A 72,089-nucleotide genomic window follows, 5' to 3' on the forward strand; every position below is an offset into this window, starting at 1 on the left:
TGCCAGAAATTTCAGAGATTTTAATAGAGTGCCAGAGCTAATGAAGTGAGATTTTTAACCAAGTGATTGCATGAAGGGAAGATCACTGTTTCTCAAAAGACACCAGAGAAATCCACTGAGTCCCAAGATGGCCTTCGAGCTAGCCAACTCCTGGCCATGCACTTGCATTGCAGGTTTGTTGGGAAGTCCTTAGGTCCCAGGCAGAGCTTCTAGTCTTTTCCTCACAAGCTGCCTTGCTGGCTCGGGCTTCTGTGTAATGGAGCACCTACAGTTGTTTGGCCAGGCTCTCTCCCCAGGGGCCCAGGGAAGGGCTCTCCACAAGCATCCTATTTAGCTAGAGGAGTCCATCTGCAGTTACAATTTTCTGGTGCTCTGCAAAATCTGCGGTTTGCCTCGGGTGAGCAGTGCATCGAATCCTCTTAGAGAGAAGTTAGGTAGCTTCGTAGTTTCATTCTTCCTCTTACGAATCCTCAGAACTCAGTGGAACAGAAATTGCGGGCAATTTTTCATATGAACCAGCTCTTCTATATAAGCTTTGGTGTGACTTGGAAATGGTGGTGATTTCTGTAGCCCTTAATGTCTCCATCAGGGTTGACTCTGAGCATAATTTACAAGCAAAATATTCCTTTGGATTCCTTCCCATCTCTTCTTCTAACTTAGCCCCTGGGGCTTCCGGTGTCCCCAGGCCTGACTGGACTAAGTCCCCACTCAGGTGTGCTGCTTCCCATGCTCAGAGTTTCCTGTGCTCCATGACTGCCTCCCTCCTTCCCATCAGAAATGATTACCAAAGTCTCCTTTTTCTTTTTTAAAAAAATTGAGTTCGTATTGATTTGATATTGAAATGTCTTCTTTCTCCCTGGCTTTGCTTCCATGAGTCGTGCTCTTTTACTTAGAGTTAGGAAGAGTAGAGCATGTGCTTGTGACACTGAACGCATCCGTCACTGGCTCCTTTTCAATGTCTGTGATGACTCAACAGAAAAGGAGGGACCAGCGTGGAGGGCACAGTGGGATCTGCTGCGGTCACTCTGTGAGGCTAGAAGAGACAGGGCCTTGGACACTGGACGGTCAGCTCCACGAGGGCAGCGTTTTCCCACTTTGGCTACTGCTCTCTCCCCAGCTCCTGGAACAAGGCTTAGCATGTGCAGGTGGCTCAGGCCTCCCTACGCCCCAGCTTCACTCAAGCCTGGGGCCTATATTTCCCATCCCAGAGCGTGAAGGGCTGTTGTGTATCCCGGATGATCTGTAAGTTCTCATGGTAGTGTAGCCTAGTAGTTAGTTGTGCTCACCTCATAGGTTTATTTCAAGGATTCAGATGCTGATATGTATTAAGTGCTTAGAGCAATGCCTGGTACATAGCATGTCCTCATTAATTGTTAACTTTTGCAATTATTATTATTAATTTAGTGTTTACGTGGTTTTTTTTTATGAGGACTATCTTTTTAGAGAAGTTTAAGGTTCAGAGTAAAATTGAGGGAAAGATACAGAGATTTCCCATATACTCCTTGTCCCCACTCACGCACAGCTTCCTCCATAGCAATATCCCCATCTGACAGGTACGTCTGTCGCAACTGCTGACCCTACACTGACACATCACAACCACCCGAAGTTGATACTTTACATTATGGTTTACTCTTGGTGTTGTTAATTATTATTTTTAACAAGTCCATTGATAACAAAAATTCCATTCGGAATTATTGCTTGAGTATTTGTAGTTCCAAAATAGGAAAAAGGTATTTTCGAACTGATTGATCTCCAAATCAAGGAAAATGAGAAATGGGTAAGTTTTAGTTACCTATGACATCATAACACATTTTCCCCAAAATGTGATGGCTCAAAATAACAATAACCATACATTATCTCTCACAGTTTTTGTGGGTTAGGGGGTGACGTGTTCATTGGTTCTGCCTCAGGGTCTCATAGAAGTTGCAGTTAGGTACTGGCTCGTGTTTAGCTGGGGTTTTGGCCGGAACATCCATCCGCTGTGGCCTTTCCATGCTGCGTGGGCTTCCTGATAACATGGTGGCTGTGTTCCAAGGGCAGCAGAGAGACAGAGAGGGAGGGAGAAAGAGAGGCAAAATATGTGTTGCCTTTTTTGACTTAACCTCCGACGTCATGCAGCACCATTTCTACTACATTTTATCGGTCAAAGAATTTACAAAGATCCCTTCAAGTTCAAAAGGAGAAAACAAAAAGCCCACATCTTGATGGAGGTATGCTAACATTTCATCATAAGGAAAGCACGTGGAATGGGATGTAAATACATACTGATGTGACCATTTAGAGGCAATGCAATCTGCCATAAGAGATGACCCCAGCTGTAGGATGCAGGCACACACCCATGAACACACACACCAATGGACCCACATGTCCCGCCTATGGTGGGGTTGGGTCTAACTGGGGCTCATCAGTTGATTTCAATTAGCAAAGGATTCTGGGGATCCTTCTGAAATGTTTGCCTATGGCATGAGAACTGCTCTGTGCAACCGCTTACAAAGCATTCATTGAATGGCAGTCTGACACCCACTTGAAGGATATTTAAAGAAAAAGAAGTCTAGGAGTCAAAATTGAAAGTGAAAATTGCAAATGCTTCCCTTCTAGAGTGATAAGGCTATAAATACTGTGGCTGTTTCTGCTAAACAACAAATGGAAATGCTCCCGAATCAATGAGAGGTATTAGCACTGGGGAAAAATAGCATCTTAAATCCTTACGTTAACAATTAAATCAGACACTTTTGACACTTCATCTGAGACACTCCTGGCAGTACTTTATTCTTCATGGCATGATATGAAAACTCACAGTAGGTGACAAGCAGGTTTTGGAGGATTATCAGTTCACCTTTTTTAGCACTTTCCCCAAACATAACTGAACATATTTTGTTCAAGCCAGTTTCATGTGTTTTGAGAAAAGGCAATTGGTGAAAATGAGTGAGTTTCCAGAAATGTATGCCACAACCTCACGAAGCCAAAGAATTGACCTGCTCAATAACAGCTGAATATCAACACAATCAGAAAAGAAGTGATTTATCTATAAGCCCCCAAGGACGTTCAGCTACAGTCCTGTGAATCATGAGAAATCTCTGTCTGGGAGAGCATGCAGCCCTAGAGATTACTCACCTCACCATATGTCTTGCTTATTCAATTAGAGGAAAAAATATTTTTCCCTGTGATCATTGTAACTGGGCTGTTTTTATAAGATATCCAAACTGCTAAACAAATATCAAAATGGAAACAATATAACTTCAGAATTTTAGTCCCATTTCTGGGACTTCCCTGGCCATCCAGTGGTTGGGACTTCGCCTTCCAATGCAGGGGGTGAGGGGTTCCATCCCTGGTAGGGGAGCTAAGATCCCACGTGCCTCACGGCCAAAAAACCAAAACGTAAAACAGAAGAAATATTGTAACAAACTCAATAAAGACTTTAAAAATGGTTCACATCAAAAAAATCTTAAAAAAAAAAAAAAAAGAATCACATTTCTCTAAAGCATGCGAAATGTTTCAGCCTGCTGGACTGAAAGTCCTGGCTTGAGACAGAGGGCTGCTAAGTATTGCTCTGCCATCACCGGACAGAGGTGGGTTACTGGAGATACTGACAGCATGAGCAGCCACCACCCACAGCTTCCAGGAGGCACTGATGCCAGTTCCTGACAGAGCAGCTGACAGCAGGGAGCAGCCGCTCTGGCGGAGGCTGTGTGTGGTAGCACTAGAGTGCAGGCTGTAGCATTTTGACTTACTCACCTATTAGCTGTGCAACTTTGGTGGGTTCCTAGACCCCTCTATGCCTCAGTTGCAACATCAATAAAATGGGGATGATAGTACCTATCACATGTGGTGAGGACCTAGCAGTGTCAGCCCAGAGTTGGTAAGTGGTAGCACTTAGTGTCATTGGTGGCCTCTGGTTCTACCACCCCAGCTGTAGTTACCTTGAGAGAGTCCAAAGACTTACAGTGAGGGCTAGAGCCAATTACAGAAGTCCTACAAAGTAACCCCACCAGGAATCTGAGGGTGTGGCCTGGGGAAACATAGACTGTGATGTGAACACTGCCGGGTGTACAGATAAACTTAGTCACCAGCACACCCTCCAGGTGGCCACCCTTGTTCCTATCTATAAAAGACTGGCACCCAGGCTTGTCTCTGGGATCTTAGGAGGACAAGAGCAGATCGTGGTGCAGGGCTGTGTTCTCGACTTCCATAGGCCATCGTTCTTGCTGTTAGGGTCAAGCATGTGCTCTGTGACTTAGTGGTACGCTTATCAGAAAGTATGATTCACTCCTGTGGGACCCTAAGATTGGGCGAGAAGAGGGCAGGTCTAGGTGGCTTCTTAGACCATCTAGATGAGAGGAAGGGAAGGGCAAGTGCCAGATCCATATCTGCTGTTCTCCGCACTCTCCCCTTTGCCATTTAATTGTAGCTCTGACTTGTTTGGAGAAGGGAGCAATAAGAGAAGCACACCAGGAACCCTCTAATGTCCACAGCAATAGTCTGGGAGGCAAGAGGAAAATCTCAGCCCTAAGTCTTATCTCTCAATCTTTGTCCTCTATGCAGCCATCAGAACCAAAGCTCTACATCTCCCAGTTTCAGCCCTAGAGTAAAAGTCAACTTTGGTGCTTGTTTAACTGCCAGGATTCCCAGTTTTCTCTTTGGTTTGGAAGCCCATAGCTTTCTAGTTTCATGATGACTCAGAAGGTTTTTTTGTTTGTTTGTTTTCAAATTATCCAGAATTTTAGTTGACTTTATCAGGAAACTTATTAAAGATAGACAAAATAGAAATCCCCTGTATTTACAGTCTATCAGGATGTGAGTATTCAGACATCTTGAAGAATGCAGTCCTTGAGATGGAATCCAACTATCACGGACTCGTGAAGCACCTGCTGTTTGTGCCACGGTTGTCCCAAGCCCTTTGGGTTACTGACCTCTTTGTTTGGCATTCTTCTCCAAGACTTGGAAAGAATGACACTATTTTCATACTACTTTCCTTAGACAGGGAACAGGGGATCAGCTACACATACATGATGGGAAGTGCCTGGAAAAAGACTGAGGAAACAACTCTCTAATCAGATGATCTTTGAATTTCTCAAAACAGGCATGAACTAATGCAATGGAATAGCAAAAACCAAGGTGAAACAGAGCTTAGGAAAGCTGCATCCTTTTCTTGTCCTCTTGAACAATGCTTTCCCTTTGGGCCACCCAACTTTCCCACGTGTTAAGCATCACCATCACGTGTATTTGTAAGATTGCATTGCACCACCCTTAGTTCCTTGTAGAAATGCTAATTTGACAGCTTGTAGCTAGACTTTCTAATAGAGGACTTCTGAACTGTTATTGTTTTTTCAATATCTCACCAGCCCTTAATCTAGATGGCCTCCTTTATTTCCTAGCAATTTATGGTGCTGTAACAATCTCTTGTATCAGCCAGAATTTATTCAGCATAGTGTTTAAGAACACGTATTGGGACTCAGATCTATGTTGAAATCCATGCTCATTTAAGAGCTGTGTGGCTTTGGGCGAAAAGCAAAACATATTTTCTTTATGTGTTAAATGGGAATAATTACGGTGTAATGCATCAGATTTTGAAGCTGTTAAGTAAAATAATGTATATAAAATGTTTAGCTCATGACTTAATACATAACAGGTCAATGAAGAACGTTTCTATTAAAAACCACTTTTCTTTTTATTATATTGCTATAAAATGTTTGCCAATGCTTTTACCTTGTCTATTCTTTACCTTCAGTGCAAAGGAATCTTTGTGCTTCCCATGGAATTTAGGACAGTGTTTTGGGAACTAGGTGATACCAGCTCCAGAGGGACAAAGATTTCATCTGTCTCATTCTCCTCTGCAACTCTGATCCCACTGCAATGTTCAAGGTAGGCACTCAATAAATATACCTGTTGAATTAATGAATAAATGAATGAATTATAGAGGGTCCAAAAATATGAATGGACATAAGAAAATAGAAAGTCAGGGATGATGGTTTTACTATGGGTGACCAAACTCCATTCCAAAAATAAATTCACTTTTTTGAGGATTTTTCACAACAATATTAATTTGGTGTAACAGTTATAACTTTTTATAATTTAAAATACCTAATATATACAATGTTAGAAGAGAGAAAATATTTCCTTCAGTAATCAATATTCACTCACTTCTCATTTGAATTATTCTTTGCAATGTTCTTTGTTGAGAAAGTGTGTAGTTTTAATTTTAAGCTATAGAGTAGCAAACATCTGTAATATCCTGAAATGGACAAATGAATGTGAACAGAAATTCTTTACTATCCTAATAATATGAAATATTAGTTCCAGACTGAGACAGCAAAGACATTTTACAATATGATTTCTACTTACATTTCTAAATTTTGTTTTCTGCCTTGTAGAAGTGAGTTTTTCAGGACTATAAATTATCATTTTCTATTATGAACTAGATTCATTTTCCATATTAGCAAAAGTCTTTAATCACAAAATCTATCTGACATTGTGTAAATGTTAACAGCTAGTGGAGGAAACCTCATGACATGAGTTGGTTGTACTTAGATAGGCAATTGTTCAATGGGGAACAATCTTATGTAAGCAAAAAATAGCCATGAAATGACATAATAGGTCATAGACACATCTCATTTCCTCTCTGTGTGGGGAACCACCAAAGGAAGTCATTAATACAATGGAAAAATAGCATTTTTTTTTTCAATTCATGAAACCAGTAAGTAATGGGGCTTGAAAATTAGAATGAATACTGGAAAATCCTGGTTTGCTTTTCCTGTGCTCCAACTGTGAAGTGCTGGAGAATTCAAGGTACGTCCAAGAGAGCTTTCACAGGTTGTGGGGATGAGACTGGAAAGCAATCTTGTTTATTGAGCATGAACTATGTGTCAGGCAGCCTAAGTCTCACAAGGTGGCTGCACAATTTATTGTAAGACCCTGAGGTCAGGGACCCAGTTTATTGCACTTTGTACCCCCCCACACACACGTAGCATGGCACATGATTTATAAAAATACTCGTAGACTAAATATTTGTGTATCCCTAGTATCTTAGTTCCAAACTGAGACAGCAAAGACATGGCCACAGATTTCCCTCAAGTTCAATTAACAGAGAGAAGGAACAAGGCTGTCTCAGGTGATCCACTCACCCTTACTTCTCAGTAGAAATCAAAGTTAAGTGATGACATGGACAAACTTATAAATTGCTTCTCTTGCCTTCTTTCAAAACATGAAATAAGTCCCTGGAATAACGTCTACAGAAAAACTTGCTATTGAGCTAATTGTTTTAATTGGCGCCAAATAACAATATCGATCATTTACTAAGTGCCTACTTCTTTAACAAGCATTGTTTTAAGTGCTTTACAAGATTTCACTCATTTAATCTCAAGAGAACCATTATTATTAGAAAGGTCCCATTATTATTCTTATTTTACAGACCAGAAAACCAAGGCATAGAGAGGTGCCTGAGTTTGCCCACAGCTACACAGTTAGAAAGGGGCTGAGTCTGGAGTCAACCTTCAGGAGTCTGGTTTCCAGCTCACTGCTCAGCCCGTCCTACACGGCACTGATTTTTGTGCAGCTGCTAAACGTTAGCATGTTCTTCTGTCTCCCACCAATAAGCTGATTCTGGATCCTTTGGCTGCTTTTAGTTTCATACTCTCTCTTAGAACTCCAGTGGCTTTTATATTTAGAATATAAATGCTTATTACCTCTTTAACATCACTTTAACATTGTGATCCCTCATTCATGCTACGCACTGAGTATCTACATTTTTTTGCCCTTGTTCTCTAAAACAGTCTGGACTGGCTTTTTTTAAAGGGTGCACACGACGTGGCTGTGCATATGAAATGGCAGCCACGTTAGCGCTATAGGTCCATATGGCAATGGTGTTTTTCTTGTTGAATTTCTGCCCTCCAGTCTTTCTGTGTTTTCTGTCAGTGGCTCTTGGTTTGCTCCCCTGGGTGCTTTGCCCAGCACTGGTGCCTAGTAACTCAAACTTGCTTTTTTTTTTTTTTTTTGAATTTTTGAATTTTATTTTATTTATTTTTTATATAGCAGGTTCTTATTAATCCATTTTATAAATATTAGTGTATATATGTCAATCCCAATCTCCCAATTCATCCCACCACCACCACCACCCGCCCCGCCACTTTCCCCCCTCGGTGTCCATACGTTTGTTCTCTACATCTGTGTCTCTATTTCTGCCCTGCAAACCGGTTCATCTGTACCATTATTCTAGGTTCCACACATATGTGTTAATATATGATATTTGTTTTTCTCTTTCTGACTTACTTCACTCTGTATGACAGTCTCTAGATTCATCCACGTCTCTACAAATGACCAAATTTCATTCGCTTTTATGGTTGAGTAATATTCCATTGTATATATGTACCACTTCTTCTTTATCCATTCGTCTGTCGATGGGCATTTAGGTTGCTTCCATGACCTGGCTATTGTAAATAGTGCTGCGATGAACACTGGGGTGCATGTGTTTTTTTGAATCATGGTTTTCTCTGGGTATATGCCCAGTAGTGGGATTGCTGGGTCATACGGTAATTCTATTTTTAGTTTTTTAAGGAACCTCCATACTGTTCTCCATAGTGGCTGTATCAATTTACATTCCCACCAACAGTGCAAGAGGGTTCCCTTTTCTCCACACCCTCTCCAGCATTTGTTGTTTGTAGATTTTCTGATGATGCCCATTCTAACTGGTGTGAGGTGATAACTCATTGTAGTTCTGATTTGCATTTCTCTAATAATTAGTGATGTTGAGCAGCTTTTCATGTGCTTCTTGGCCATCTGTATGTCTTCTCTGGAGAAATGTCTATTTAGGTCTTCTGCCTATTTTTGGATTGGGTTGTTTGTTTTTTTAACATTGAGCTGCATGAGCTGTTTATATATTTTGGAGATTAATCCTTTGTCCGTTGATTCGTTTGCAAATATTTTCTCCCATTCTGAGGGTTGTCTTTTCGTCTTGATTGTAGTTTCCTTTGCTTTGTAAAAGCTTTTAAATTTCATCAGGTCTCATTTGTTAATTTTTGTTTTTATTTCCATTTCTCTAGGAGGTGGGTCAAAAAGGATATTGCTGTGATTTATGTCATACAGTGTTCTACCTATGTTTTCCTCTAAGAGTTTTATAGTGTCTGGCCTTACATTTAGGTCTTTAATCCATTTTGAGTTTATTTTTGTGTATGGTGTTAGGAAGTGTTCTAACTTCATTCTTTTACATGTAGCTGTCTAGTTTTCCCAGCACCACTTATTGAAGAGGCTGTCTTCTCTGCATTGTATATTCTTGCCTCGTTTATCAAAAATAAGGTCACCATATGTGAGTGGGTTTATCTCTGGTCTTTCTATCCTGTTCCATTGATCTATATTTCTGTTTTTGTGCCAGTACCATATTGTCTTGATTACTGTAGCTTTGTAGTATAGTCTGAAGTCAGGGAGTCTGATTCCTCCAGCTCCATTTTATTCCCTCAAGACTGCTTTGGCTATTCGGGGTCTTTTATGTCTCCATACAAATTTTAAGATTTTTTGTTCTAGTTGTGTAAAAAATGCCACTGGTAATTTAATAGGGATTGCACTGAATCTGTAGATTGCTTTGGGTAGTATAGTCATTTTCACAATATTGATTCTTCCAATCCAAGAACATGGTATATCTCTCCATCTGTGTGTGTCATCTTGGATTTCTTTCATCTCTGTCTTATAGTTTTCTGAGTACAGGTCTTTTACCTCCTTAGGTATGTTTATTCCTAGGTATTTTATTCTTTTTGTTGCAGTGGGGAATGGGATTGTCTCCTTAATTTCTCTTTCTGATCTTTTGTTGTTAGTGTATAGGAATGCAAGAGATTTCTGTGCATTAATTTTGTATCCTGAAACATTACCAAATTCATTGATTAGCTCTAGCAGTTTTCTGGTGGCATCTTTAGGATTATCTATGTATAGTATCATGTCATCTGCAAACAGTGACAGTTTTACTTCTTCTTTTCCAATTTGTATTCGTTTTATTTCTTTTTCTTCTCTGATTGCCATGGCTAGGACTTCCAAAACTATGTTGAATAATAGTGGCGAGAGTGGACATACTTGTCTTGTTCCTGATCTTAGAGGAAATGCCTTCAGTTTTTCACCATTGAGAATGATGTTTGCTGTGGGTTTGCCATATATAGCCTTTATTATGTTGAGGTAGGTTCCCTCTATGCCCACTTTCTGGAGAGTTTTTGTCAGAAATGGGTGTTGAATTTTGTCAAAAGCTTTTTCAGCATCTATCGAGATGATCGTATGGTTCTTATTCTTCAATTTGTTAATATGGTGTATCACATTGATTGATTTGCATATATTGAAGAATCCTTGCATCCCTGGGATAAATCCCACTTGACCATACTGTATGATCCTTTTAATGTGTTGTTGGATTCTGTTTGCTAGTATTTTGTTGAGGATTTTCGCATCTATATTCATCAGTGATATTGGTCTGTAATTTTCTTTTTTTGTAGTATCTTTGTCTGGTTTTGGTATCAGGTGATGGTGGCTTCATAGAATGAGTTTGGGAGTGTTCCTTCCTCTGCAATTTTTTGGAAGAGTTTGAGAAGGATGGGTGTTAGCTCTTCTCTAAATGTTTGATAGAATTCACCTGTGAAGCCATCTGGTCCTGGACTTTTGTTTGTTGGAAGATTTTTAATCACAGTTTCAATTTCAGTACTTGTGATTGGTCTGTTCATATTTTCTATTTCTTCCTGGCTCAGTCTTGGAAGGTTCTACCTTTCTAAGAATTTGTGTATTTTATTGGCATAGAGTTCCTTGTAGTAGTCTCTTATGATGCTTTGTATTTCTGCAGTGTCCGGTGTAACTTCTCCTTTTTCATTTCTTATTTTATTGATTTGAGTCCTCTCCCTCCTTTTCTTGCTGAGTCTGGCTAAAGGTTTATCAATTTTGTTTATCTTTGCAAAGAACCAGCTTTTAGTTTTATTGATCTTTGCTATTGTTTTCTTTGTTTCTATTTCATTTATTTCTATTCTGATCTTTATGATTTCTTTCCTTCACTAACTTTGGGTTTTATTTGTTTTTCTTTCTCTAGTTCCTTTAGGTGTAAGGTTAGATTGTTTATTTGAGATTTTTCTTGTTTCTTGAGGTAGGCTTGTATTGCTATAAAATTCCCTCTTAAAACTGCTTTTGCTGCATCCCATAGGTTTTGGATCATCGTGTTTTCATTGTCATTTGTCTCTAGGTATTTTCTGATTTCCTCTTTGATTTCTTCAGTGATCTCTTGGTTATTTAGTAACGTATTGTTGAGCCTCCATGTGTTTGTGTTTTTTAATGTTTTTTCCCCTGTAATTGATTTCTAATCTCATAGCATTGTGGTTGGAAAAGATGCCTGATATGATCTCTGTTTTCCTAAATTTACCAAGGCTTGATTTGTGACCCAAGATGTGATCTATCCTGGAGAATGTTCCATGTGCACTTGAGAAGAAAGTGTAATCTGCTGTTTCTGGATGGAATGTCCTAGAAATATCAATTAAATCTATCTGGTCTATTTTGTCATTTAAAGCTTGTGTTTCCTTATTCATTTTCTGTCTGGATGATCTGTCCATTGGTGTAAGTGAGGTGTTACAGTCCCTCACTATAATGTGTTACTGTCGATTTCCTCTTTTAGAGCTGTTAGCAGTTGCCTTATGTATTGAGGTGCTCCTATGTTGGGTGCATATATGTTTATAATTGTTATATCTTCTTCTTGGATTCATCCCTTGATCATTATGTAGTGTCCTTCCTTGTCTCTTGTAACATTTTTTATTTTAAAATCTATTTTATCTGATATGAGTATTGCTACTCCAGCTTTCTTTTGATTTCCATTTGCATGGAATATCTTTTTCCATCCCCTCACTTTCAGTCTGTATGTGTCCCTAGGTCTGAAGTGGGTCTCTTGTAGACAGCATATACATGGGTCTTGTGTTTGTATCCATTCAGCGAGCCTGTGTCTTTTGGTTGGAGCATTTAATCCATTCACGTTTAAGGTAGTTATCGATGTGTATGTTCCTATTACCATTTTCTTAATTGTTATGGGTTTTTGTAGGTCCTTTTCTTCTCTTGTGTTTCCCACTCAGAGAAGTTCCTTTAGCATTTGTTGTAGAGCTGGTTTGGTGGTGCTGAATTCTCTTAGCTTTTGCTTGTCTGTAAAGCTTTTGATTTCCCCATCTAATTTGAATGAAATCCTTGCCAGGTAGAGTAATCTTGGCTGTAGGTTCTTCCCTTTCATCACTTGAAATATATCGTGCCACTCCCTTCTGGTTTGTAGAGTTTCTGCTGAGAAATCAGCTGTTAACCTTATGGGAGTTCCCTTGTATGTTATTTGTCATTTTTCCCTTGCTGCTTTCAATAATTTTTCTTTGTCTTTAATTTTTGTCAGTTTGATTACTATATGTCTTGGCATGTTTCTCCTTGGGTTTATCCTGCCTGGACTCTCTGCGCTTCCTGGACTTGGGTGGCTATTTCCTTTCCCATGTTAGGGAAATTTTCGACTCTAATCTCTTCAAATATTTTCTCAGGTCCTTTCTCTCTCTCTTCTCCTTCTGGGACCCGTATAATGCGAATGTTGATGCATTTAATGTTGTCCCAGAGGTCTCTTAGGCCGTCTTCATTTCTTTTCATTCCTTTTTCTTTATTCTGTTCCACGGCAGCGAATTCCACCATTCTGTCTTCCTGGTCACTTATCTGTTCTTCTGCCTCAGTTATTCTGCTATTGATTCCTTCTAGTGTAGTTTTCATGTCAGTTATTGTAGTGTTCATCTCTGTTTGTTTGTTCTTTAATTCTTCTAGTGTTTGTTCTTTAATTCTTCTAGGTCTTTGTTAAACATTTCTTGCATCTTCTTGATCTTTGCCTCCATTCTTTTTCCGAGGTCCTGGATCATCTTCACTATCATTATTCTGAATTCTTTTTCTGGAAGGTTGCCTATCCCCACTTCATTTAGTTGCCTTTCTGGGTTTTATCTTGTTCCTTCATTTGGTACAAAGTCCTCTGACTTTTCATTTTGTCTGTCTTTCTGTGAATGTGGTTTTTGTTCCACAGGCTGCAGGATTGTAGTTCTTCTTGCTTTCGCTGTCTGCCCTCTGGTGGATGAGGCTACCTAAGAGGCTTATGCAAGCTTCCTTATGGAAGGGATTGGTGGTGGGTAGAGCTGGGTGTTGCTCTGGTGGGCAGAGCTCAGTAAAACTTTAATCCACTTGTCTGCTGATGGGTGGGGCTGGGTTCCCTCCCTGTTGGTTGTTTGGCCTGAGATGACCCAGCACTGGAGACTACAGGCTCTTTGGTGGGGCTAAAGGCAGACTCTGGGAGGGCTCACGTCAAGGAGTACTTCCCAGAACTTCTGCTGCCAGTGTCTTTGTCCTCATGGTGAGACACAGCCACTCCCTGCCTCTGCAGGAGACCCTCAAACACTAGCAGGTAGGTCTGGTTCAGTCTCCTATGGGGTCACTGCTCCTTCCCCTGGGTCCTGATGTGCACACTACTTTGTGTGTGCCCTCCAAGAGCAGAGTCTCTGTTTCCCCCAGTCCTGTCAAAGTCCTGCAGTCAGATCCCACTAGGCTTCAAAGTCTGATTTGCTAGGAATTCCTCCTCCCATTGCCGGACCCCCAGGTTGGGAAGCCTGATGTGAGGCTCAGAACCTTCACTCCAGTGGGTGGACTTCTGTGGTATAACTGTTCTCCAGCTTGTGAGTCACCCACCCAGCAGTTATGGGATTTGATTTTATTGTGATTGTTCCCCTCCTACCGTCTCACTGTGGCTTCTCCTTGTCTTTGGATGTGGGGTATCTTTTTTGGTGAGTTCCAGTGTCTTCCTGTCGATGACTGTTCAGCAGTTAGTTGTGATTCCGGTGCTCTCGCAAGAGGGAGTGAGCGCACGTCCTTCTACTCTGTCATCTTGAACCAGTCTCTCAAACTTGCTTTTGACAGATAATTTGTATAATTTATTGGAATGTAAGAGTTTCAAAATGTTTTTGTATCTCCAGTGACTTGGTGTAAACTGGATGGTGATGGGCCAGAAAATGATTCTCCCAGCCCCACAGAACTCACCACGTGGCTCGCACCATGATTGAGGTGAAGGCAGCTTAAATGTGTTTGACTCTCATGCAGTTTGCCATTCTGAAATAATTGTAATAACCTGCGGATTTGAAGTGTACTCTGTTCAGTGGGTGGCAGATCTCTTACTAAACATATTTCTTCATGGAGCAAATTCCTAGCAGGGTTTATATTTCTTAACTACTCTTTGTAGTAAACATCAGCCCACAATGGTTGCATTTGCATGTCAGAAGTAAAAGCTGTTTGTGTGTGTGTAAACACAAAAGTACATCCCTACTTTTGTATTTGTTTTCCTTGTATCATCTAAGATTCACTCATCTTGAAAGGATCAGTGATGCAGAGTAATATATAATCAAAATAATAATAATTTTGTTAATTTCGGGGGGGGGGTAATGCCTGGCTGATTCATTCATATGGTGATTTTAAAACTTTTTATTATCTGGATAACTTCAATTGCCCACGTTACAACTCCAAGCTCAGAAGAAGGAGGTGTGAATTTAGGAGATATGGCAGATACACTGCCAGTGATTGATAACTAGCATGTATTCAACTAACGAAGTAGACATGGTGACTTACCATTTCCTTTAGGTCTTTAAAAATGCTTACTTTGAATGTTTCTTCCTGATTATTTTTTTCCAAAATTTTGGAAAGCCTCAGTGTCATGATGTCTGGCCTGTATATTAACGACCACTTCAAAATCATATATACACAAACAGTTGCACCGTGGTTTTGTGAAAGGTTTTGAAGAATAATAAAATCTAGGCCAATCATAATTTTTAAAAATCATCCTTATGTGTATTTTCTCTGCTGCCAGAATTTCAGAGATGTTACATAAAGTGAAAACCTTATAGGGCTTCTGGTTACCATCAGACCTTTGGAATTTCAATAGAAACCAGAAACGGTCTGTGTAAAAAACTTCGTAATATTTTATGAACATGTTCAACTTCCTACAATATTTTTTTCAGAAGGTGTGTTTATTATTTCCTATCTGACTTTCCTCAGAATGTAGCAGTAAAATTCTGAAAATAAGAAGAGTCCATAATTTTTAGCCCAGGTCTCCCTTCTAAGTTCTAGACGCACAAATACAGCTGCCCATGTGCTGTGTCCACGTGGGCGACTCTCAGGGGTCTCAGGGCCACAACCCCCAACGGGTCTCTTGATTCCTCCCCCAACTCCCACTGAAACCTGTCCTACTCTGGGCATCCCCAGCTGAGAAAAGGATGCTGCTATCCCCACAGCTGTCAAGCCAGAAACCTTATGTAAACATTTGTATTCAAGTATAGTCTACTGAGCATAAAGAGCATAAAATGTATGCACGTGTTTGAAGCACACAGTTCAAGAAATCTCTACTTATGAATACACTGGTGGTCATTTTCAAGATACCAGAAGGCTCCTTTGTGACCCTCTGGGAGTCACTGATTCCTTCTGCTCTATATCTAAACGTTCATCAAGTCATGACTATTCTTCCTCCATAATTTTTCTCGACTCTTTTCCCTTTTCTCCATCTCCACTGTTCTCACCACAATCACCAATAATCTGGACGACTCCAATAACTTGTCTCCACACTTCCGCTTTTGCCAATTCCTTATCTCTACAGAGTGATCTTTAAGAAACCATAACCGTGATCATTGCACTCCCCTTCTTCGTGATCTTTCCTTTATATTTCGAATAAAACGGAAACTCATTACTGAGGCTTACAATGAATGCCCTTAAAAGTGGCCCCTTGTAACTCTTCCAACCTCTGCTTCACTGTAACCCAGGCATCCTAGGTTCCCTTCCCCACCCCCAAATCTACCCCTCAACCTCCACCACAACCTCCACCATTTCTTTAAAAGCCCTTAAGGCTTTTTACACAGGCTGTTCCACTGGTATAAATGTTTTTCCTCTTCTTCCCTGCTCACTCCCACTCCATACTCACACCCACCCCTATACACTCTCTTCACATGGCTGGTTCTTTCTTATCCTTCTTTCTCAGATTAAATACCTCCTGGTCATAAGGTTTTTCCTGTCCCCTATCTAAAGGGCAGCCCTCCAACTACTCTCAGAAAGCCTTTTCCTTTACAGCAGTTTGCAATTTATATATTGAAGAGTTGCTTCTAGTTGTATATTGCCTAACTTCTCTGCTAACCGAGGCTCCATTAGGGAAGGACCAAGGATGCTATTTCATTCCTTCCTCCCCAACAACTAACAATGCACCTGACATGCAATAACTACTTGGTAAATAATTGTTGAATGAATGAATAAATCAATGAATGTGTACTTGTCTCTGAGAATAATGAAAAAGGGGATAACTGAGAGGAAACAGAGGCTGGTATGGACAGCCCCTCTGAGGAGAAGTTAAACCTGAGAAAGATGTTGTTGTTATTTTCTCAATTGGATGCATTTCAGAAATGGATCCTGGGAGATCCCCTATCTTCCTGAGCCAAGTATCATTCTAAGGAATGTCTTCCTAGGACATCTCTGGAGAAGAATTCAGCTGGCAAAAGTCAGTTTCTCTCCTGGTTGACTCCTATGTCCTTTGACCCCTCAGCCCATCTTATTCCATAGGGTCTGGCACCAACTGGGGAAAGATTTTTGCAGACATCTCACTGGTTCATTTCTATAATTCCTATAGAATCAGTAGATGATCCAAATCCTGGAACACAGGGCAAGCTCAACACAAAGGATAGAATGGGGTGGGGAGGCTTAAGAGAGAGCTGGTAGGAAATATTTTTGGAAAAAGTATGAGGTTGGATTCTTTAAGTAGTGATTTTTAATCTTATTTTCTTTTGCACTGCAATTCACATCTGATAGTGTCAAGCCTTAGTAAAATTTTGTAAATACCTAACCTGGTGCTTATTGCGCTTTGGAAAACTCAGGGAGGATATTGAGTCAATATATACTGTAGTGCCTAGCCATATAAGGCAGAACGGCAACAGCCTGGAGCAGGGCTGTAATGTGGAAAGAGGAATCCGGCAAAGATATTCAGAGCAGCAGATCAGAGCAAAAACTGACAAATCTCTACAGGACGGATTTGTCCAACATGTCACCATTCCTTAGGAGGTGCAGAAATGCAATGCAAAGAAAGCTGACATCCCAGGGCTGTAGAGAACAGGGCACATTCCATGTCAGTTTGTATTAAATAGATGAGTGATCCTTGAAGCCTGGAGAATGTGGGGACATTTGGGTGTCTCTCCTTGGGTCACATGACTTAAAATTCTCTCACTCAGACATTCCTACCTCAGAGTAGATCTCAACTCAGACAAATCCACTGCATTTTGCGCTGAAAGCTGCTTCATTAAACGTGTGAAAAGTCTGGCTGAGTTAACTGGACTACTAATTGGGAACACTTTGGACTGAATTAGCTCAATTTTCTTTCTTCAAAATGCTTTATGTGATCCGTCAACTTAGGACATGGGAAATTTAATGGGCATGCAGGGGGATAGTGTAGGGAAAGGTCATTTTGGCCCCAGTGCTCTGTCAGAGTGTATGAGGGTGACAGGGCTGGGGCTCTTAGGAATCAGAGTTACAAAAAGGGACTGGATGTTTAGGGTCTGAAGAAGTGAAAGATGATTGGAGAATGAGAGGTGAGATACTGCCACAAAGAAATTCTGCTGACTTTGTAATTTTGCTTTTCCTATATTCAGTCCTCTTTAAATGAGCCATTGATGTAATTGGACACAGTTGTTAAAATAGTCCAAATAAAGTCAGCCCCACCACACGTGAATATTTCAGAGGAGTGAGAGGGAAAGAGAAGATGTGAAATATGTGGCTGGACTCCTCGAACCACTGGTAGAGCCTGCTCTGTAGGTTTGACTTGAGTTCTGAACAATAAGGATGGGGTTGTTTCCCTGGCTTTGTTGGATAATTAGCCTAAATCATCTGTTTATTTCGTGAAATATTGTGCCTCGATCTAAGAGGAAATACTTTAAAACATTTCTTTCCAAGTAGAGATGCCTATGTGTGTTGTATTTAGTTGGAATATGAGCTCGGTGAAAACAGGACCTACCTCTGTATTCATGATTTAGAACAGTGGGCAACGTTCATCAGGGATCAGGGGCTCACTATGTGCCTGGCCCTGTGCTAAGAACTCCACCTGCATATGTCGTGTCATCCTCACTACAGTGCCTTGAGGTGGGTACCACAGATGAATAAAGAGATGCTCTGAGAGGTTGGGAGCTTTCCTAACCTACCTGAGTCCTCACTACTAGTAGGAGATCAGCCAGAAGTTGAGTAGGTCTGTATGAGTCCAAAGGCCATGCGCTACCCACTAGGCATTACTAACTACATCAGTAGCAGCAGCCATCACTGCCATTATGTACCACTGGTATATAGTAAAATGATCAAGAGGACGAGAGGGCCTTTAGTGCTGGAAATATTAATCAAGTGGATTGTCATTTATTCACAGTCACACATGGTCAATCCCAATTACAATATCTGATTATGGTGAGATGTGAAACAGTGACCTAAGCCTGAAGTCATCACTCAGGGTACTGGTCCCGGCTCCTGCTGTGAGGCCTCAGACAAGTGATTTAGGCTTCCTGGGCCCAAGTCTCCACCTCATCTGTGATATAAAGAAATTAGATGATTTTATAAATAGTAGAGCTTTTTCAGCTCTAACATTCCAGGAGTCTACAAGTCTTATGAGAATATGAATCTCTCCTTTCTGTAACACATGGAATTAATTTGCAACATGTACTGTGGCAAACTCCGAGGGCGCCTGCCTGATGACGTAGATCTTGTAAATGGACCTGGGCCAAAGAAAAAGAAAAAGGTACCAGCTGGCCACTTGGCAGCAGAGAAGAACTTGCAAAAAGGTGGACAAGAAAATATTTTTTCTACCGTTGCTCTAACACATTTCCCTTTGATGTCTTTCCTCTCACAGATTATCTCAAGGTGCAAGCCTCTGGGATTTCTAGGTGGAATCCACATCCTGGCTTGTCACAGTTCTCCCAGTGACCAGTCCTCTGTTAGCAAGTCCCACACCTGGGAACGTTCGCCAAGAAGTGTGAAGTGCAATTTGTATGTGCCTGTGTTTATTTTTTATGAATACCTTTATACATTCTGAGCTAGGGAGCCTGATTCTCTCATAGATAGGATTGCCGGGTAAAATATAGAATGTCAAGTTAAATTTGAATTTCCAATAAACTAAGAATAATTTAAATGTCCCCCAAATTACATGGAACGTACTTATACTAAAAGATGATTCTTTGTTTATCTGAAATTCAAATTTAACTGGGTGTCCTGTATTTTTATTTTCTAAATATGGCAACCCTATTCATAGAAGAAAGGATATTTTATTTAGCTTTTTGGGTGGGATTTCGGTCCAAGGTATTACAAACTGGAACACCAACAGTTTGGACTTGTATTTATTATTTTGCCCATCTTAAGACTCTGGTGTGAAACATCTGCTATGCTATCAATGCGTTTTCAGTGGGTGTATTTGTGTTCAAATTTCTCGAGTTATAAGTCTCTCCTTTTTAAAGGAAAAAAATCCCCCCATACAATGTGAAACTCATTCATAAAATCAAAGAGATCCTAACCATTGATATGAGAACTTCTGAAGGAGGTAGCATATTTCGGCCCACATCTGTGACTGTGCTCTTTGAACTAATTGGGAAATATTGTATGCTGGCAGGCTTTAATGGAGAAATGTGTTTCCTCTTTAGGGTGATTTGTCTAATTGGCTGTAGAAATGCTTTTTCTCTGATTCAGAAAGCTTTTTCCCATTTGCTAACGGTACAGCCTCCCCACGTTCCCCGACTCCCAAAGCCGAGGCTACCCTGAGCTCACTGAACTCTGTTCAGGATTCTGTGACAAAGCCAAATGAGGTCTCAGACCTGAATGCAGCTTGAAACAAGGCATTTCACCTTTCTGGGCTGCAGTGACCCAGAAAGTGGAAATGTGTGAGAAGAGAGCATCTCTGAGCTTCCAGAGTCTACCATTTACTGGTCCAAAGAAGAGATGAGCCCGGGGAGCAGGAAGAGGGTAAACCAAGAAAGTACAAATAAGATTTCAGTTACGGTTTCATTTTGAAACCCCCCTTTCTCAGACTCTTTGGCTACGGTGAGACTGAGTTACCCAAAGAATTCTTCTATATGTTTTCCTCGTTCAATGAAAAATACCTTCTGGATTCCAAAGAATTTAACATTTTGCAATTAAAACATAAAATTTAGCTATAATATTAGAGAGTCGAAAGAGATTTTTCATCTATGTGGTCCTAAATATCTAGGGTTTGAATCCATCTTAATGTTTTGGTAAAATGTTCCGTCTGATGCTTGGCAAAGGAAAGGTGAAATCCATGATGTCACACAAATGAACAGAGAATGGAGTTCAGGTAACTCTATTAAATATGGAGAGCCAGACAATTGTTTAGGTCAGGAAGCAAATGAGTCATAGTGACTCATATTTTCACATCATTGCAAATCTGTTTTCAGATCAGGTTCATTTCTAGTCTATGACCTTCTTTATCCTTCACACCATAGATAGGACAGTGATGTCATAACAGGATGCTGCAGAAAAACAGGTGAAAATAAACACTGATGTCCTTCATCCGCTTAACAGTCAAACCTCAAAGCAAAAAGAAGGTGTGAATCTCGTTACTTCCTTTCAGAGGGTGAAATCAAGGTTATTTTATTGTATTTTCCATACATCTATGTTGGTAAGAAAATGGTTTTGGTTTCAAACCCAAAGGCATATGGTTAATGTCACTGCAGAATAGTTAAAAGCATATAATAATGCTTCCTAGAAACAAAGATTCTATATTCTGCATCTATAGCAATGATTTGTAGCTCTTGTTTCATCTAAAAAAGAAACTTTATTCATTTGCTTAAAAGTGTATTATTAGATACATCACTGTTTTGCAGAAATTCAATATTTAAAATGTGAACTGTTTTGGAAATTAATCCCTTGTCAATAGCATCGTTTACAAATATTTCCTTCCAGTCCATAGGTTGTCTTTTCATTTTGTTTATGGTTTCCTTTGCTGTGCAAAAACTTTTCAGTTTAATTAGGTCCCATTTGTTTATTTTTGTTTTTATTTCCATTACTCTAGGAGATGAATCCAAAAAATACTGCTGTGATTTATGTCAAAGAGTGTTCTGCCTATGTTTTCCTCTGGGAGTTTTATAGTATCCAGTCGTACATTTAGGTCTTTAAACCATTTTGAGTTTATTTTTGTATATGGTGTTAGAGAATGTTCTAACTTCATTCTTTTACATGTAGCTGTCCAGTTTTCCCAGCACCACTTACTGAAGACACTGTCTTTTCTCCATTGTATATTCTAGCCTCCTTAAAATATACAAATATCTCATATAGCTTAATATCAAAAAAACAAACAAATCTATCAAAAAATGGGCAGAAGACCTAAATAGACATTTCTCCAAAGAAGACGTACAGATGGCCAACAGGCACATGAAAAGGTGCTCAATATCACTAATTAGAGAAATGAAAATCAAAATGAAGTATCACTCAAACCAGTCAGAATGGCTTTAAAAAGTCTACAAACATTAAATGCTGGAGAGGGTGTGGAGAAAAAGGAACCCTCCTACACCGTTGGTGGGAATGTAAGTCGGTGCGGCCACTATGGAGAACAGTATGGAGGTTCCTTAAAAAACGAAGAACAGAGTTACCATATGATCCTGCAATCCCACTCCTGGGTGTATAGCTGGAGAAAACTCTAATTCCAAAAAGTACATGCACCTCAATATTCATAGCAGCACTATTTACAATAGCCAAGACATGGAAGAAACCTAAATGCCCATCAGCAAACGAATGGATAAAGAAGACGTTATATATATATATATATATATATATATATATATATATATATATATATATATATATATATATATATATATATATATATATTACAATATTACTCAGCCATAAAATAAAATGAAATAATGCCATTTGCAGCAACATGGATGGAACTAGAGATTGTCATATTAAGTGAAGTAAGTCAGACACAGAAACAGAAACATCATATGTTATCACTTATATGTGGAATCTAAAAAAATGATACAAAGGAACTTATTTACAAAACAGAAATTGACTCAAAGACATACGAAACAAGCTTATGGTGACCGAAGGGGATAGTGGGGGCGGGGAGATAAATTAGGGGTTTGGAATTAACATATACACACTATTATATATAAAATAGATAATAAGGACCTACTGTATAGCACAGGGAACTATATTCAGTATCTTGCAATAATCTATAATGGAAAAGAATCTGAAAAAAGAATATATATATATATATATAATATATATATGTGTAACTGAATCACTTTGCTGTACACCTGAAACTAACACAAAGTAAATTAACTATACTTCAATTAAAAAATGGTTAAAAAGATCACTGAACACAGATTACCATAAAATATAATAATATTGAAAAAGTTTGAAATATTGTGAGAATTACCAAAATGTAACACAAAGACACAAAGTGAGTAAACGCTCTTGGAAAAATGGTGCCCATTGATTTGTTCAATGCAGGGTTACCACAAACTTTCAATTTGTACAAATCGCAGTATCTGCAAAGCACAATAAAGAGAGGCGCAATAAAATGAAAAACTAAATAAAATAAAATGGAACCATTAGCACAATACTTCTTCCACCTGGAGAAGTCTCAAATATTCCTTTAAGAAAAAGTCCATAGAGTATATTTGACTCAGCCATCTCCTGAGGAAGAGGAGGAACGCAGTCCACGGGGGGAGCAGTCCTTGGAGGGGGGCGCGCAGCGGCAGGGTTACCGTTAGAAGTAGCTCTGAGAGGCTAAAAAGTCATCCCTGCTGGGCCCACTGTGCCTCTGAAGCCCCTCCAGGATTGAGTTTTGCCTAATTTTTCACTTCCTCTCTTTTCCTTTCCCTTCCCTGAAAATGACAGACAAGTGATATAAAAGGGATAAAACTTGTCACATCAAGAGGGAAAAAGCCCCCGCGGGCCATTCCAATTATCATTTATCAATTACCAGGTGAGTGATTATGGTTGAAAATGTTTTGGTTTTAGCTTTTAGTGTCCCTTGGGGATTTTTTGTCCCTTGTTTCCTTGAGAGAGACAAGTTTTTTAAAAACAGTGGTGTTGGGAAAGATGGCTGATTTGCTCTGACATCCTGTGATAGCGTGTTCCTATGAACTTTTCTTGTTTCATTAGAGTTCGAAAAGGTATCTAATGAGGTTTTCAGTTAAAAATTCAGTAAAAAGTAACTTTTTGGTATCTAATTTTGGGTTTATGCTGAATTTTTGTCTTTTATTTAAAGATGATCCCTCTTCTCATCCTCCACATTTTAACCTTATCAACTTAAGGGAAAACAACCCAGTAGCCCTGCATTTTGCCTTCTGGATTTTTTGGGTTACTGATTACAGGATTCAGTACTTCATGAGGAATCGATGTTTCCCTATCGTTGTCACCAACTAGCTTTGTTTGAGGGATGGAATTACACTTAATATGAACAGAGTTCTAAGGAAGAGAGGGTTCATACTTCTTACAGAATCAATGACCATCTCAAAAGATTTTTATTTTCATGTTTGGCATGGTATTGAACTTTTAAAGTATAGACCTGTACATTTTTTATTAGCTATGCCAGCCATATATATATACTTGTAAAACCCAAAGACATTCAGTATGAACCTAATATAAGAAAAATACATGGCATTCCACTTTGTCTTTATTGTGTTCCTGGGTACCAGTATTTGATGATAAAATTCTGAGGTTATGCCTAAAGAGAACAATATAATGTTTTGATAAATAAGAGACTATTGAAAATGAAATAAGTAGAAAGTAAGTATTTTTAAATGGTAATGCTAATATTTCAAAATAAAAGATAGCTCAAACCAGGAAGAGATTATAAGTATAGATTTATTTCTGTTTTAAGAATAAGAATAGGTTTATTCTTCTGACAAATAGGAATAATCACTAAAAAAAAGCTTCTAGAGAAATAATTGTATTAGTCCTATGCCAGTAAGGTGAAGTGAAAAACTAAAATAGTTATCAATTTGAGTCAACCCACCCTATCTTCCACATCCAAAAATAAAAACAAAAGCAAAAATAAGCACACAAACACACACAAATACCCAAATTAAGACCTCAAACATTCCAGATGACAGACAGGAAAATAAATGGCCTTTGAAATAAAATGAAATGCTTTATTTTCTGTAAAAGCATTCTTGTGAAGACCAGAAAAAAAAGCTAGTGCCTAAATTCCACAAACATTCAAATATTTTGTGTTGCTTCTAGATCATATTCATACATATTTTCATTTGCTTTCCTGCAATAAATTCAGGTGAAAAAATGTGGAGTTGGCATGAAAGCATGATGGGACACTTTTTTATACATTTTTTTTCTCTTGGTAATTGTCTGAAAATTCACTTCTGCAATTTATGCTGAAAACCTATTAGCATAATATGGACGGCTATCGCCCTCCTGTATTGATACATTTTCTCTTTGCTATCCAACCCTGCTTCCCGAACTCTCTCACATTCTTCCGAACAAAAAGAGGTAGGACTAAACATGAGAGGATCATTTTGTCTCTTATAACATTGACCTGAATGAATATTCTGAATAAACGATCAGTGAATTGGAAATCCAGTTGGGATGGTCATGATTCCCACCTTAGGGACATCTTCTGAAACACTCACTACCTGCACTTTATGGGCTTTATGGCCCTGTTGGTCTCTGTCCTTCATTCAGTAATTTCAGTAACTCACATAATGAAGACGCAGACCTCTCTCTTCTCAACCTGCTAATTCCCAGGCCTTAGAAGTCTGCCATGCTGACATTAATAAGTCCTAGCTTTGTATTCGGTTTGATCTTGCTCTGGCTTCGAGCTGCAAGGAGCATGTTAAACAGCCTGGAGGCACCAGCTCTTGTTTCTCTGGAAGCCCAGGGCAGGACACAGGGCAAGCCTCCTGGCAGGCACCCTGCTTTTTCCCTCTTCCCATCCCCCACAGAAAAATCAGAGAAATTCGAAACAAGATGATGCCCTCTGTGGGAACAACACTGGCCTGTTCCTACAAATTCCCTTCTTTTCCTTTCTCCAGACATTGGCATCCTCTGTGTTTATTAGGCTCCAGGGCTAGGTCCCTCCCGATTTATTTACAATCCATTAAGAAGGCAAACATTTGGAAGCAAATCCACTGTTAAGTATTCATGGTTCTAATCAAGATATATTGACTTAGACTTCACAAACTCAAGGCATGTCTTTTGGCATTTCTTTTTTTTTTCCCCTGAGGACTCTGTCTAGACCACACACACACACACAGTCAGGAAAATGGGTCTGTGTTCAAGCAGGAAACGTCAAAATAAAAGAAGAATGGGGTCTCTGAAGAAAGGCCATAAGAGCATCCTCTTCCCCAACTTCACTGATTTTAGAATAGCTTTAGGGCCCTGGGACTGAAAAAAAGTTTCTTTTTTCTGATTACAAAGGCAATACATGCTCATGAAGAGAACTTTGAAAGTACAGGGAGAAAAATCAAGGGGAAAAAAAGGGAATACAATCTCACCACTAGAGAAAACAACTCTTGAAATATAGCTATACTTCCCACATATAATATGGTAATTTTAAAAGTATAATCACTCTATAGATTCAATTTTATGTCCAGTTTATTTTTTTTCCTCTTAGCATTTTATCATGAGCATTACCATGGCATACTCCGCAAACACATGTAAGCCATGGCATAGTTGTACTAGCATTCATTTAGCCATGCTAGGAACTTTAAAACATTGGCTTTTCTCCCAGGAAAAGAATTTCTTACATATGAACAGTCCTCTAAAGGCCTTTCAGACACATTACCCAATTTAGATCCTCAACAGATCAGGAAAGATATCATATTGTCTTCTCCATCTCACAGACGAGAAACTGACTCCTGGAAGATTTGTGTGATCAGCCTAAGACCAAAGGGATCGGAACCACTGCTCAAGAGTATATATTCCTCCACTGCAAGTGGTGCTAGAAGCAATCAGAGGAAGCAGAGGCTAAGCACACCTAAAGGCAGAAAGTGAACCAAGGACCATCCCCAGTCTCTCTCGTGCTTCCTGCTTCTGTTAATGGTGCCTCCTAGGATCCAAACTTGGGTATCATCTTTAAGGCATCCTTCTCCCTTATCCCAATATCAAATATTAAACTGCCAGGAAAAGTAGCTCTTTGTTGACCACAGAAAAATTACAAATTCCGTGGCCTGAAGCCAAGGCTGTCTGGAACCTGGACCCTGCCTCTCTCCCGCATCTACCCCCTAAACACACAATGCAAGTTTTTCTCTAAGTAGGAACTGTGATCCCTTTGCAGAAAAGCCATTCGTAATGATGATTAAAAGACAGGTTTCTGGAGCTTTAAATAGTTGAGGATTCATGAGGATGAGAACCTCAGCTACACTCCAGGCAAACTGAACTGTTCTCTTTCTAAGTACACTGCCCACATTTCCCCGCTTCTGTGCATTTTTCAGATTGTTATTTCGATACAGAAAACTCCTCCCTTCGTTTTCTGTATGTTCAGAACCTGCTCACCGGTCCGGCTGAAATGGCAGCTCTATCCATTGTACTTCCCCGGCGGCCTTTTCCATCTCTGGGCATTCACGCACTTACTCCTTAGTAAAGGAATCAGCCCTGCTCGCCACGTCTTACTCTCCTACTGTACTTCAGAAACTGCATTTGTCAGAGTAACTCTGTCACATATGCTTTAAATCAGTTATGAAACTTAGGGCAACCTTTTTTATCCGGAAGAATTATGGAGCCTCTATTTATGCTCAAGAGTCTTAGTTTTCTCACAGTTGGTCGCTGTCTTTGGGTACATAGACGTTAATTTGAAGCTGTTGCCAAATTTACTAGCCACCCAAAGGTAGATTTTTTCATGAGGAAGTAATGGCTTGTATACTTCTCAGGACTTCCTCATGGGTATTTTAAGAAACTAAAAGATACAGGACTACCAAGGTAATCCCAAGATTGTGCCCCTTCTGGCCGACAAACTGGGAGGTGTTGGGTGGAGCAGGTGCACCAAGACAGTACTAGAGTTTCCAGGTCAGCTCTCGTGGGCAGCAGGGGAAGTGCTAAGTGATATCCAAAGGAGACAGCATGGCTTCGAGCAGGGATCACAGCCCAAATTTCTGTAGAAGCCAGGCAGATAATGCAGATGAAGGAAGATGGTTCAGGTGAAGGCGCTACATAGCTCCAATCACTCAGCCTTAGCGTGATACTCAGACTGGGGCAGAGCAGAGACGTGGTGACCTGGAGAATGCACGCCCCGTGCAAAGACTCAAAGCCATTCCAGCCGACTGGCGCCACGTGGGAAGGCAGGCCCGGTGTTGCCAGATAGTCAACATTTTCAAGAAAAGACATACCTAGATTTTTATGGGGCATCCTCTCACTTTTTGAAGCACAGATAACTAATTCACATTTAAAATACTGGGTAAGCCTGTAGGCCAAATACATCTGGCGGTAATTATCTCCTCCTGTGCAATCTTAATTGTGACATAAACCAGGACCCCACTACTCTCTCTTCCCCTGAATCCCAAATCCATGTCTGAGAGTCGGCACGCTCTGTCTAGAAAGTATGAGTGGAAGGTAGAAATGATTTCAATAGAGTTCCCAGTCTGGTCAGAAAAGAGAAAGACAATTCTGGAAGGCCCTAGAATTGGACATTCTAGACTCTCTGAACTGTAGAGGCTGTCAGTGGTCTCTGAGTCCTCGCCCAGAGTCCCCGAGGGGGAGAGACAGGATGTGGCAGAGGCGGACGGGCTGTCTCTCAGTAGACCGGGCTGGGGACCTTGCTTTGGCAGAGCGCACCCCTCAGCAGGTGTGAGTGACCGAGGAACCGCGTGCTGCCAATACCAGAAGTCCAAGCCCAGGAAAGCAGTGCACACCAGGCCAGGGATGACCTTCTGAGGCCGCCCTGACGCCTTCCAGCTTCAAGCTGCCACCTGAGGACCGTGACTGTATTTTGTAGCTTTGATGATAAAATGACAGTTAACAAATGGAGCGCTGCTAGTACTTCATTTCATAATTTGGTTGACGTACGTATAAATCTTGTTTATCACTGTAAGTGATGTGCATTTACTAGTATATTGGTTATATTTGTGGGAGGAAGTGTTTTGTGGGCCTTTGTAAGCCCCAGGAGTCCCAATAAACGAGAGAGAAGGAATTGGTTTCAGTTTGTTTGATGTCTGCAATTAGAGGTCATTGTAGGAGTTCCCGTTCTCCTAAGGGTTATCACCTCCGTGCTCCTGTGGGCACATATGGAGAGAGCTGTAATTTGCTCAAGGTCAGTCAAATCTGAGTGCGATGTATACAGTGAGTGCAGTTAAATTTGTGTGTGGTGTCCTTTCCTAAGGGCGACCCTTCATCCACGACACTTGACTCTTCATGATGCAGTTCACTGAAGTTCAGGGGTCCCTTCAATGGCAATTTTTTTGGAAGGTTCCCAAGTATTTTAGTAGCACTTTCTGTTGTTTAGACATATCATTATTCATTAGTAACATGAATTCAAAGCACGTGTGCTGTTTCTTTTGTACTTGAGCAAATCAAGAAATCAAGACACAACTGCCATCATCAAATATTAATCTTCAGAGAAAAACAGCTCTGTGAGGTTGGCCTGAAGATGTTCAGATTCTACCAGTCATTGAGGTGTTCCGTATTTAAATAGTGTGGGCCCTGCAGTTACTTTCACTTTTTTTCTGAAGTTATTTGTTGGATCTTTCCGGTAAGGTTTTTCTCCTGCTTCTCAGTAGATGAACACACTTCCTTCCCTGAAGCAGTGGGGGCACCAGCTTTTCCCTCCGGCATTGGGTAAACCAGGCGAACGTGGTCTTGACATTGCGCTGCTCCACAGCTTGCCTTTCCTCCTGGAATCAGGACACGCTCACCTCCCGTCTTTCAGATCAGGAGACCAGGGCAGGGCAGGGCTCTCCCGGCAGCCTGGAGGGAATTACAGGAGCCAAGAAAGCCTGAGCTTCCTCATTCCTACACCACATGCTGGAGACACGGCATTTAGCTAATTGAGCTGAGTAGCCAACCAAATCTCTAATCCTTCCTAGAATGTAGAAAGAGGTCATTTCTTGCCTCACCTCATAAACTAGGAGCCAAGAAACAGGGAGAGGAGAGACAGGACAATGCCTGGTAGTTGCCGTGACCTGCCTTGCATTTTAAGCACTTGAATCATCCCCATACTGGCCCAACAATTAAGGATCTACTTTCTCTGCTGCTGTCTAGAGGACTAAAGATCTTATTTTTAATAAAATAAAAATTTTAATAAAAATCATTAATGAAATAAAATTTTTAATTTTTAATAAAATGAAACAAAGGAAAACATTTGTTTAATGCAATAAAATTTATTTGAAATTTTATTTGTAATCACATCAGGGCATTTTAAGATCAAATTTCGCGTTTCTTGGTTCTGTTCTCTGCAGAGCATCCAGTGAGACAGCAGCATTGACTGGCTGAGCAGAGATCACAGGCCTCGGAACGTCAGCGTAGCAGAGATAACCATGGTCTGCTGGTTTTCTTCTGTTCTGTGAGTCACTTCTCTCCTTTTGACTTCAATCCCTTGCCCTGATTTAGTACTTCAGCCATTTTAACCAGGATTACAACAACTCTCTCTAGATTTGTCTTCAGAGCAGGAAACTGTGGAATGGCCACAATATCATTCAAGTTTAGGAGGCTTAAGGACGTGTGCAACCCTCCTACGAGAGTGACATCCATCAACCCAGAGTCAAGAGGAAAGGAGCCTGGGGTCCCTTGGCAGAGGGGAGGAGAGTCAAGATCCTTTATGGGACATGTGAGCCCAGGAGACCCCACCTTGCTCCTGCTCCACGATGGTAACCCCTCCAACAGCCAAGGAGAAACTTGATGAGAATCTGGTGTTTCAGCCGTGTTCCGGGTTGGAAATGATCCAGAGAGACAACTGTTCTGACACTTTGAGTCAAATCTTCGATCGTACCTCTCTAGTACCATGCTTCAAAGCTCTGCTCAAGAAGCTTTCTCCAGTGAATGCCTCCCCTCTAATGTTGCCATTTTCTGACCTTTCCCACTCCATTTCTGCTTTGCCAAATAGCCCCCAGTTCACACTGCTTCAGCCTTTCCTTTACTCAGCACTTTTTTTTTTTAAAGACTCTTTTTATTTATTTATTTATTTATTTATTTATTTATTTATTTATGGCTGTGTTGGGTCTTTGTTTCTGTGCGAGGGCTTTCTCTAGTTGTGGCAAGTGGGGGCCACTCTTCATTGCGGTGCGTGGGCCTCTCACTACCGCGGCCTCTCTTGTTGTGGAGCACAGGCTCCAGACGCGCAGGCTCAGTAATTGTGGCTCACGGGCCCAGCATTTGGGATCTTCCCAGACCAGGGCTCGAACCCGTGTCCCCTGCATTGGCAGGCAGATTCTTAACCACTGCGCCACCAGGGAAGCCCATTACTCAGCACTTTTATTTTCAGGGTTCAATGTAGACTTTTTACGAATTGCTTCATTGTCTCTCATGGATATCAGACAATGAACAGAGGTTCTCTCTCTTTCTTTCTTTTTTCCCTCCTTCTATGTTGAATAAATAGTGGACATCCAAGAAGCATGAGTTTTTAGATTCATTCATGCTCAACCCATTAATTTAGGGGGAATTGTACAGAAAGAATCTGGTCTTTGCCACTTTTTAACTCATCTCATGTGCCTATCCAAAAATACTGGCGAGTTTTTCCATAAGTGAGGATATAGTCATCAGAGAGAGCATTTATTTAAAGATTCTTTGTGATTGTGCTTTGTTGATTATAGTTTGCTTAGAAATATTTACTAGTCTTCAGTGGTGTGTGTGTGATTGCTTCTTATACTACTCTCAAAGAGTTTCTTACCAGTGTAAAGTCTTAGAATCGCTTATATTCTCTTTGAGGGGTAGACCGATACATACATCCTTCTTCTTTCATTTAAGTTTAAATCTTGTTTGCAGCAAACTGAATAGAAGAATGCTGTCACTCTTGAAATAACAGAAACAGCTTTCCATGGCTTTGACTTCCTTCCACAAGATGGCTAGGACATCCCAACAGAGGAACACTGTCATGACCTTTAATGTTTCTCTTTAATAGGGTGGGAGGAATTTCAGAGAATGATATGCCAAGCAATTCCCGCTGAGAACTCTGAACTCATGAGTTTTGCAGTCTTTCAAGCTAGGTGACTCTATTTTGTTGAACACAAAATAATCTTATACTTATTTATAGCAAAAAAAAAGTCCTTTGTAAGAAATGTGACTGGGGACTTAATCCAGAGTCTATAGCCGAGAGAAGCAAACTTTAATGTGGGTTTCGTGGTCCAACTGTCTCCCCCACTACTTCGAAATGTTTGCAGTCACAAAGGGTTAAGATAATGGCCATCAGGCCATTCCATTCTTCACAGTTCTGGTCAGAGATAAATGAGAATACGCTTCCCTGCTGTGCAAACATCCTTTTTATTAATACTGGGTGAACAAGAATGTAAGCACATTTGGCTGCAGAGAAAACTAACAGAATTGGAAATGCAGAATATTAAAGCTCAGAGTCTAACATCAGGCTTTCAAAGGCCAAGTGAATAAAAAGAAAACAATTACAGAATAAGCAGCAGAGCTGACATGAAAATGGATCAGCATATTAAAACTGAAGTGTGACACCAACGTGTTCCACGGGCGTGCCCAAGTGGCCAGGGCATGGTTTGCTCACATAGGAAACAGTTACATTGTCTCCGAAGTGAGGATGGCTCTCATTGTCCCCCAGGTACAATATTTAATTTGAGCTCATGCTCTTCATCTGAATGCATAACACTTATTGTTTATGCAAATATTCGGCAATGAACCTCCCCCGCAGTGCCTAGTGATACATATTATATTCTCACATATTGTACTTTAGCTCTTAGATTATTGTTTTCTTTTATATGTACATATGGCATGTCTTCCTAGTTAGAGCCTAAATGATTTGAGGTCAAGGACTGTGCCATATTCATTTCCATAGGACCTATCCCAATTCCTTGCACGTAGTGGGCATCAGGACCACCACATTGCAAACTCCAAGGGCATTATTCACATTACGTTGGCGATGCTCCCTGGCGTTATGCACTCCAGGGGGTAGACACACAGTGGGTACTTTTGGATCTGATGCAATCCGGGGAAGGCTGGCGCAATGAAAAGAAATTCTTTTGTATTGCTTCCGTGATCTGGGGCAAAGGAAAGTCCCTGAACCTTAGTTAAACACAGTGCTGCTGCTTTGAATAAGTGCTCTTTGGATTCTAAAATAGAGAGAAAAATCACACTAGTAACTATTTCTGGGTGCAAAGTAGTCTCCACATTTGCATTCTTACACTAACTAAAGTCACGAATGAGGATCTCTACCAACCACTCAGACAAAAAAACAGAAGCCTTAAGAGGGTTGCTCAAAGTTAGGAAAGTTGTCCTTTTCATGAAGGAAAGTATACATAGCCAGCTTCTACACTCCTGGGTCAGCTTCCCTGCCCTAACGATCTGCTTGGGTCTAGTGAGAATTAGATTTAATACAGACTCAGTGGAGTAAACACTGCATCTGGGCAGAGAAGAAAACACAGAGGTTTCTGAATAAGAGGATTCGCACATTCTTCCATCCAGCTGTTCTCTGGCGTTTCCGAAGTTTTATTTCTTCTGTAGAAAATGAGATGCATTCCTCTAAGTTTCCAAAAGAATGTACAGCTCCTATTAAATAATATTAAGAATGTTCTCTGAACAGACAGCACATGCTAAAACTGCAAATGCCCACCTGTAACGATGGATTTCAGTGATCAAATCAATAATGGCCGATGGCTTTCTAGGAATAAAGCGATATGTTCAAAGCCGACTTTATAATTAGGGGAATGTGCTGTAAAGAAGGGTCCACATCCAGAAAGGTGAGAGAGAAAAGGGACTATTTGGTGGAGAACGATCCTGACTCTTGATTTTGCAAAGTGCTAATAATGTTGGCTCAGTTTGACTTCTCAAGGCTGGACAGAGACCAATACTTTAGTACTGCTGATTGGCTCTGAGGAGAGGTTTCTGAAAAGAAATGAATACGTAGAAGTAAATGAAAACCTCAGACAAAACTTGATATTCATAGGTCAGCTGTCTGGACTTGAAACAAAATCCTACCTGATCATTCTCTTTGTGCATTTGTCTTTGTTTCCTGTGTTCCTTTTCCCCTTTCTGCTTTCTCTCTCATCTCTTTTTCCCCTTTATGTAATATGCTTCTGTTAGAACAATATTTTCATCTTCAAATGCAGCATTTTCAAGAAAATGTGGAATTTTTAAAATACAATAAGCTGATTTGCAATCAGTGAATGCACACCAGTACAGGACGGCTTTGAATGGTGCTTACATTCCACTGATGTGAATGGCTACATGCAGGAGCCCGGGTCTTTGTAGGCTCTGGCAGGACAAGGATAAGTAACAAAATAAAGAAAGACTCTCCATGAACAGTGTGATCTGCAAAGATGAGACAGAGACCCTGGGATCTGAGTGACTAGGAAATATCCCTAATGAACTCTCTTGCTCCGTCTCCTCTGAGCTCCCTTCCAGAGCACAGAAGACTACAAAGCAAGCCATCATGCTTGAAAGTGAGGCTACTAGGAAGAAGAAAGACAAAAGTCTGAGGCTGAAGGGAGGTTCTGAATTAGTGATAAGCTGCCGCATCCCACATGCAGCGGCTTTCTTCCATTCCTGGGGAAAGTGTTTTATTAAACACACCGTACTCCTTTGCAGTGTCCTTCATTAACTTTCTTTTCCCCTAATATGGTTACTGGAAACAAGCAGCTGAGTTTTCTGTTTTCCTAAGTGCTATGTAAATAGCTACTACAGGCAGGTGAGACAAACAGCAGGGTCACATTTGAAGAGTCGTCTTATATTTATATTGAATCCGGCAAAAAACACTCACTGGCCACATTCAGAAGCTGTGGAAGCTACTTACTAAAGATGTGAGCTGGAGGGAACCTGGGGCCGGAACATATTAGGTGTGAATATGGTTTTATCTGTTTATCTTCCCATTACTCACCCTTGCACCTCTCTCTCCCTCTCTCTTCCAAATTTATTTGGTTTCCTCTCTAGAGGTTCTTCCGCAAAGATACCATAATTAATGGATTGGATCAGTTCAGGATGAAAATGATTAAATCGACTATTTAGATTCATGTAACAAAAAATTAAAAATAAAAATAAACCACCACTGCCATCACCAGCACCACCACAGCAACAATCAAACTAGGAATTTCACTGTTTTTCCATCTTTTGGTAGTTGTGTCCAAGGTACTTGGGAAGAGGCTTTTTCAAATGTAAATTTTCAGCTTCAGGAGTGATTGATTTGGACCAGCCTTCGTGGAGCAGTACATTCATTCAGCCAGGCACTAGCACACAAAGAGCCCCTCTCTGGGCAGAGATCAGCCCCAGGACTGGGACCCGGGGTGAATTACTCACTGCAGAGAACACACAGTCGCCAGTGTTCCTGCCTTTTAGAAATCAAGTGTCTGTTAGTGGAGAACTACAAAAATCACAGGCACAATGCACTTTACTTTTACAGCACACGTGTGCACATGCACACACACACACACAGTAATTTAGAAAATGAATTGTTCTTGATAACTGAATATCCTGTCTAAGGAAAAGTTTGCCAATTCTCAATAAATTAAACACTTCAGAGCCTCAATATCTAATTCTAGAAAGCTACTGAAAATAGTTTTGTCTCTCTCTTTGGTGACTCTAAGGCCTGTGATAGCTTTGTAGCATTTACTAGCTGTGGGATCTGGGGTGTCTCCTCATCTGTGAAATGGGAATAATCACAGTATTTGCCTCATCTGTACACTGTAAGCATTAAGCAGGATGACATACATAGCACAGCACCTGGCACAACATAAGCAGCCAAAATATGTTAGTTGTTGTTAATATACTCTTGTAATGTCTTTCATGAATAAAGAATCTGACAGTCAGGAGTAAAATAACATTAACTTTTTTCTTTGCTTTCAAAACTTTTTTGATTTTAGAATAATTTAAGATTTACCAAAAATTTGCCAAGATATTACAGTGTCTCCGGACATGTTTTACGCAGTGTCCCCCATGTTACCATCTTACGTAATTGCAGGATGTTTGTCAAAACCAGGAAGTCAACACTGACACATTACTATTAACTAAACCCCAGCCTTTACAGAGATGATTCCGGTTTTACCACGAATGCCCTTTTTCTCTTCCAAGATCGCACCCCGGACACCCCCTCACATTTCATTGTCATGCCTGTCTCCTCTGGTCTGGGAGCTTCTCAGTCCTTCCTTATTTTTCATGACTTTGACAGTCTGGATAATACTGGTCTTTTGAAATCCATTCATTTGGTAGAATGCCCCTTAAATTGGCTTTCTCTCGTGGTTCTTCCCATGATTAGACCAGGGTCATGGGTTTGGGGAAGAATTCCACAGTGGAAAGGTGCCTGTAGAGAATGGACTTGAGGACATGGGGAGGGGGAAGGGTAAGCTGGGACGAAGTGAGAGAGTAGCATTGACATATATACACTACCAAATGTAAAATAGATAGCTAGTGGGAAGCAGCAGCATAGCACAGGGAGATCAGCTCGGTGCTTTGTGATAACCTAGAGGGGTGGGATAGAGAGGGTGGGAGGGAGACGCAAGAGGGAGGAGATATGGGGATATATGTATATGTATAGCTGATTTACTTTGTTATAAAGCAGAAACTAACACACCATTGTAAAGCAATTATACTTCAATAAAGTTGTTTAAAAAAAAAGTTACTATTGTTCCCTTTTATTTATTTATTTATTTTATTGTTCCCTTTTAATTACTGTCTTCTTAGGAAGCAGGTAAGTCCAGTCCAAATTTAAGGGGAGGAGAGTTAAGCTTCACCCTCCTGGAGCTTTTGTTTCATTTTGTTTTGTTGAAATAATCTTTGAGATTCTTTTCTAATGAAGATTTGTCCTTTTTTCGCCACTTATGTTTTTATTTATTCAATAATTTATTTATATCAGCATGGATATATATATATACATTATATTTTATATATACATTTTATACTTCGGGTTATAATCTAATACTACATTATTCTGGCACTCAAATTTCTCCAGTATGGAAAATAGAGTTAACCCATACAACAATTGCAACGAGCCCTAGGGATATCTTTTATAGCATGACTTCAATAATTGTAATCGAAGCTGAGTGGAAAGAAATTTTGAGCAAAATTCCATAAAAGAAACTGCCTGTAAGTATGCATTCAGAAGGCTGCACAAATAGGAAGAGACCGGTGGTGGAGCAGCGTTTCATGGTGATGGTTAGAAACATTAATGAAGGTAATAAAACGTATGATACTTTATGCACGGGAGAGCTGATTCTGCTTGGCTGCATCTAATCACTTTGGAAAAAGGCTTTGTGTCAACTGATAACAAGTTTGTGTTTGAGTCTGTATTGCTTTGGAGATGACGTCTGTCTAATTAGATCAGAAATAATTCTGAATCACAAACAGTACATAATGTAAATTTTGATTTTACTATCATTCATTGTAATGTAGTGAGAATCAATGACATTTCATTCATTGGGACAATGGAGACACTAAGTTATAAGTTACAGTCCAACATGTGAATTATTAAGCCTAGTGAGCTAATCAACTGTGGAAAATAGGTCTTGTAAACAATATCAATGCTTTGTTTTTTATGAGAAAGAAAAAGAAATATAGACAGTTGTATGTTTATCAGCAGTAAAAACTACATTAAATGTTACCAGAGGGAGATAAAAGTTACTAAAATCAGCTTAATTTCCATGCAAACTATAATGTAACATTAAGTTTCATATGTACTGCATATACAAAATTTTAGAATTAATCCATATAGAATATGTACCTCCCTTCCCCTTTATTTTGCATGTCCCTTGCTATTTTTGAAAACTTCAATGCAGCCATGTTTTGAATACCACCAGGAAGTTTCTTAAAATGTTAATGCTCATAAAAATGACTCAGTAAAAGAGGCATTTAAGAACAATGTGTGCACCAAAACCCCCCCAAAAAGCAACAACAAAAAAACCAATGTGTGCACTATTTCTCTGTTATTTTAGGGCACCAAGAATGTTCTTGCCTCAGTGATGTTTACCCATGTTATGCCGTTACCAGGAAAGCTCCCCCGCCTACCCTCGATCTATCTTTCTCTCTCTCATTGCCTGGCTCCTATTCATCATTCAGGACTCATCCCTCACTTTCTCATAAAGTGTTTCCTAGGCTCACTCTTGTATAGTTCACTCCTCTTACTTTCTCTTAAAACACTCTGTTCTTGATCTTGGTGGCATTTCCCACAATTTGGCAAACTTGTGTAACACTAGCCTCTCCTACTAGACCTTAATCTCTTTTGGGCAAGCATCTTGTCTAATATTCACCACTGTACACAAAACACTGTTGGCAAAGAAAAGTATTTTCCTCTACCCTTCTAGGTTCTTCTGGATGGCCTACTAATTAAACTGACATGAGACAGATTAACAGGATGAAAAAAAAAAAGAAAACAAATTTAATTACATGCATATGGGGAATCTGCATCAACATGGGAGGTTCCAAAGACAGTCAGGCAAAGTGAGGTATACATGTCATTTTGGGCTAAGGAGAAGGGGGCAGGGGTCTGGGACTTCAAAGGGAAGGAAGGCAATTCACAGCAAGATGAAAAAAGAGCAAATTTTTGGTAAAGAAATATTTGCTGGGCCATGTAGAAAGAATGGGACATAGAGAGGAATTTTAGCAAACAGACTTTGATAGGTTCCTCCCTGTCTACCACCTCAAGTTCATATTATACTATAGATATTTCTGGTGATAGTTCTCTTTCCTGGATTAGCCCCCTATCTAAATTCTTCTAGGTAGTTAAGAGGGAGGTGAAAAGAAAAACTTCCTGAGTCTTTCGTTTCTTCCTCACATGCAAAAGAGTCACGTTTGGTACAGCAAATTTTGCTTCCCTACAACACCTAACAAAGGGCCTGGTCTCATATATTTATTGATAAATATATGTGTAAATAAGGTAGCACTAAACAAAGAATGCTTTTTGATGCTTAAAATAAATAGTCTTTTCCCTGTTTGAGATTTTAGAACAGAACCGAAGTACTTTGTTGGAGCAAACACTGACAAACTTTAAATTGTTTATACTCGTAGAACTACTTATAATGTGTAATTTTTACAAGGTGTTTTATAGATTATAAGTAGTTTTCTACAGGCTAGTCCAACATACCCCAAGTTTCTCTAAAAAGTTTCTTCATTTCTCAAAAGAGGAAACTGAATGAGATTGCAAGAGGTTAAATGAATTAGCAGAACAGTAAAATTACTTGGGAGAGCAGTGAGGAACTGAGCACTGCCTTCTGATTTAAGTTTCAAGGGGCAGCTGGCACCTGGCTGATGTGACTCGATGATGATGACGCGTCAAGCTGTCACTCCATAGCATGTAGGCCTAGAGTTTATTTTTTTCTAGTCTGTGGCTTTAGTTTTATGCCTAAAGTCAGAGACACACTCCGTAAGTTCATGCTGACAGTCACTTGAAGCAAACATTTTCCTAAGTTAGATGTGATCACACCTCCTTCATTGGTCTCAGAGTATGTCATAATTGTTGCCATTAGAAATTAGTTTACTATATCATAGCCATATGTTTGCATGTATAATGGGTTTCACAAACTTATCCTTATAAGAAATAAATAGCATTTTTTTCCTTTGCTTTAAATTTACCTAAGCCCCTTCTTACCCAGCCAGTGTAAAGTCGTATCTCACTCCTCAGTGGAAAATGCTCCTTGCCCATTACTGTGTGGAGGTTCCAGCACCTGGCGTCTCTCAGAAGCGATCAGACAGGTTCTCTGAACACTGATTACTCTCGCCCTGCTTAAGGCCCCAATCCAAAGGACTGCAGCAGGTAGAAGGACTCTGTTACTCTTACGCTGTGGGGAAGCTGGGAGCCTTACGTGGCTGCAGCACTGAACTGTTTGCTCTGAGATTCCCCCACCTCCCTGGAGTGCTGCCAAGGAGGGGGCAAGATCAGATCGCCACTTCTCCTTGGAGCCTCCGACCCCAAGCACACACTTCCTCCCAGCTGTAGGAGACCTTCTTCTTCCTTTCTAGTGTTTTCTCAGAGGAACACCCTCTCCCAATTTTCCCCCTGGGACACATACAACAGCTCTTTGACAGGTTCAGGCATTTATAAAAGGCAAGAAGAAACACTGACATCTGCTTCTTCTGTGTCCTGCCCTAGAAAAATCCCCAAAGCAATGAAGTAATAAGGAATTAGTAAGCCATATGAGATAGAGGAAGAACAAAATATCAGGAGAACAAACATGCTATTTTTAACATGACATCCTACTACAGATTTCTTTTCCCCGTTACAGTGTGAGCATCTTGACAGTAGTAAGTGTATCTTTTGAATTTTGATATTACTATGCATAGTCTCTGATATAGTAGGTCCTTATATGTAGTGGAAGGAAAGAAAAATGGAAAGAACAGAGGAAGGGAAGGGAGGAAAGAAGGGAAAGAGAGAGGAAGGGAAGAAAGGTAAAAAGGCAGAAAAGAAAGGGAGAGGAATATAAATATTGTATCAATGCAACAAACGTGCATTGGACAAAGAAAGTATTCCAAGTATGTTGCTAAATGGTATTGGTCACATAGAAGTGCATCAGCGACCCAGGAGCTCAAAAATGAGAAGACAAAAAACAAACAACCCAATCCAAAAATGGGCAGAAGACCTAAATAGACATTTCTTCAAAGAAGTTATACAGATTGCTAACAAACACATGAAAGAATGCTCAACATCACTGATCATTAGAGAAATGCAAATCAGAACTACAATGAGGTATCACCTCACACCAGTCAGAATGGCCATCATCAAAAAATCTACAAACAGTAAATGCTGGAGAGGGTGTGGAGAAAAGGGAACCCTCTTGCACTGTTGGTGGGAATGTAAATTGATGCAGCCACTATGGAGAACAGAATGGAGGTTTCTTAATAAACTAAAAATAGAACTACCATACGACCCAGCAATCCCACTACTGGGCATATACCCTGAGAAAACCATAATTCAAAAAGAGACATGTACCACAATGTTCACTGCATCACTGTTTACAATAGCCAGGACATGGAAGCAACCTAAGTGTCCATCGACAGATGAATGGATAAAGAAGATGTGGCACATATATACAATGGAATATTTCTCAGCCATAAAAAGAAATGAAATTGAGTTATTTGTAGTGAGGTGGATGGACCTAGAGTCTGTCATACAGAGCGAAGTAAGTCAGAAAGAGAAAAACAAATCCCGTATGCTAGCACATATATATAGAATCTAAAAAAAAAAAAAAAAAAATGGTTCTGAAGAACCTAGGGACAGGACAGGAATAAAGACACAGATGTAGAGAATGGACTTGAGGACACGGGGACGGGGAAGGGTAAGCTGGGACGAAGTGAGAGAGTGGCATGGACATATATACACTACCAAATGTAAAATAGATAGCTAGTGGGAAGCAGCTGCATGGCACAGGGAGATCAGCTCGGTGCTTTGTGACCACCTAGAGGGGTGGGATAGGGAGGGTGGGAGGGAGACGCAAGAGGGAAGAGATATGGGGATATATGTGTATGTATAGCTGATTCACTTTGTTATAAACCAGAAACTAACACACCATTGTGAAGCAATTATACTCCAATAAAGATGTTAAAAAAAAACAAGAAGACGAGATATATATATAAATATATATAAATAACTTTAAAACAGGATGGATGTTGAGACATGCTCTACAAGACACCAGGAATCTGCCACATGCACAGCCTCTCTAAAAAAGACCATTCTAAGGCACAGGTACTTTGGCCAACATGACTACCAACTTCCAGTCCCAGACTGCACTGGAGGGGACACCTGACCCAAAGGCATTTAGCCAGCAAACTGAGATGGTGCCTTTTGTGAAAAGATGAGCTGAGCGGATGTTGTGTATTGATTGGATCTGATTTCAAATCCACTTGTTTATGACTTAAATGATGTTGTTTTAATCCACTTGTTTTTGACAAAGAAAAAAAAGTTGTCTTTAGAAGCTGTTTTGACATAAGAATGGAGTTGTGTACGGTTGACATCTCTCATTTGTTGTCCTTGTTAAGCACTTAGTAACTCAGCTGCTGGGGGGCCCTCCTGGGGACTTACGGATAAGAACACATGGAGAAGCAACTATGGCAAGGGGACATTTGGACTGTAAATACTGTGAGTTTGCAAGGAATATCCCAGAGTTTCAGTCAGGACAAAGCTACTCCCTGCTGATGGAGTTCTCCGAAGATCTTGAAACACTTGCTCCTGTCATGGCTAAGGTGACTCTTTGGTGGGCAGTGGTGTTAAATTATGCAGCAGTCTCAGGAAGAGAAGGGACATCTGTTCCTTATAGGCAGTGTCACAAGCCATGCAACGGTCCCCTGGGGTGATAACCCTTGGAGCAGTCTAGCCTGCCCACAACACAAGTGCCACTATCCCCCAGCAATGTGCTCTGGCAGCAAGGGACTTTTATTTTTGCCCTGCCTCTGGATGTCAGCTTTTGGTTGGCCAAGCCCTCTCTCCCGAAAAACTGAAACTCATAGAAAAGGTACACCTCAACTGGATTTGGACTTTATTTCTATCATCTCCCCTGGAACAATAGGATAATTAATCTATCATGGGTTCAGAGTATGTTATCTATTTCTTGGCTTATTGAGTCATTATCCTGTATGATATTAGCTTGTGAAATCATTTTAATGAACTTGTGTTAAATAAACTATTGGCAAAGACAGTCTCGGTCTCTGAACATAATGTGCCACCGATCAAAAAAAACATCCAATCAGATTCTCTCTCAGGAGGCAAGCAGCTACATCTTTGCATATGAAGGCAGCCCTGAGCATCATTAGCCTTTACAAAAGGCCCCACTTTTTGCTTTATTTTGTGTGCTTGGAAAACTTACAGTCCCTGACTCTTTACAAGATGTATCATGATGTGAATTGTTTTGGTGTTAATCATGTTATTAGGTACCTATACAGCCCAACCTATGAGCCACCGTTATATCTAATAATCGGCTTTATTCAGTATCCCCTTCCTCTTTCAGCTTTTATTTTTTAATTTACTGAATATGTACTATATTCCAGGGACTGAATTTGCAGCCTAGCTTAGGGGAGGATGACCCATTTACATAGATAATTACAAGTCAAAAAATGGGTGGTATATGTCAGAAGAATGATGACATAAAGTTAAGTGTACTGAAGTTGCAAGGTAATGTCTGGTGAAATAGCTGATTTTAAGATTTCTTGATTTGTTCAGATGGTTCTCGATTTTTAATTCTCTTTTTAAATCCTCTCTTCTTCCCTGAGCTGACTTCAGCACTGGTGTGGTGATAATATGTGAAGTGTTCCCCACTCTGAGATACTTTCCAAATGCTTCTGTGATCAAAATATTTACCTAGCGTCACTGTAATTAAATAACAAAGGAAAAGTGCATGCATTTTCACTGGTACCCAGTCCAAAAGGGGAACATAGATAAAAATATCATATTTAGGTGATAGGATATCCCTGGAAACAAGTAATAGTCATATCGAATTGTGATTCAATTTGGTAAATATTATCTGACTACTGGGAAATCATGAGACATATTGTAGCAACAGAGCAGCATGTCTCCTGCAATAACCTTTTTATTTATTTAATCCAGCTCATTAATAAAGATCTTCTTTTCGTTTTCCTGATGTACGAATGCTCCAAAACCACAGGCTCACATTTTGACAGCTAATTTTGCAGGATATAATTTTCCTGCTTAACCCAAGAGGAAAGAGAGATGGATGATTGAGATTAATCATTTGTAAAATTATAATTCTGTCACAGATAATAATTTGCAAGATGTTTCCCTTTCCTGAAATCCCTAGAATGCACCATAAATTGTCACACTTTGTAACCGACCGTGTAACACATTCGGGGACTCCTAATGAAGCAAGTCTGCTAGAAAAACAAACCAGTTGCCTTATAATTGGCATGTTCCCCACGTGACTATTCTCCTGTGAAGGAATGTTGTGCCGTGGGTGAAGAAGGGTTTAAAAATTATTATTCAAGAGGTGGTTATCTCCATCTCTTATTACCATTTGAGCTGTAATATATGGTATTTCTTTACCTCGAGTAAGCCTGTTAGAAGACACCATTGTGTACCCAGGTGAATCGGTCCCATGTGGAAAAATGAGCAAATTGAGAAATTTTTCATTATTTTCAATTAAAAAAAGACTAACAAAATGGCCATATAAAAGTACTGACTTTTTGACAATGGATATGTGAGTTCAGGGTGCACAGAGTTTACTCTTGTACTGGCAGATGTCTCTGTAAACTTTCCTTTATTTTCTAAATCCACTTGATAGGCATTTAATACTGTTCCAACAACAAAGGCAAAGGAACTTCAAGGATTTTATATGAGGTTGGCAGACAGTACAAAGACTGTATAAGACTCTATGGAAGGGGCAGGGGGATGGGGCATGGCTTTCTGTAGTTTCATGGCCCGCATTTAGCTAAATTGATTAGGGCTGAAGTTAATGAGATCAGGGTCACAGGTTCAATGTCTGGGTGGGCCAGCTAGCTTTGCTCTGTTCACATCTGCAGACTACACTCAAATCCCACCAGTCCCAGGAATACATGCTGAAAGGGTACAGGCTAAAGAGGGTTTGAATGCGTGAAAACACTTCCATCCTTAATTCTTCCTAAAAAATAGCACCTAAAGGCCTGTTTTGCCAAGAGTTGACCACTTCTCCCCAAGCCCACAGCCTCCATTTTGGTTGGACCCACCACTATCTTTTGCCAAGATTATTGATGTAGCTTCCAACTCCTCTCCCTGCTACACCCCCGCCTCCTTCAGATTATTCTCAACAAAGATGCAGAGCAATCCTGTTAAAATGAAAGTCATGGTACACCACTCATGCTCAAAAGCCTCTGATAGCTTCCCTTCTAACTCCAAGTAAGAGCCGAAGTCCTCGCAATGCCCAATGAGACCCTAGACAATTTGCGATTCCCACCCCTCAGTCTTTCCTCAACCCAGTGGAAACCCTCTCCTCCCAACCCCTCTGCAATGTCTGGTGTATCCTCCATAATAAGCTTAGGCTGTCACAACTTGTAGCGGGAAAACTGTTTACCAGAAGATATTGCTTTTTGAGCTAACACCTGAAAGAAAGGAGGGGCAAAGGTCTAGCTTCCTTCTTAAGAACTGGAAAAAGGAGAAGGATAAAGAAAAAAGCCATAAATTCATCCCATATGTTTTCTTTGACAACAATAAAAGCAAAACATAAATTAATATCTCAAATATCTCAGTAAATACAAATTATCCCACTACACGTAAAAAGTAATCTCCTGATTGCCTCAAAGAAAGAAAATACTTTCCTAAATTTTTTGTAAGTACCCAGTCCTAGAGAGACACTGGTGTAGAGTGTAACACAATTTAAAGCAGGAAGTTTGCTTTGATCTTCAGAGCTCGATGTCAGTTCAGGGAAGACAGAAATATACAGGACCAGAACTAGGATCCCTAGAATTTTTCGAAGAGAATTATAACAAATCTTTCCCGAGTATGTTCTGGCAAACTTAATGAAGGAAGTCACATTATAGAATTCGTTTCAGAAGTCAGCTGTCTAATAAAAAATAATGATTTACATTTACAGACTCATACAATATCTCATTTGAGTATGTGGTACACATAAGGCATTCATTCATGCATTTAAGAAACATGTAATGAGCACCTATTATAATGTAGGCACCGTTCTGGGTGCTGGTGGTAGATCAGTGAACAAACTTAACAATAGCACTGCCTTCACGGGTCTTATATTCTGGTAGGAGGAAACTACAAAAAATATAATAAATACTTTATATACTATATTACAAGCTGGAAAGTGCTACGGATTAAAGGAAAAATGGACTTTAACAGGGGAAATCAAGAATGCTGGGGGTAGGGATGGCATAGGGGGCAAGGTATGCAGCTGCATGTTACCTATGTTATAGGACAGCAAGAAGGACATCATTGTCTCCACTCCACGCATCTTGGAGGTAAATGACTTCCCCAGGGGCAGCTGACAATTAGCTAGCAGATACAGCTCTGAAGCCCAGCTTTAACAAAGAAATCCTTTAACTTTTTTTTTGTCTACACCTTGCTGACTCTTTAGGTAATGGAATAGCATTGTTTTGATCAGAAAGTCCCTTAAGTCATACTTAATATCTTGCTTTAAAAGCATGGTTCCATCCCAAGCACCCAAGGCCAGACCTGCATCCATATGTTAGGGTTTTATCTCTGTCCACCCATGATTTCTCTATCTGCCTCTATCCTACCATGCCTGCAGGAGAAGCAGGTAATGGTGGAGAGGCAAGTGACCATGTTTTGTTAAGACCTGGAGATGATCAGCTCAGTCTCTGTGGCCATGTACTTTATATAAGTTTTTTTTTAGACAACAAAAAATGACAAGCAAATATGATGAACAAATATATGGCAATATTCTATTAAGATGTGGTATTTCAAAACGGGTCTCTAGAATTTCTCACTTACATTGAATGTCTACAACTTTTCTTGGTAGAAAGTGTTGTGACTGCCCTTAGAAAATGTGTATTCAAAGGTTCTTTCAATTAAAATAAGGTAGTGAAATGAAAAAAGAAAAAAAGGCAGACAATGAAAAAGAAAGAGATCGGCACCTACTAGGACACCTATATGTTCACTGACTTTCTCAAAAGGAAAAAGGATAGTACAGAAACAATCCACCCAAAACAAATAAGTTAAACATGATTTAGGGATGGTAATTGAATCTGTGGCAAAAGGACAAGGACCATTTATTTTCTGTTTTGGGCTGATGTCTCAGAAAATTTTGATTTTTAGTTGGGGTTAAGTAAGGGGAAATTGAAAAACCGCCTGGTATGTGGCTCAGTCTTGATCTTCTATGATATGCAAAAATGATTTGACCTTACCCTTCAGATGACTATCTTCCTGTAGCCACTTGCTTTTCACTGTTGTTTTGTTGTGGCTCCTCTGTCATAAGGATACGAAATACCCCAGTATCTTTACAATCAGTGATCACCTTAACATCTGGATTTCTTGGACATCTGCCTGAGACCACTCACCACTCACAAGACCACCAGGCCACCTCTACCACAAAAACTGATGCAGCCCTGTTCACAGTTAACTGATACACAGAGATAGAAACTCATCCTGGGCTGGAGAGTCACGAGACAAGGGAATCAGATGTTGGCTCTAATGGAAAAATTAACAACCTCTGCTCTGGTTGTCTATATCTTCCTTGTTTGGACTTTCTGGAAATCTGTGCTTCTAAACTAACAAATGAAGCTATGATCACATAATCAAAACAACTGGTGGAAAACTGGAAAATTCAATCAGCCAGGTGTTTTGCCTACACAATCTCATGGCCAGTTTGACTAGCTGTTTTCATTATGTTGGTTATTTTCTTTTTGAATAATTGTTTTTTCCTATTATGTAAGGTAATGTATATTCATTGTGGGAAATATACACACTATATTAAAGCACAGCTGTGAACATTCTTTTAAATCCAGAATTTCTATACTTTTAATATTTTTGTATATCTCTTACAAGTCTTTAAAAAAATTTCTTATCTATCTCTGTGTGTGTGTGTGTGTGTGTGTGTGTGTGTGTGTGTGTAGTTTTTTAGATATATGCTCTACCTAGAATTTGGAATCTGTTTCTCTTACCTAAAAATAAATCATGATTATTTTCCTAGATTATTAAATATTATCTTCTAGCATGATTTAATTATTGAATAGCACCATAATTTTCTTTAACCAGTCCCCTGTTGTTGGGCAACTAAATTGCTTCTAGTTTTCAAAGTTATAAATACATAAAATACTGATGAATAATTCAGAACATTTTGTACAGATATTAGATTATTAGTAATGATTATAATCTGAATGAATTTTTGCTGAATAATATTGATGAATTGACAACTAATTGCATGAGAGAGTCCAAGTAAATCTGCTAAATGATTATTTATATTTTTTTAGTTCAGTGGGACAAAAAAACAGCAGAATAACACTATCTTAAAATTTTATACTGACATATTCAATGGCATGCATTTACATACTTAACTCATTTTTTTTTTTAATTTATTTATTTTTATTTATTTATTTTTGGCTGTATTGGCTCTTCGTTGTTGCGCGAGGGCTTTCTCTAGTTGCGGCGAGCGGGGGCCACTCTTCATTGCCGTGCGCGGGCCTCTCACTATCGTGGCCTCTCTTGTTGCGGAGCACAGACTCCAGACGCGCAGGCTCAGTAGTTGTGGCTCACGGGCCTAGTTGCTCCGCGGCATGTGGGATCTTCCCAGACCAGGGCTCGAACCCGTGTCCCCTGCATTGGCAGGCAGATTCTCAACCACTGCGCCACCAGGGAAGCCCAACTTAACTCATTTTGATAACAATACTCACATCAGCTCTCTGAGTTTACTAGGAGCAAAGTAAGAGGACCAACACTTCTTGGTTCTGTGCTAGTCTTTGCATATGTTATTATGGTGTGATTTAAACTGGTGTCTTAGACTTGATTAACATATTACTAACTTAGGCTATTGAATGTATACTGATTAGAGGCACTTCAGAGACAGGAGCGTTTGAAGCTCTGTCTTCTATTGAATGTAAGTCTGAAAGGAGATGTGTCATTAATTCAGGAAATCTCCCTGAGAGTTCTTGTTTTGGAAATTAACTACCTCTAAAGAAGCATTGATATTTATTGGTTGGGTGGACCTTTCTTCAGATTCCTACAAGGAAATCAGAATTTGTGTTGGCCCAATCAACGAAATACCTTTGGATTCTATATGAGTCACTGTGTACACCCTTTCGGCCATATTACCCAAATCAAGAGCAACTTCTCCAGGTCACTGCCCTGAACAAGATGTGGTGGCGTGGGGCTTTTGAAAGGTTTTTAGGGGTCCAGCTGAGCTGGGTTTCTAGAATAGCATAGCTACTAGATGTCTGAGTCTCAGCAGAAATACGACTCAGAGGGACACCAAGTCACAAGGCCTTCAGTATATCTTTTCCTAATTCAGTTCCCATAATCCCATTACTTCTGATAAAAGCTATTACTTCCCAAGGCTGAAGTTACAACATTACTTCCCTAGAATCACCCTGGCCTTCTGCTGTTCTGCACTGTTTAGAACCTGGAATGCAAGAAATTTCTCTTTGGTGGGAAATGAGTCAATTTGTAGCATATCTCAACCTCTTCTGCAGAAGTCTGGAGGAGACTGAGTCTGTTTTGCAGTCCTTGGTGGAGAGGGCTGCACGTGGAGACCAACCATGGACTTCTGATATCTGTTTCTATAGAACAAATCCTATGCTTGATCATTATCTGTTAGTAGAGACTTGATTGTACAGGAATACAGTTCATCTTGGAAAAGAATGACTGTTTTATTGATTATGGAAGGTAATCACTGGATTGGAACAAATGCTAGTTATAATATGTCCATATACATCCTAAACCAGTACCAGAAAAATAGTATAAAAACAGGGTAAAAGAGTATGTTCAGCAATACCTAATTTTACACCAAGTATTTCTATTAACATGGCAGGATATTCAGTAGTATTCACTGGTATTTTGAGTGGTGAAGACCTCAGAGTAACTGCTTTTTTTATACTTCAGATCTGGGTTATTTAGACTATTACCAGAAAAAGAAATGCTCAATATTTTGAGCTCTTTGGGGGCCTAGAAATGTGAAGCATGTAAAGTAGAAAGATAGTTTAAGTATCTTTTCAAGTTTCGGCATAAATCTACATGGCTCTTTAGTAATTAAAGCATATCCTAATTGCTTGAGGCCATCCAACTGGAATAAACATTGGGAATCTTGACCACTTCCTGTGAAAAGAATCAGCTCCACCTCAGTGTGAGAGAATTGAGGGAACCCACGAGGAGGCACTCACTCTTTGATATCCACTGATGTAGGCAATTGGGCCATCCCACAAGCCCCCCTTGCTCAGGGAAGTGAAGATAAGAACTGGGTACCATAACCATAGCCATGAAGAATCTTAAAATAAACAAGCAGAAATGTTCTTCAACTTGAGTCATGGCTTTCAAAGTGCAGGTTCATGCAGGAAGAAACATAGTAATGGTTAGAGAATGAATATGTGAGATCAAAAATATACTTTCAGATTTAAGGGTATTCTTATATGCGACATCCCATCTCCAACAAGGAGTGAGTTCTGCTAGAAAAATCACATTGCCCCGTTGCTACCTTTAGAAGTTACCAGTTCACTTACTTTATTTTTACCAATTATGTTACGTTTGTACCCCTTGGCTTGTCAGCAGGTCTCTGTGTGTACAACAATGACTCCAGTTGGTTTGTTTTACTGGTTTAACCTGGGAGTCCTAGAATTCTATTGACTGCATTTCTTGTTAAAAACAAAACCAAAACCAAAACCAAAAATCAAACAAACAAAAAACTGGCATCACTTTAAGGGACACTTGCTGTCCTATCAGACCACTGATGTGAACGTAATACAAGACTGTACAGTTTTAGCATTAGGTTTAGTAATTACATGTGTGCATTTTAATTAAACCAACTGATGTTCTCTCAGTGCCTACTAGAGCCTATAAAGCTAGGAAGCCCAAATTTATTGCACTCTCATTGGAAGGAAAATAGCATACCTCGTAAGGGTATATTGTATTTTGGTTTGATGTTTATTATGGCCAGGATTGTCACCCTTGGTTCTGAAACCTGAGGTGAATTGCGACACATTTCAGTTCATGGATAGTTTTAACTTGTAAAATGAAACAATCTGATCTGACTCTCTTTAAGAAACTAATGCAAGAAGGAAAGATCATAGATTTGGAAATTAAGTAAACTCAACAACAAAGAAAATATCTGTTAGTAATCGGAATAATCCTCCTAAATGGCGGTCTCTGAGTTGATGACCTAAATGAATTTATGCCTAGGAAATTAAAGCTTTGCTATGATGTAGATGAACTAGACAGCCTCAAATCAAAATGTATTAAAACTTTAAAAGCATTGCATCCATCCATTCTCCAATAGAAATGCTTTATATAAGTTACATAAAGGAGAGAGAGTGAAAACATGAGATATTCATCAAAATATTTATACCTTGCTCTGTTGTGAGAACTGTTACACGCTGATATTTTGTCATATTTCTGTTAGAAAAGACAGGAAGTCCTCACCTCAGGGCCCCATATAAGAAATGAGATGGGATTGGATGTCATCACTATCAATCATTCAGGTATAAGAGAGGGAGGTGGATCATCTGCTTCCCAGTGAAGTGAGACCAGAAGGTACCTGTGTCATCTTTGTCAGCCTCTTTACTGCTTTAACTTTTCAATATAATTCAAAGAAAGAAACCTCCCGACAGAGGGATGGCTGTGAATCCAAAGTGAGAAATACGTGAATAATAGCTAATATTATCAAGAGCAGAAACTAAAAGAGCTTGTAGAAAATCCTTTTTGTTTCATCTCGGAGTTTTGAAGTTTTCTCTCAATGCTTATAAAATGAGCAAATTAATTAAGGGAGGACCTAGAAAAGAGAAGGGACTCTCCCCTGGTCTTTAGCCAAGAGTGCTCCGTAAACACTCCCCAGCAATCTGGCAAGGCAGCATTATATCATCATTATCTCACAAACAAAGAAATTGAGACCAAGAAAGATCAGACATCTCTTTCAATATCACCCTGCAGGGAAGTAGTAAAATGGGAAACCTTATCTGCGGGCTCTGTCAATGCTTTTTCAAATAGCAGGGTGAGAGTGACAAGATAATCTTGAAAGATGTGAAAATAAAGAATGTATATTTAGATGGTTAAACAAAATCGATGATTTGAAAACCGTAGGTAAAGTGACTTATATATCACTGCTATAAACCCCAGCCCTCCTGAAGGCAAGTGCAGGCATCTGTCTCTTCAAAACAGAGATGAGATGTATTTAGAGAGGAAGCTCTTAGGCTTACTTCCCTACCCTACAGTAAACTAAGGTGGCGACACCTCCTGAGAACAAGGGTATACAAAGGTAAACTCCTGTCGGAATTGCTGAAATAAATATGAAGTTACTTAGTTTTCTGGATTTGGACTTGTTTGGGTTCCAAGAGCCAAGTTCCTTCTGACCGTGCAAACATGTGAGGCTTCGGTAAGCCATGAAACTTTTAACACTGATGCTAATAAAAGTCTGCACATTTTTGGAATCTTTTTTGGAGTCAACCTTAGGAATATTTCTGGAGCCAGATGACATCATAATTGCCCTCATTTTTTAGTCAACCACACCCGATTGATTATTGAACAACAAAAATGTTATTAGTCATACTGTAAATCCTCTGTACAGCCCAAAGTGGTTCCAAATTATTTATATGTAGTAAAAACTTGGGACACTTTCAAAGGACAAATATCTGACCCCTTATGCATATTCAAAATAATATCCCGAAGTCTAGGAAGACAGTTTCTAAAAAATGAGCTCCAACAATTAGAGAGCAATGTCAGTGTAGTTTGAATAGTGGCCTCCAAGGTGACTACTTAAATGACTTCACTCACATGGATGTTTGGGTCCAGAAATGTTTATATAATGAATTCAAGAATTCTTCTCATAGGGAACTTTCTTCAAATAAGATAATGGCTTAATGTGTCATTGATTTCAATAGTAATTTCACATTTTGATTATGTATTATTCACTCCTATGATTTTTCTTTCTAATTGAGATATACCTTACAGTAAAGGACACAGATCTCATGTGTACAGCCTGGAGAATTTTAACACATGTATGTATACTTCTGGGTAATGAACACCAAGATCAAGATATAGAACATTTCAGGCACCCCACAAGGCTCCCTATATCCCCTACCAGTCTGTATCCCCACCTCAGGCTGACCACTGATCTGACCTCTAACCACAATAGATGAGTTTAGCTTACTTTTGAATTTCATATAAATGAAATCATAGAATTGTACTGTTTTGTATCTGACTTCTTTCACTTAATATCATGTCTATGAGATGCACCCATGCTCCTGTGTGTAACAGTATTTTTTTTGCTTTGTTTTGTTTTTTTAATTTTTATTCATATATTTATTTTTATTTTTTGGCTGCATTGGTTCTTCGTTGCTGTGCGCGGGCTTTCTCTAGTTTCTCTAGTTGTTGTTCTCTAGTTGCGGTGAGCAGGGGTTACTCTTTGTTGCGGCTCTAGGGGTGCGGGCTTCGGTAGTTGTGGCACATGGGCTCAGTAGTTGCGGCTCACGGGCTCTAGAGTGCAGGCTCAGTAGTTGTGGCACACGGGATTAGTTGCTCCGCGGCATGTGGGATCTTCCCGGACCAGGGATCGAACCCGTGTCCCCTGCATTGGCAAGTGGATTCTTAACCACCACGCCACCAGGGAAGTCTGTGTAACAGTATTTTGTTCTTTTTGTTGCTTTGAATATTCCATTCTGAGGTTAGACCACAATGCATAGACCCATTGTACTGCTGGTAGATGTCTGGATTATTTACGTTTGGGGCTGTTATGGATAAAGCTAGTATGAGCACTCTTATATGTGCTTCTGGGTCCTCATTTCTGTTTGGTATGTTGCCAGGAGAAAAACTGCTGTGTCATACCTATTTTAACTTTCATAAGCACTGCCAGAAATTTTTTTCAAAGTGTTTATACCAATTTACACTCTGGTGTTTGTTAAATGACATAAAAGGAAAGACCATTTAAGCAATTGACCTTCCTATATTCATCAGTATTTCTTTACATGAGCTGTTCTTTTCTTTAAGGGAAGCTTGTAGATATTAAAACAAAATCACTGCCATATTATTTTCCTCTTTGCTCTCCTGGACTATTTCTAATCCATTGAATTTGTAAAGTCTCCATCTTCTTTCTTGCTATTTTCGCTGGAGACATAAGGTGATTCCTTTATGGCACTTCACTGTTGATTTGTGTGTCTTGTATTTGCACTTGGGGTGAATGGCTGGCAAGGGAGTGCGCCATGCTCTCCTCTCTCACCTGCTGCCTGTGTGGATAAGACTACGATCAGCCTCAGAGGTGGAAGGCCATGACTTGCTCTGTGTGTGAGCAGACATGAGACCCAGGAGGTTTGACAAAGGCAGTGTGATATCTTCCACAGCATCTGATAAAATTCCGAGAAGTATAGTGACAAATTCAATTCCAAATCCCATGGTCGCCACTACCTGAGCCTCCACCTTGTCATCACTCAAGATTTCATCCTTAACTTGCCCAGATAATTACCCTTTGGTAAGGCCAAGGTTCTAATTCTAGTTAAGAAAACAAAATATCACTGGCAGTTCTTCCCAGCTGTATGTTTTAGTGATTCCAGATGTGCAAATCAAAGAAATGCTGGCAACAGTGTGCTGTCCAAATAAAAAAAAAGGAAATGAAATGTGCAGACTGTTTTCTAAACATTTCAAAGACCCTGGAAATCCAGCTGACACCAAAATCAATATTTGCACTTTAATCTTTGCTTAATTTGAACTAATAGAGTCTGTACCAAAGATAAAAGCCATTTGAAGTTGAATTTATTTCTTTTCCCCCATTATTATTTTTGTCCCTACTACTTTTTTGTAAAACATTTTGGAGGAAGCAGATATTTGATTTAAATCCTTCATTTTCAAAATAAATATCTTTCTTTGCTGGGAACACAGATCAGGAATTCTGTACTGGGAGTTCTGTTTATAATATATTATCTTATTATGCATGGCTTAACAGTTCTTTATTTTTTTTTAATTTAATGAACCTGAACTAAAATCAATTGGTACTAATTTGTACTAATTTGGTACAAATTTCATACGTGTGTACTGGATATAACTCGAATAACAAAATAAAGCTATAATAATTAGCAAAACACTATAATATGACATAGTTTTAAAATTTTTACCTCATTACAAAATAAAAAGAATAATAGTAATAATAAATTATACTATGTGATCATGATAACAGCCCATGTTAAATCAAAACAATAGCCCATGTTAGCTTATAATTTGGGTCTCTGACGATTTCACCCAACTAGAACACGAGAATGAGAAATTTAAGAGGAAATAAAGGGCCATTATGTAGGTTAAATAGACATATCAAAAGTCATAACATCATGTGCATCTATAAATTTCTTAGATTTTTTTTCCGGTTTTATTGGGATGTAATTGACATACCTCACTGTATAAATTTAAGATGTACAGCATAATGGTCTGACTTACATATATAGTGAAATAATTACCATGGTAAGTTTAGTTTAGCATCCTCATGTGCTTTTTAAAAATTATTTCAGGGAACTTCCCTGGTGGCGCAGTAGTTAAGAATCTGCCTGCCAACGCAAGGGACACGGGATAGATCCCTGGTCCGGGAAGATCCCACATGCCGCGGAGCAACTAAACCTGTGAGCCACAACTACTGAGCCTGTGTTCTAGAGCCCGCGAGCCGCTACTACTGAACCTGCACACCTAGAGCCCATGTTCCACAGCAAGAGAAGCCACCACAATAAGTCTGCGCACCGCAACAAAGAGTAGCCCCGGCTTGCCACAACTAGAGAAAGCCTGCATGCAGCAACGAAGACCCAAAGCAGCCAAAAGTAAAAATTAAAAATGAAAAAAAATTATCTCAGGCTTCCACTCAGGGCCTATTTACTTTTAATTTATGCAAAATCCTAACCAACCATGCAAAGCAATTGGTTTTCAAGCTCATGGTAGAAGTGAAACAGGTTAGTGAGAGTTTGAAACAGTGCCACAGAAAAGCACATGAATGGCAGTAAGAAATGATAGCTAATAACAACAAAGTAATAGTTACACAAAGTACAAAAGCGATAGTAATTACTTTATAATTATTACTGAAAAAGCATGGCTGCTGCAGCCATTTTGTTTAGAGAAAACAGCTTACCTGCCTCAGGTACATCTTTCTGCCTTTTTACTCTAGTGGGTGCAGCGCTGGCTTCAGGCAGAGGTAACCTGAAAACCCCTTGCTCGGTTGCATCACGAGGATCCCTCTCTGCCCTCAGGCTTCTCTGGTGTTGCACACGATCACCAAAAGGAGCTCACTGGGCCATTCTTATGCAAAGCAAACCTGGATTTATCACTTCTGGAGGCCACACTTGACCCACCGGGCAAAGTCAGTGGACAAGTAGCCCCCTCTGACGCTTGGGTGGACAAAACTGCAGTTCGCCCTCAGAAGGTCCCAAGCCGAGATGGAGCCCAGTCGCCCACTGTGTGAGCAGCATGAGAATGACCCACAGACTGGCTTTCCCTACTTCCCAGTTCCATTCTTCCCAGGCGCTGATCTCAGTTCCTTGGGATTGCTTCCCAAAGTTAATGACTTGCATGCAAGTCCTTTGTCTCAGGCTCTGTTTTTCCAGAAAAACTTACACTGAGACAGTTGATACCTAAAAATAACTCTAAAAAGCAGACTCTTAGCATGGGATTGAAGAACTGGGGCACTTGATTTTTAGTTGCAGTACAATTGGTCCTGTCACTTGGCCTACAAGATTCAGCAGATATATTGGTGCTAGAGGTATCCATGGTGATTGGATGCCATTCCTCACAGAAGAGTCACAGCAGAGATTAGCAGTCTAGCGCAAGGCTGGGCCTCATGTGGCATAAAACTACTCCCTGTTGTCAAAGCCGCTCCTAGCCTAGCAGAGTGACTATGTAATCCGAGACTAAATGATTCCATCAGATTCCCCAAGTCACAGGGTCAGACAGGTGGCCCAGTAGTTTATTGTTAGATAGAAATGGTACATGTGCTAGATGGGCCCGTGCAGATCTGGACAGCAAAAGTAAGTCGATGAGCAGGTTTTCCTTTTTCTGTATCACCTCCCTCTGTTGTATTACTGCCTCTCCCTCACCTTACACTGCTGGCCTCAGAGGTTTGCAATACCCAACCCAACAGAGGAGGAAAAACCCTTGCAACAGAAATGGGTCAGCTTTTTGTATTGGTACAAGCTAGAAATGCACCATGGTTCCACTCAGAGAAGGCCCTGGAGTGATGGTGATGGTAAATCCTCTCATTTGGCAGATCTGTGGGCCAGGAAATTCAGTCTCTAAATGGGGAGTACGGATTTGGGTGTACAGCTAGCAGTCTTATCAACTCCTCCCTATACCCTCCTTACAAATGATTTGGTACTTACTATGTGGCAGGCATTATTCTATTCAACTTTTACATTCAACTCTGCAAATTAGGTATCATTCTGATATATGAGTTTTGTTTTTAAGTAACTAAGATCGGTTCCATTATTTGCTTAAGGACACAGCTGTTCAGTGGGTTGTATGCCATGGACTACACAGTCCGTGCTCTTTCTACTATATTGTATTAACTGTCAAGTATAATAGTATATATTGTAGTTTCCAAAATGATGATTCCAAGCCAAAAACGATTAAAATTCATTTAGCACACTGTTTAAGGACACTAGGAAATATGCAATATACTTTAGAAAGATTTTAACTCAAAAGGTCAAGATTAAAAGCTTGGCGTTCAGAAGTGTGAGTCTCCCAATCTCAAAAAGAAACCCAACTGTTATGAGTGTAGTGCAACTTGTGAATTCAAGAAGATATGGATCTAGCAGGAGAACTTAAGAAAATAGGGAAACTGAGAACACCAAATTAAAACTGGTTTTCATCTAGACCGTTTGCAAATTATATTCCAGGGAGCCCCCAGATGATATAATTGTCCTTCAGAGTATATCATGGGGTTAGAGGCACTTAATACAGCTAGGTAGCAGTTTGGGCCCACTTATTTCCTTAATAGCATGTTTACTTTCTATTCTAAATGTTGAGGTTCTACCTAAAATTACATTTGAAAAAGGAATTTACTACTATAAAAATAAAATTTCTGAACCACAACTGGAAAGCTTCACATATACCATAGGGATATATCAAAATACTGGGGTTCTCCATGCTTTGGAGGTAATTCACTAATTAGTTCTTTGAAGTACCAACAATTTCTAGTCCAAAAATAAGCTATTATCCTGTACCTGGCCAACAGGATCTCTGCCATTACCTGATAACATCAGAGTCAGCTGGGCTACAATATTATAATAATGTTCTTATCCAGTAATATAAATGTACACTTCTTTGGAGTAACTCTATATCCAAATCCAGGCTTGGGCCTGGTTTTCTGTGGTTGTGGGAATAAAAAGGTTCAGATAAGTAATATTTAAAATTAGCATAACATTCCCACCTGTCCTTCCCCGCCTGCAGTAAGAAGCGCCTTGCAGAGTTATGTCTGTGTCCCTGAACTATGCGAGGCAGATGGGGTTGGATTGGCCTCTAGGCCTAAAGTGCTCAGGGAACACTTTAACAAGTGGAGACAGGAAGGTCTTTGACACTGAGGGTGGTTATTTGAAGGTGATGCACCGCAGAATGTGTCTGAGAATCAAAGTTAGAGCTTAGTAATAGGGAAGGCTGTCTGCAAAATGGAAACTCATTTCTCTAAGCCATAGGGCAGCCTAACGAATCCATTTGGGGGCCGAGTTCTTCAAATGGCCTTAGAGTTGTTAGAAGACAGACTCTAAGGTCATATTGAGTTGTACCAGGCTTCAGGTTCATTCATTCTTTGGAAACATAAGAGCCATAGCTTAACAATAAGAACAAGCAAAGTTTTCAGGTTTTATTCCTGCTGGATTTTTTTCCCAAGGTCGTCTTTTTTATATTTCTTTCCTCTCTTCCTGTTTAAGTTATAGCTTTTCTCTAAACCAGGTGAGCCCCTATTGGATAATCTGCCCTCTAATAAGATCAATTCATCTTTCACTGACCTCTGCATTCAATTACGCCACTTTTAAAAGCTCCCCAAGTTAAAATCTTTTCAAAATCTATTGATAAATCATGTCATTAAATGAAACCTTCAGATATTTAAAAAATTTCTTCTGCTAAAAACACAATATGAGCATAAACAACAATAACAAAAATTCCATCCCCCCTCTTTGATAGCCCAGCATCCTCCCCACAGTTTTTGAGGAAAATGCAGCAAAGCCAAATAGTGTCTGTTCTCCACATCCCATCCCTGCCCCCAAGCTCCAGGGTTTGTTTCATGTAGATTGGAGTCATCAAGGACCGGGGGTAGGAAATCCCAAGAAGTGAGGAGAAATTAATTTGGACTACTAAAATTTACTCCCAAAAAGGAAAAAAAAAAGTAGCTGAAAGAGAAAAGGCCATCAGTAGGAGGCATGTCAGAAGTAGTCTGAGTAAGGAGAGAGGCAGGGAGTCGTTGTCACCTTGCATGGGCGAGTTGGAGAGGCAGAGGATGGAGGAGGAGTGGGAACAGAGGAAAGTTCAACCAGTGCACGGGAGTCCAGGCTGAAGAAGTGGCCACCCTTCACCTGAAGCTATGTCCCCCAGCCCCTAATCCCCTTGCCAGTGCCTCTCAAATCCCGCATTTTGTTAAAATGCAGATCTGATTCCATGGACCTGAAGTGGGGCCTCAGATTCTGCATTTCTAACTCACTCCCAACTTGATACTGCAGGGCTAGGAACCAAACGTTGAGTTACAAGTTTAACCAACCACTGTTCCTCAGAATAGAGAGCCCAGAAATAAACGCACACACCTACGGTCAATTAATCCTCAACAAAGGAGGCACGAATACACAATGGGAAAAAGTCTCTTCAGCAAGTGGTGTTGGGAAAGTTGGACAGCCACATGTAAATCAATGAAGTTAGAATACACCCTCACACCATACACAAAAATAAACTCAAAATGGCTTTAAGACTTAAATATAAGACAGGACACCATAAAACTCCTAGAAGAGAACATAGGCAAAACATTCTCTGACATAAATCGTACCAGTGTTTTCTTAGGTCAGTCTCCTAAGGCAATAGAAATAAAAGCAAAAATAAACAAACGGGACCTAATCAAACTTACAAGTTTTTGTATAGCAAAGGAAACCACACGCAAAGCGAAAAGACAGCTGATGGACTGGGAGAAAATATTTGCAAATGATGCAACCGACAAGGGCATAATTTCCAAAATATACAAACAGCTCATACAACTCAACAACAAAAAAACAAACAACCCAATCAAAAAATGGGCAGAAGACCTAAATAGACATTTCTCCAAAGAAGATATACAAATGGCCAAAAGGCACATGAAAAGATGCTCAACATCACTAATTATTAGAGAAATGCAAATCAAAACTACAATGAGGGCTTCCCTGGTGGCGCAGTGGTTGAGAATCTGCCTGCCAATGCAGGGGACACGGGTTCGAGCCCTGGTCTGGGAAGATCCCACATGCTGTGGAGCAACTAGGCCCGTGAGCCACAGTTACTGAGTTTCCGCGTTTGGAGCCTGTGCACCGCAAGAAGAGAGGCCGCGATAATGAGAGGCCCGCGCACCGCGATGAAGAGTGGCCCCCACTTGCCGCAACTAGAGAAAGCCCTCACACAGAAACGAAGACCCAGCACAGCTATAAATAAATAAATAAATAAAATAAAAAATAAACCCAAAGTTTAAAGAAAAAAAAAAAACAAAATAAACTACAATGAGGTACCACCTCACACCGGTCAGAATGGCCATCATTTTAAAACCTACAAATAACATATGTTGGAGAGGGTGTGGAGAAAAGGGAACCCTCCTACATTGTTGGTGGGAATGTAAACTGGTGCAGCCACTATGGAAAACAGTATAGAGGTTCCTCAAAAAACTAAAAATAGAGTTGCCATATGATCCAGCAATCCCACTCCTGGATATATATCCGGACAAAACTATAATTCAAAAAGATACCTGCATCCATATGTTCATTGCAGTACTATTCACAATAGCCAAGACATGGAAACAACTTAAATGTCTATCGACATGAATGGATAAAGAAGATGTGGTACATATATACAATGGAATACTATTCAGCCATAACAAAGAATGAAACAATGCTATCTGCAGCAACATGGATGGACCTAGAGATTATCATACTAAGTGAAGTAAGTCAGAAAGAGAAAGACAAACACCATATGATATCATTTATATGTGGAATCTAAAATATGACACAAATCGACCTATCTATGAAGCAGAAACAGACCCACAGACATAGAGAACAGACTTGTGGTTGCCAATGGGACAGGGGAGTAGGGGAGGGATGGATTGAGAGTTTGGAATTAGTTGATGCAAACTATTATATATAGAATGGATAAACAATAAGGTCCTACTGTATAGCACAGAGAACTATATTCAATATCCTGTGATAAGCCATAATGGAAAAAAATTATGAGAAAGAATGGGTATATATATATATATATGTATAACTGAATCACTTTGTTATACAGCAGAAAATTAACACAACATTGTAAATCAACTACACTTCAATAAAATAAATTAAACCCCCCACCTCCCCTAAAAAACAACCACTGGTCTTAATCTCTTAAATGTCCCTCCAGAGGCAACTGCTGAATATACAATCATAACATGTACAAGTTTTTTAAAAGATATAGTAACTTACTGTATCAGCCAGCATTCTCCAGAGAAACAGAACCCACAGAACCAATCTCTTTATATATAGGGGTGTGGGGGAGGGAGAGATTTTTAAGAAATTGGCTCACCCAATTGTGGGGATTGGTAAATCTGAAATTTATAGGGCAGGCTGGAAATTAAGGTAAGAGTACATGTTACTGTCATAAGGCAGAACTTCTTTTCCAGGAAGCCTCAGTTTTACTCTTAAGGCCTTCAACTGATTGGATGAGGCCCACCCACATTATCAAGGGTGACGTGTTTTATTTAAAGTTAACTAATTATAAATATTAATCACATCTACAGATACCTTCAGAGCAACAACTAGATTAGTGTTTGAACAAACAACTGCAGGCCATGGTCTGGACAACCTGACATATAACATTAACTATCACAAATATCAATACTGTATAATTTTCAGCAAATTTGCTTTTTTCCCCCATAAAATGCCTTGGAAATCATTCTTCATTAATAGCTACATTGTATTCTATTCTATGAATGTATCAAAATCATGTAAGTAGTCTTTTATCATTGGATATTTTACTCCTCACTATTACAAAAATGCTGCTGTGAACATTTTAGAAAAAATGTCTTTAACTACAAGGATGAATACATCTGTAGCATAAGTATTTAGACCTGAAAATATTAGTCAAGGGGTGTGTAAAGTTCTACTTTTCATAGCAATTAACCAACTGTTTTTGCAAAAGAGACTTTGCTGATTTATACCCTTACTAAAAATGGGTAAGAATTTGTTTTTACATATTCTCAATGACACGTTATATTACAAAATACTTTCAACTTTGCCATCATGATACATGAAAAATGTTCATTCAAGTTTTATTCTGTGGATGATCACTTTTTTTTTTACATTTTAAAGTTATTTGCATTTCCATTTCCTCTGTTGCCCATTTTTCTGGAGTCATTAGTATTTTTATTATTGATTTATTAGAGTTCAATATATCTTATGAATATTAGCCATTTTGTATATATATATACACAATGCAAATATATTTTATTCTGGTGTGTTGTTTGCCTTTTAACTTCATTTGTGGTATTTTTAACCATGCAAATATTAATTTTTTCATTTTAATGCACAGCTATTTGTCTTTAATTTTATGGCTTCTGGATTTTGTGTCCAGACTTTCCCCCCAAGAAAATATGAATATTTTTTTCTATATTTTCTTCCATACTTGTGTGGTATCTCATTTTGTGTTAAAATCTTTGCCCATCTTTATTTTGGTGTAAAGAGTGTAATAGAGATAAACTCCCCATTCTCATTCTTTGGACTAGTCAGTTGTTCAAAATCCATTTGTTTGATAATCCACTTTTTATCACATATTAAATTCCACCATGTACTGGCTCTACTTATAAAATATCTATCCTGGAAAATCTATCACATAATATCAATATTTATGACTTTTTCTACCGTATGTCTAATACTCCTAATAGAAGAGCTAGTCCCCCTCAGAATTGTTATACTTTGAAACTTTTCAAGCCAGTCTTGTAAGTTTGAATCAGTGTATCCAGCATCAAAAATTATTGTTCGTATTTTGATTGGTATTGAATTAAAGTTAGGAATAAATTAAGGGAGAAGGTCTTTTTCATGCATTCTCAGCAAGGATATATTACACCTAAAGGGACGAAGACTGGTTTTTGGAGGTCAAAAAATTTACTTTTTTTTAAAACTTACTCTTTTTCTGTGTAAAGCACTGGTATATGTATAGTATATAAACAGATATTTAGTGTATCTGTGGTATTAAAATTTAATAGGATAGAGAGATTAAGAAAAAATATGTCTAAAAAGGGTCCTTTGGAGGCAATAATATACAGTTGAGAAACGCTGTTCTAGTTATACAAAGTTGACTGTTCTTAGCTAAGAACATGTCAGTTCTTGATATGTATTTAATTAAGCCTTTTGGGTTCAACAGTAGAATTTAAAACTTTTCTTCAAATAGATCTGGGCATTTATTTCTAGGTAGTTTATCTTTTCTTAAAATTTACTTTGAGGACAACAATTAATCTTGTACAGTCAACCTAACTGAATTTCTAATTGCAATGGTGTTATGGTTGTTTTTACTCATTCTCTAGCATTAATATAATTAGCAAATAATGAAAATTTAGCGCCACCCTTTCTAATCTTTCTGCTTATTATTCTATTTACGTTACTTTAATATGTTCAATCTGTATATGCTTCATTGATGCAGAAAACCAGCTCAGGAATAAAAAAATGTATAAAATACTTCAAAAAATAATATGTGGTATATTATAATATATGCATTATATATATATATTTAGTGAACATATATCTAAATATTCACTAAATATATGCCACAGGTGCCCTGAGGTGTTTGTGCTTTATTTTATTTGAAGCATGGAACTGAGTTCAGAGGCCATTCTCCTTTTCAGAGAGAATGATAAAGAAAGGCTCCCAGCATTCACAAGGGTTATATCCCAAGATACCTGGCAAAGTTCCAAATTTGCAAACACTTCTATTGAACTTAATATTCCCTAAGAAAAGCACGTGATCAAAACTGTGGCACCAAGGTGGGGATAGATGGCATTCAACTATATATCTCAATAAAAATGACAAGTGATTGCGTGCCTTGACCAAGTGGTCATTAGCAAATAGTAGAAACTGTGGTTGTTAAATCCAAGGAAGACAAGGATCTCCTGCATATTAGAATCTCATTGTCATGTGACAAAACAAGGCATGGGGTTATTTCTAAAGTGAGCCAACTGGCTTAGGTTCAAGAGGGAATTTATTCTTGTGAATGAGCATCAGAAGGTAACTTATGACATCCACATTCCCTTGTAACATAGTTCCCAGCAAGCAGCCAAGGGGTGGCATTTGAGTGAGACTCTAGTGTTTTATTATAAAGTGGAGAGGAAGTAACACACTAAATAGACTCACTTTTTTAAACTTCTCAGAGTAGAACTTTTGACACAATGCCAAACATCCAGCTGAAAACTGAAGAAAAACAAATACAACTCTCCAGATGTCTTCCCGCAGTAAATGTATTGGGATCACTGTTCTTATTCTTTTTTGGGAATGACTCCAGCAGCATAAGAGAACAAGGGCCAGATGACATATTAGAGTCAACAGAGGTCATATTAACCTCTTAACAGGAAAATAGCACACGTGGCATTGGATGACCAGGACAGCATAAAGTGATCACCAAAACCTCACCTTGGTGGATCTAGTAGGTTAACTTTTTAGCCCAGATTTCCCACTCTTCTCTGCATCTGTGCTTTCAGCCATTTAACTCCTAAAACCTGTATTTCCTCCTACTGTGAACAGAGTGCACTTCCAAGCCTCTTGACTTTGGGCCAGAGGGACATGAGCAGACATGATTCATGCGGAGGCTCGAAATGCCTTGCGCAGTTAGGCTTACTCATTGCAGTCATGCCTGGCCATGAGAGAAGCTACCCCAGGTAGCCCACTGGTTCAGGGAAGATGAGAGGCTTACGGAGTAAATCCGCCCCCAACCTGCAGCTTAGAGCCAATCCCAGCCTAGATCAGCCAATTCCCAGCCAGCTCGCTGATGTGTGAGAGAGAATAAATAACTGTGTTTTAAGCCGCTAAGTATTGGGGTGGTTCGTTACACAGAATTATTGTGGAAATAGTTAACCCTTAGCCAGAACAGACTGAGGATGGGTGGATGTCTCACACCCAGTGTTTCACGTAGGTCTCAGCCTGTCGATAGTGATGCTATTGGCTAGGACTACCTGGGGCACAAAGCTAGGCCTGTACTACTCGTGCTGGGGTCCCCACAGACCTTTCCCCAACCAGAGCCAGTGCTGGGGCTGGACTGGTTGCTGTAGTTCTTATTACAGCTGCAACACGCACCTCTGCAACAAAGGAACTTTGAAGAAACAAGGTTTATAAACCACTGAGGGTTTAGAGCATGCCTGAGGGCCACGCAGCAAGGTCACGGATAGAGACAGAGTGGGGATCTTGGGCTCTGCCTTTATTGGGGCTGACGGCGGCGTGCCTAGGGTTTTGTGGGTTCACTCTTTATTGGAGAATTTAAAACAGAAGAGCAGAAATTAAGGTGCAGGAAGGGAAACTGTGGTCACTCAAGCGTTCAGTTACCTAGGACACCCAGGGCTTTTAAAACGGAAACTTCATGGGTAGATCAGCCTGGTTCCTTACCCAGCTGCTTAGGTAGGAGCTGTGTCATACAGGTGGCAATACGTTTATTTGAGATGGATGTCTTTGAAATGGATGTCTCGGTCATCAAAGGCTCAATGTCAGGCACTTGCATTATAATCAAAAAAGCTCCTTGTCAGGTACTTACGCTGCTCCGACTCAACATGAGGAATCAAGTCTCAACAAAGATGCAGACCTGAGCCTCCATCTCTCTCCAGTCTCCCTGCCAAATATGCTCCATTTCACTTTTTGAGTCTGTCAGAACGCTCTTCCTCCACTTTCTCAGATACGCCAAGTATGTCATACCTCGAGCTCTTGCACATGCTGCTTTCTCTCCCTGTACAGCTTATCCTGTCCACCCTCCCGCCCACCTCCTGAACATCTCAACATAGCCGCGACCTTTTCGGGTAATGGGACACCTTTGTTCTCAAAGTGTGCTGCCCATGGCTTTGAAGAGGAAATTTAAAATATATTGACCTGCAAGTCAATCAAGGTGACTCCATTGATCAAAACATAATTTGTACACTTTCTCTTAAGTTTGAACATGATTTAAATGAACACATACGCAACAGCATAGTCTCATGGTGAAAATACTCAGAACTACAGTAAAGCATTATTTTAATCTAACTGGCCAGGACTTTGACCAAATTTATTTCGGCTTTCCACTGCGAGAGATATATTGCTAAAAAATAAATTAATAACTAGGGTTTAATAAAATATTCATCTTTGAATAAGGCCAGAATTTTCATATTTGAACCTCCTAGTACTATGGATATGTAGAAGACAGAAACTATGACTCACTGACAGTCCTAAACCAACACTTAAACGTCCAAGGAAGAAACTGTCAGTTAGACTTGACATCCTTAAGCAGAGAAGTGGGCAATTGTAGTTTAGAATAATTTAATACAGTTTTTTTAAAGTAAATTTGAGATTGATCCTCAGTTAACCAGAAAATTCCTGTAACTTTATTAACTTATGGTTTGATTGTAGGGTTGTAATACAGGGTGTGTGTGTGTGTGTGTGCGCGCACACACATACACACAGTTGGGGCAAATAAGAATTAGTACTTATTGAGAGCTTATTCTTGCCAAGAACTGTGCTGGGCAATTTACAGACATTATCTCCTTTGATCCTTATAACCTTGGAACAGATATAAAATCTGCTCATCAATGGGTATAGTAAAAATGCTAACTTGGGCCTGAGCAGTTTTTAAATGACATTCTATGGCAGTGGGTCTCCACCATGGCTGCACAACAGAATCATCTGGGTGCTTTTAAAAATCCTCATACCCAGGCCCCATCCCAGGAATGTGTGAAGGGGGGATGCAGGCATCAGTATTTTTAAATTCCCCAGGTGATTGCAATAGGCAGCTAAGTAAGTCTGTCAATCACTGGCTTTATAAGCCCAATGATGAGTTGATTTTATTTTTTTATTCTTTTGTTTGGCTGCGCCTTGTGGCATGCAGGATCTTAGTTCCCCGACCAGGGATTGAACCCTCACCCCCTGCAGTGGAAGCACGGAGTCTTAACCACTGGACAGTCTTAACCACTGGACTGCCAGGGAAGTCCCCCACTGATGAGTTGAGAGCCTGGACACTCAGTGATATATGTTTGGTCTTAAACACGACTGCATTTCTGCTGCTGTGAGAGAGATGTTAGCAACACAGCGGTCCTCAGCACCCATGTCATAGTGGCAGGGGCATCAGCTGTGCCTGCTTCAAGTAATTCAGACTCAAATTCAGACCGTTTCCCTCAGGTGATCACTAGGATAAAGATGGTTGAACACATGTTTCCATTATCTCCTAAGAACAGGACTAATCCTGTACCACTTTAAATCCTTTTCCCGGTTGGTTAGCATTTGTCCTAGCCAAGCAGAGGTGGTGGTCTGCGTTTCATATTAACTATGTCAGACAAGGACACAATGTCAAGGCCAGATTAAAGATGAGGTGCAGTTTCAGAGTCAGAGCGCATGCACTTAAACATGTGGCCACTCCTGCTAGGGTGCTTCCATCTGCTGAGTCATCTGTAGCCACCCCTTCTTTGACCATTCTGGGTATCCAATCTTTCTGTGAACAACTCTGGCTCCTGTGCTGCTGCCCCCAGAATCTTGGCATCACAGGCATGAGTGATGTCTGCAGGGTCCCTGACCTTCCTTTGACCTGCGCCAGTCACCAGCGGAGGAAAGAAGGGAAACCAAGGAACCCGGTTCTTTAGCATTCTCAGTACCATCACCAATCAAACATATATTTGTGAACGACTACAGAGACAAGAGGACCTGAAAGCTGGATTGGGAGTGACTACTTTCTAAATCCTCTTGATTTTATGGCAGTAGGAAATTGTTACCCGGCAAAGGGCCCGCTGCCCAATGCACACGGAAGCCAATACTGAGGCACTGGCTTCTGAGGAAAGAAAAAGCTTTATTGCGAGGTCAGCCGGCAAGGAGACAGGAAGCAGAGCTCAGATCTGTCTCCCAGATTGGGGGTTCAGTCACACTTTTCTGAGTTGGGGGAAGAAGGCTGGTATGCGGAAGCACTGGTGAGCGGGTTTCCATTGGAGGGCTTTGGAACTTGGCCCTTTAGGGTAAAGTATGGTGGAGGGGCTTCAGCACCGGATCTCCCTGGACAGCGGACCTTTCGCTTCTGAAAGGGTTCCACTGCTCAGGTTCTTAGCCCTTTGGCTCTGTAGGGGGTGAAACACTGGTTCCGGGTGTTGTCTGAGGTCAAAATTTTCTCCTCTACACATGCTTCGGCTGCATGACTTGCAGGTTTTCTTTTGTTTTTTTTTAAATTATTTATTTATATTTATTTATTTATGGCTGTGCTGGGTCTTCGTTTCTGTGCGAGGGCTTTCTCTAGCTGCGGCAAGTGGGGGCCACTCTTCATCGCTGTGCGTGGGCCTCTCACTATCACGGCCTCTCTTGTGGCGGAGCACAGGCTCCAGACGCGCAGGCTCAGCAATTGTGGCCCACGGGCCTAGTTGCTCCGCGGCATGTGGGATCTTCCCAGACCAGGGCTCGAACCCGTGTCCCCTGCATTGGCAGGCAGACTCTCAACCACTGCGCCACCAGGGAAGCCCCTGACTTGCAGTTTTGATCTATTGTCTCTAGAAAACAGCTCAGTACCTTAGAAACAGGATAGGGCCGATTTAGGGCTGGTTCTGCAGTTACATAAATAGGCTTTTGATTCATTTTGCGGGAGAGGCTGTTTAGTGCAATGCATAAAAGCACTGACCATAGATCCAGGCCTTGTATCCCTTTCCTCATCTGTCCAATGAAGGTACTTAATTATACTTATTTTTTGATATATGATTTATATGAGTAAATAGATGAAAAGTATTTAGAACAATATCTGCACATAGTAAGAATTAGTAACTGTTAGCTCTTATTATTTATGTATTCTTTTATTCATGCAATCATTTATTAATTTTTTTGGGTAGAGTGTGTGACACAAGCCCTAATATTTGTCAGACACTATGTTGGGCTCTGGTATTGCCATGGGAACAAGATAATATGGTCCCTATATTCTCAGGGAAAGAGATAAAGACAGACATGTAAAAATTATCTAGTATCATGTTAGGAGTTTAGTAGTCACTCTAATTATATCCCTTGGGGGCCAGAACAGGAGCACCTGGGAACTGTTAAACCTCTTCGCTGTGTGTACCAATGAGGACCAACTTCTCCTTGCCTTAGCATTCACTTACATATCTGATAATGGACAATAGTTTATGCTCCAAAATGACTGTCCTCCTAAAACTTGGTCTAGAACAATGAAATAGAACAGATTTGTCCTCTTTAAATGGTATGTGGTTCCAGCCATACCCTTTATCTGTTTGACCTTGGGCAAATCGCTAGCCTCTTTGTCAATATTTTCCACTGTAAGATGGAAATAATGCCACCTACTTTGCAAAGTTGTTGTAGGCTGATAGATATATGTAAAGCACCTAGAGCTCCTTTTATATTTGTAGCTTCCATGGGTTTGAAGTAACCAGCCTGAATCATTCAAGCTAAAGTCTTAAGGAGTGCCCCTCCTCAGGCAGTTGCAGAGTAAATGTTCTCTCCTGAAAAGTTCTCAGATCCAGTCCTGTATTGTAGAAGGGCCTCCCTCCCTCCTCTTTTCTAACTCTTTTGTTGTCCCTGATATTTTCTCACCCTATTCACACCAGGATCTCTAGGCTGAGAAAGGCACAGGTTTATCTGTGCATAGCATGGAGCTTGATTCAACTCATCTCCTAGGGTTTATAGGATGACTAGAGCAATCTATTCTCCCTTCATTTGTACCAGTTCATTGTCATGGACTAATAAAAAGTAAATTTTTTAAAGATGGTCTGAAATTCTTTCTTAAAGTGGGCTAATATATATACAGATCATCATGACTGTTGGGATCTTTTAGCCATACTGAAATACGAACATTTCTATCCTTCCTTGTGTTTCTAAAGCTTGTTTTCCTTTGCCAGGCTCTTATCTATAAAATCCAAGGAAAAGGAAAGCCTGACAGTGGCCTAGCTCAGCATCTATCATGGTGTTTTAAAAGATATTCCCATTGGTGTGAAACTGTATTGGAATATTTGGGATTAAATACAAATGAATAGTTTTTAAAAATCACTGTAGGACCACATTATCAAGAAAGTGAAAGGACAACCCACAGAAAGAGAAAAAGTCTTATATCTGATAAAGGCCTAGTATCTATAAAATATAAAAAACTCTTACAACTCAAAAATAAAAAGACAAATAACCCAATTTAAAACTGAGGAAAGAATTTGAATAAGCATTTCTCAGAAGAACATATATAATTAGCCAATAAGCACATGGAAAAATGCTCAATATCGTTAGCCTTCAGGGAAATGCAAATCAAAGCCACCGTGAGATTCAACTTTACATCAACTAGGATGACTTGACGATAACAAGGGCTGGTGAGAATGTAGAGAAATCGGAACCCTCATACACTACTGATGGGAATGTAAAATGGTACAGCTGCTACAGAAAACTGTTTGGCAGTTCTTCAAAAAGATAAACATAGTTACTATATCACCCCAAAATTTCATTCTTACATATATACCCCAGAGAATTAGAATGTATATATACACATAAAAAATGTACACACAAATGTAAATATCAACATTATTCATAATAGCCAAAAAATGGAAGCAACTCAAATTATGAATGGGTAAATAAAATGTGATATATCCATAAATGAAATACTATTCACCCATTAAGAAGGAATGAAGTACTGATACATGTCACAACATAGATGCATTTTGAAAACATAATGCTAAGTGAAAGAAGTCACACACACAAAAAATCACATATGATTCTTTTACATGAAATTTCCAGAATAGACAAATCCGTAGAGATGGAAAGCAGCTTAGTGATTGCCAGAGGCTAGGAGGAAAGGGTGAAGGGACTGATAAAGCATACAGTTTCTTTTTGGGATGATGAAAATATTCTGGAATTAGATAGTGGTGATGATTATAAAACCTTGTTAATATTCTAAAAACCACTGAATTGTACACTTTAAAATGGTCATTTTATGGTATGTGAATTATATCTCAAGTTTTAAAAAACTATAGGATGTTTCTAAGGGTTTCATCGGCTAATTTTAAATTTATTTATTTATTTATGGCTGTGTTGGATCTTTGTTTCTGTGCGAGGGCTTTCTCTAGTTGTGGCAAGCGGGGGCCACTCTTCATAGCGGTGCGCGGGCCTCTCGCTATCGCGGCCTCTCTTGTTGCGGAGCACAGGCTCCAGACGCGCAGGCTCAGTAATTGTGGCTCACGGGCCCATTTGCTCTGCGGCATGTGGGATCTTCCCGGACCAGGGCTCGAACCCGTGTCCCCTGCATTGGCAGGCAGATTCCCAACCACTGCGCCACCAGGGAAGCCCCACTGGCTAATTTTAATTCTAAAATTTGTATAGAACTGCAAAAGACCCCCAATAGCTAAAGTAATCTTAAAAAGAAGCTGGAGGCATCACATTCCTTGATTGAAAACTATATTGCAAAACTAAAGTAATCAAAACAGTATGATATTGGCATTAAAAACAGATGTACAACCCTATGCCAAACAACTAGCAAGACAGGAACACAACCCCACCCATTAGCAGAGAGGCTGCCTAAAATCATAAGATCACAGACACCCCAAAACACACCTCTGGATGTGGTTGTGCCCATCAGAAAGACAAGATCCAGCCTCATCCACCTGAAAAAAGGCATCAGTCCCCTCCACCAGGAAGCCTACACAACCCACTGAACCAACCTTAGGCACTGGGGGCAGACACCGAAAACAACAGGAACTATGAACCTGCAGCCTGCGAAAAGGAGACCTCAAACACAGGAATTTAAGCAAAATGAAAAGCAGAGAAACACATAGCAGATGAAGGAGCAAGGTAAAAACCCACAAGACCAAATGAAGAGGAAATAGGCAGTCTACCTGAAAAAGAATTCAGAGTGATAGTAAAGATGATCCAAAATCTTGGAAATAGAATGGAGAAAATACAAGAAACGTTTAACAAGGACCTAGAAGAACTAAACAGCAAACAAACAATGATGAACACCACAATAAATGAAATTTAAAATTCTCTAGAAGGAATCAATAGCAGAATAACTGAGGCAGAAGAACGGATAAGTGACCTAGAAGATAAAATAGTGGAAATAACTACTGCAGAGCAGAATAAAGAAAAAAGGATGAAAAGAACTGAGGACAGTCTCAGAGACCTCTGGGACAACATTAAATGCACCAATATTCGAATTATAGGGGTCCCAGAAGAAGAAGACTAAAAGAAAGGGACTGAGAAAATATTTGAAGAGATTATAGTTGATAACTTCCCTAATGTGGGAAAGGAAATAGTCAATCAAGTCCATGAAGTGCAGAGAGTCCCATACAGGATAAATCCAAGAAGAAACAATCCAAGACACATAGTAATCAAACTATCAAAAATTAAATACAAAGAAAAAGTATTGAAAGCAGAAAGAGAAAAGCAACTAATAACATAAAAGGGAATCCCCATAAAGTTAACAGCTGATCTCTCAACAGAAACTCTGCAAGCCAGAAGGGAGTGTCAGGACATATTTAAAGTGATGAAAGGGAAAAACCTACAACCAAGATTACTCTACCCAGCAAGGATCTCATTCAGATTCAATGGAGAAATTTACAGAGAAGCAAAAGCTGAGAGAATTCAGCACCAGCAAACCAGCTTTACAACAAATGATAAAGGAACTTCTCTAGGCAGGAAACACAAGAGAAGGAAAAGATCTACAATAACAAACCCAAAACAATTAAGAAAATGGTAATAGGAACATACATAGAGATAACTACCTTAAATGTAAATGGATTAAATGATCCAACCAAAAGACACAGACTGGCTGAATGGATACAAAAACAAGACCCATATATATGCTGTCTACAAGATACCCACTTCAGACCTAGGGACACATACAGACTGAAAGTGAGGGGATGGAAAAAGATATTCCATGCAAATGGAAATCAAAAGAAAGCTGGTGTAGCAATTCTCATAACAGACAAAATAGACTTTAAAATAAAGACTATTACAAGAGACAAAGAAGGACACTACATAATCATCAAGGGATCAATCCAAGAAGAACATATAACAGT

The 72,089-nt window shown here is 39.8% G+C and overlaps 1 pseudogene; it reads right to left on the bottom strand.

Moving 5' to 3' along the window:
- Positions 1-28,561: 28,561 nt before the first annotated feature.
- On the bottom strand, positions 28,562-53,083 carry LOC137765494 (thioredoxin domain-containing protein 17 pseudogene; annotated as a pseudogene).
- Between the last annotated feature and the right edge of the window lie 19,006 nt (positions 53,084-72,089).

The sequence above is a fragment of the Eschrichtius robustus genome, chromosome 5 (assembly GCF_028021215.1).
Source record: "Eschrichtius robustus isolate mEscRob2 chromosome 5, mEscRob2.pri, whole genome shotgun sequence".
NCBI classification, from domain to species: Eukaryota; Metazoa; Chordata; class Mammalia; order Artiodactyla; family Eschrichtiidae; genus Eschrichtius; species Eschrichtius robustus.